The 72089-nt window shown below is 44.5% G+C and overlaps 1 protein-coding gene across 3 annotated transcripts; it reads right to left on the reverse strand.

Moving 5' to 3' along the window:
- Positions 1-13225: 13225 nt before the first annotated feature.
- On the reverse strand, positions 13226-58453 carry LOC147459493 (chitin elicitor receptor kinase 1-like). Of its 3 annotated transcripts, none has more exons than XR_015187883.1 (13): positions 57526-58452; positions 57417-57450; positions 57269-57285; positions 57020-57193; positions 56744-56928; positions 27790-27879; positions 27613-27703; positions 27389-27540; positions 27201-27298; positions 15089-15212; positions 14890-14988; positions 13939-14135; positions 13226-13786 (listed from the first exon to the last, which is right to left on the reverse strand). XR_015187883.1 is itself a non-coding variant. In XM_086510748.1 (13 exons), the coding sequence occupies exons 1-13, from the start codon at positions 58211-58213 to the stop codon at positions 13777-13779; spliced, it is 1896 nt and encodes a 631-aa protein (XP_086366874.1). In that variant the 5' UTR covers positions 58214-58453; the 3' UTR covers positions 13226-13776. The 3 variants fall into 3 exon arrangements, 1 of the variants encoding a protein (XP_086366874.1); XR_015187882.1 differs by having other exon boundaries at positions 13878-14135; XM_086510748.1 differs by having other exon boundaries at positions 14002-14135; positions 57526-58453.
- Positions 58454-72089: the final 13636 nt, after the last annotated feature.

Genomic DNA, 72089 nt, shown 5'->3' on the forward strand with positions numbered 1-72089 from the left:
CATGTAACTTTGGTCCCATATGTCATATTTGACCTCCGAGGACGATAGTAAAATCTCTCTCTCTCTCTCTCTCTCTCTCTCTCTCTCTCTCTCTCTCTCTCTCTCACCACGGTCTTCATCTCGCAAAAACTAAGTTTTCTATAAATACCACTTTGAATCAAGATTGCTCTCACATCTCGAGGAGTTTTCATCATCTACGTCTCTCTCTCTCTCTCTCTCTCTCTCTCTCTCTCTCTCTCTCTCTCTCTCTCTCTCTCTCTCTCTCTCTCTCTCTCTCTCTCTCTCTCTCTCTCTCTCTCTCTCTCTGCACTTGCGCTTGTCCTTTTGGTGCCCCCACTGAGGAGGGCTTCTCAAAAACCTTTAGTTTACAACGCTGAAAACAATGCACGTCGTCGACCATGGACGAGTGGCTGCGGGAATTCTCCAATTGGAGAACGGAGGAGGAAGAAATCGAAGAGGCACTCAAGGCCTTCATCGAAGTGCTACTACCAGGTTGTAGCATCGTCGATATCCAAGAGATAAGCTCTCCATCTTGCATTGCTCGTGCTAATCGCAAATCAAGAGCATCAAGAGGGAGGGCTATGAAATGTCATCAGTGTTGTCAACCAAAGCATTCTATCAATGAGTGCTGACAGAGGAGGTGAAGAAAGAACGGTGAGTTTTTGCTTTTTAGAACCGTGTCAGCACTCTCACATCAGTCAGATTTTGTGTAGCACAAGGTGTTTTCTCTCCAACGGTCAGAGAAGAGTTGTCAACTACATCAACCACTAAGTCCAAGCCACAAAGCCTAAAGCATTTGGTGGAAGCAAGTGGGCCTACCCTCTCTCTAGGCCTAGAGAGTTCAAGTGAAGTACGACCACCCAAGCACCGCCGCCGGATGCAAAATGGAAAGCCGATTGAGGTAGACTCTTCTTGCCCAATCTATTTTGAATCCAATATGGAGGATTATGTGGACTTCAACAAGAGGTAGAGGCATGTAGTGAAGGTGTTACATTGTCAACATTTAAGGTATGCAACTCTAGTGATCAGAGTCTTTCCCTACACCCGACATGGATAATAACAATAAGTCTTTCCTTTCCATTTCTTGCAACATGTGCATGTAAACGTGTACATTGATAGGAAGATATTCTACCAGCAAAAGATTGTTTTCCTATTCGGAGCAGAGATGCTTGATGAAATCCTTAGATCCCCACGTCCCATCATCTTGCCCATTCTTGATTACTACCACTCTTTTAATGTAAACATCTTAATTCTATTCTAGCCTTGCACTCTTCTTAGCTCCTGCTCAAGTTTTCCACCCATGTATAAACCTTTATGAATCACTAAGTCATTCCAAAAAAAAAAAAAACAATTTATAATTGTCTGCTCATTGTGAGTTACTACCATGGCAAGTGTCTCTTTTCCCAGATTCAGTGGCAAGAAGGGGGAAGACATCACCACTAATTTTTTGGATAACTTTGATATCGCTTGTGTGGTTTCGAACAAGGATGATGATGCCTCATGGCTACAAATTTTTCCTCTACTTATGAAAGTAGAGGCTAAGTCTTGGTACAATGCTTTGCCCCAAGCCACCAAGGATGCATGGGACCTACTAAGTGGTGCATTTGTGAAGAGGTTTGTCGGAGGCACAATCTCAATAAAGTTATGGGAGTTGCTGATAGAGATAAATCAAGGAGGTCTGCTAGAGTGCCACTTACGAATCCAAGTTTGTGAATTCGTGGGACCGATGGGTTGCCTCGCTGGAGAAAGGTGAAGAAGCACCTAATTCCTGAAGAAGGATTGTTTCATTGCTGGCATGTGGTCGCCGCTTAAGGGGAAGGTGAAGGAGAGATTCCCTGCAACGTGTGAGTTGGTAGTGAAAGTAGCCCGCCTTAAAGACAAGAAGCTGTGAATGCAATCAAGAGTCAACAAGTCAAAGGAATCAAGCTCAGTCCGACTAACCCCAATGACTACAACAACCACTCAGAGAACACAATCACAAGAGGCATCAGAAGAGCAGCAAGACCTGTTGAGTCACATCACTACTCAGCTTGAGAATCTATCTGTGCATTTGGTGCAACAAGTGCATGCACTTGCCAGAAATCCAGACCAAGGAAGAGGGAAATAAAGACAGAATCAAGACTACCATTGTTACAACTGTGGAGAGGACGGCCATGGCATGTACTACTGTCCTCATCCAAGAAGGCAGAACTTCAATAGGGGAGTGAGGCAGAATCAGATCTCTCCACCAAGGGCGAGACCACCACCGCCCAGGAAACGGAGTAGATTTCACCTATCCAAATCTTACAACGACCTGTTCAACCATTTCCACCACCACAACCGTAGATTTCACCTATCCAAATCTTACAACGACCTGTTCAACCATCGCCACCACCACAACCTCTCATTCTACCCTTTCCCCCGCCACTAGCAAATGATCAGGCAGTGAGTTTCATCGGTCTTGAAGATAAGGGAAAAGGGAAGGTGGAGAAACACATCAAGGGAGTAGAGAGGGTAAGACCAACATTGAAGAGGTAGATACCATGGGATTTAATCACTCTATACATGAGGAAGCTTCATAAAAGGAAGAAAAGATAAAGGCCAAGGGGGTATCAATCAAGAGAAAGTCTAAGCCACAATGAAATACTAGCATTTTAGAATTCACAGTTGGTGAGTCTATAAAATCTTGTGATCTTGTGAGTGATGTTTCTATGCAAGGCATGAGCATCCCTAAAGGGGAGGGCTACCCAATTATGTCAGAGAGACCATGGCTCATGGCCATGAGAGAAAATCAATATTTGGACACAGGAATTCTCAATATGCAAGCTAGAAAGGGCAAGGAGATCTCATACAATACGAAGGCCAGTAAGAAACAAGGGATGTACCTAGAGCCTAGTGCACTCTCTAGTGATTCTTCTACAACATCAGAGGAGGAGGAATCTACAACAACGTATGATAGTGACATCACTCTTGAAATCATGGGTCTCATTCTTACTGATCACAACAAGGTAGATCCACCACATATACAATTGCAAGAAGGAAGACTAAAGTTTTTGGAACTACACCAATCAAAGGAAGCAATCGCAGACACAATTCAAATGGTTATTGTCAAGGAGTGGGACTTTAGAGTCCACCCTAAGGAGATTCTTAAGCAAGTGGATGCAGTGGCAACCTATTGGCCATCTAGGTTTGTCAACCTAGATGTAGAGATTGTGTTTGATCTTACTGTGTTTGATGCATTTAAGAAAAGCTTTAAAGAACCCTTAGCACAAGGGGTGGTCATAAGGATCACAAAAAATGGATCTCAATGTGAGAAAGATGGCAATATGGTCCTGCATTCATTTAGTCGAGATGAAGTGTTTTCAATCAATGGATTGCAACCTATCTTTTGTATATGCTATGCACTTTGGTATAGTGTGTATCAAGCTAATCTTTGAGCTGCAAGTTCAATGGCTTATTACCATGTTAGGAAAGGCAACAGACCTTTTTGACAGCACCTAAGACGATAGTGACTCTTTTGCTAGCTTCACCAATAGTGGTGAGCTAGGTTCTGAAGAAAACTGGGACTTGCCACATGAACAAGGAAGCCATAGATGGAGGACTCTTGGGACAATCTTGGGGATCATGATTCTAAGTATTGTCTTGGAAGGAGCTAAAATGATTATCCTATTCTACACTTGGGATCCTGGAGGATATTGGCACAAAATTTTGGAAGCCATAGGCTTCCCATTTACTCACAGGAAGTTTGAGTTTTTGATCATTTGATGCTCTAGCCAAGGAGCCTTGTCAAGACGTATTTCTTTTCTTGAAAAGAGGTGAATGTCTTAGAGATCTCATTAATGGCCAGAAACAATGGCTTGTCCAAAAGGCAACAAGATACCGCCTTATAAACAACACCTCGTACTGCAAGGGCAAAGACCAGATCCTTAGGCGAGTGCCAATATCCAATGAAATCATGGAGGTGATCTCAAGCTTCCATGATGGTGTTTGCGGTGGCCACTTTGCTCTAAATATTACTAGTAGGAAGATTCTACAGGCAAGATTCTCTTGGCCTAGTTTGAACAGGTATGTGCATCATTGGTGTAAAACATGCAGAGCTTGTCAAGTATTCAGTGATCGAACACTAACCTATGAGCCACATACTCCTATCATCTCATATGGCCCGTTTGAGAAGTGGGGAATAGATGCAATTGGTCCTTTACCAAGGACCCAATCAGGTAAACTATACATTCTAGTTGGTGTAGACTACATGACCCGATGGGCGGAAGCAGCAGCCACCACACGCATTACAGCCGAAGAGGTGGTGAAGTTCATATTTGAGCACATTTGTTGCCATTTTGGCACACCTCTGGAGATAGTATCTGATAGAGGGCCAGATTTCATAGGCGACTTGGTGGAAGAACTAATGAAAAAGCTAGGCATCACTCGTCGACAAGAGATTCGACACTAGGAAAGATAAGAAGTTTCAGCCCAGATGGGAAGGGCCATTCATCATCAAAAAGCGTTATGCCAATGGCAGCTACAAATTGATGGAAGCAGATGGTCAAATTCACAAGACCAGAGTCAATGGATGGAGGCTCAAAAGGTACTTCTTAAGGTTTGATCCGAAGTTCATGGTAGATATTCCAAAGGAGGGAGAGCCCTCCAACTCCGTTGCTAGAGAATCAGAAGCAGAGCTAGAGGCATGAATGCCTCTAGCCAGAAGGGGAGGGCTAATGACGGCCGGCTTTTGGAGCCTAGCCGTGGGAACCAACCTCACTCAAGGGGGAGCATAATACAAAAAATTATAAAAAAATGTTTCTGTGTTTACTGTTGCTGCCGCCACCCCACCTCCCTTCCTTGACCTACCGCATGCAAATTGGGCCACCCCCCTTGGAACCACCCTCTCTCTCCCTCCATTATCTCCCTCTCTCCCTTTCCCAGCCTGCTCGCAAAATCTCTCTCTCTCTCTCTCTCTCTCTCTCTCTCTCTCTCTCTCTCTCTCTCTCTCTCTCTCTCTCTCTCTCTCTCTCTCTCTCTCTCTCTCTCCTCTATTATCAAAACAGCCAACCCCCTCTCTCTCCCTCTCATTCGTCAATTAGAGGGCCGCCATGATCAAGCTCTCTCTCTCTCTCTCTCTCTCTCTCTCTCTCTCTCTCTCTCTCTCTCTCTCTCTCTCTCTCTCCATACAAACACACACATACAAACACACACAAACCTTACTTACACACATACACTCTCTCGACCTCAATAGTCTCTCTCTCACTATCATTTAGTCCTCACTCTCTCTCTCTCTCTCTCTCTCTCTCTCTCTCTCTCTCTCTCTCTCTCTCTCTCTCTCTCTCTCTCTCTCTCTCTCTCTCTCTCTCTCTGTGTGTGTGTGTGTGTGTGTGTGTGTGTGTGTGTGTGTGTGTGTGTGTGTGTAAAATTCAGCTCTCCCTCTCTCTTACCATACACAAACACTTACACACTCACACATACACATACACACACACACTCCCACACAACCCCATCTACCTTTCACTTACTCTCGTCCTATAAAATTCAGCCCATTCTCTCTCTTTTTATAAACACACACACTTACAAACTCATACGTACACTACACGCATGAGCGCACATACACAGTTACATACACACCAACAACGCACACATGGTACGCACAAGAAACAGGAGAAGAAAACAACAAATATGAACGACGAAGCTCCGACAAACAGATCAAAAACACGCGATGGCGATCATCAATCAAGAAATGATGCCGAAGGCATGCCTCGACAGGCAGCCCCGAAAGTGATGAATGCGCTACACCGACACACTAGCAAAGCCCGCCATTCACCAGCATCTTGTCCACGTCTTCATAGTAAACATCCATAGGGTAATCTATTTTTCTGTTTTCAAGCCAAAACCTTGTAAAAAACCATTTGTATATTGCCACCTCTCTCTAGGTGATGGTCACAAAGGCCCACCTAGGAGATATCATATTGAAATTCTCCTAAGATAAAGCAAGGATCAACCATCTGGGACCCAGGTCCTTGCTTTTTCTATCTTGATTAGGGCCCTAACCTAATCATATTATCCTAAACTAATGCAGCCTGCATCTATAAAAGAACACTGAGGGATCACCATCAGGGGCAGCACTTGAGATTCAATACTTGAGAAGGAATCCATGCACACACACTTACTCCAAGTCGCCACACACAAGAGTAGGGTCTCCGTACATATGGAATTCTCCCTAGAGAGCGCACTATAGGCTCTCTCTCTCTCTCTCTCTCTCTCTCTCTCTCTCTCTCTCTCTCTCTCTCTCTCTCTCTCTCTCTCTCTCTCTCTCTCTCTCTCTCTCTCTCTCTCTCTCTCTCTCTCCAGTGTGTTTTATTAGTGTTAGTTTAATCACTACTGCCCGCATCCAGCCGCTCAAAGCTAGGTGGTGCCCCATGTTTATGTCCCGTGAGATGAGTTCGGCGTGCACGGTTCTGGCGTTGAGGCCGTTGGGGTCCGTTTTGCGCTTGCGCTTGTCAACTCCTTGGGGATGCTTTGCTTTTAGAGTCATGCCATTTGGCCTTACAAATGCTTCTACAAATTTTCATGGCATCATGAACATGGTGTTTCAGGCATTCTTTGGAAAGTCAATTAGGATGTTTTTTTATGACTTTTGCATTTATAGCTCAAAATCGTTGCATCTACAGAAGGTAGAAGAAGGTTTGAAGAAACTTTACAACATGGGAGGTCAGCTCAATCTCCACAAATGTCACATAAGTGAGGACGAAGTGATCTTGCTTGGTCACAAGGTTTCCTATAAAGGCATTGAGGTGGATCCTTCAAAGACAAAGGCTCTTATTGAGTTACCATCACCCAAGAGTCTCAAGGAGGTCATCTCATTCATTTAGAAGGTGAAGTACATGTCATGCTTCATACACTAAGACTCAAAATTACTTCACCCTTTGCAAAAATTGGCACAACAAGTAGAATTTGCATGGTTTGATGAGTTTGAGGAGTACTTTCATAACATTAAAGTCGTTTTGTTAGAGCTACCAACACTCATGCCTCCTTGTTGGGAGTACACACTCTTTATTAGCTCCACTGTTGGGAAGGAAACAATTGGTGTTGTTTTGTTACAACAAGATCCCCACAGTACGATGATGCAACCCATCTACTTTGCTAGTAGGGTCATGAATGCTTTGGAGAGGGGCTACACAGAAGTAGAACTCATGATGTTTGATCTCATGTTTGCAGTGAGAAAATTTAGATCTTACTTGTTACCAAAACCCTTTGTAATTCTCACTACACAAAATTTGTTCCCCTAGGTGTCATCTCAAATGAACCTTAGTACTAGAATCTCAAAATGGGTTATGGAATTACAAGAGTTTCAATACTCTTTCAAAGTAGAAGATAATGTGTGTGCACAATTGGCAAGGTTTATCACTTATAGGGTGCATGAGAGGGAAATTAAGGTACTTGAAGTAAAGACCCTACCATTACCACCACCTAAAAGTAATCTTAATGCTTTTACCTTGTTCTTTGATGGAGCTTTTCGATACGCCACATGTAAAGCAAGGGGAGGACTGGTATTGCTCAACCCAAGTAGAGAGGTGGTCATAAAAGAGAAGGTCAATCTACCAGGTTTAGCAAGAAACAATGAAGCAAAGTACGACATTTTACTTCATGGTTTGAAGATGTGTATCTCATGGTAAAGGGGGATGCACTTCTCATTGTGAAGCAAACCTTAGGCATTTGGGCATGCAAGAACAAAAGCCTAAGGACAAAAGTCCATGCCATCCATAGGTTGTTTAATTACTTTGAAGAGGTGCAATTGTATCACATTCTTAGGAAACAAAATGAGGATGTTGATTTACTTGCACAACATGTAGTTGCATGTGTTGAGAAAGAAGTACATGTCATCATGGTGATAGCAGCAGTTAAGCAACTGAGCTGGATTCATTGGCTCCCATTATTTGCTACAATAAGGATGTATAAGTTGCAAAATACACATTGCATATTTTACAATAGATTGAAGCCACTCATGGATTTAAAGTTTACTCCAAATTAATTGTTTACACATTTTGGTGGTATGGGACATTGAACATGTGTAGATTTTTTGGTTGCACATGAAACTTACCTATAATATTATTTCTCCCTAATTCTTTAGTGGAATGGGATGTTAAAATTGTTGTAGACAAGTACATAATTTGTGAAACAATGTGCACTCTTATCTCCTCACCAACCAATTTGTAAGAGTTATTGTTAGAGACAACCTTTCAACATGCTTTAACCCCACCAAACATTAATATGGATTATTATACTTGAATAAATACAAGCATGGACAAGGATCTAAACTAAGAGAGAGGAATCCAATCCTATGCTTGGATTGATAATTACACATTGAAAGTTTAAATTCAGTAAAACTATTCTCTATATAAGAGAAGATGTCTTGATTTCCTTAGTAACTTGAGCTGGATATCAAGCTAAAAAATATGGAGCATAAGCAAGGCTTGGCAATACCCCAATTAGATGAGACAATCAGTAAGCTACTTGGGTAGTGATTCTTTTAAGATATATAGCGATAGATGCTATAATTTTGTATAAGACAAAATCATGCATTAGCTCTTAGAAGATATTTAAGAAACTCTTTGTATGCAAAGAGCCATTAAGCATCTTTGTAAGGCCTATAAAGAGATAAAGAAGGAGAGAGCTTGAACTCTTGCAAACACAAAATGATGATAGTGTCTACAAAACATGTGGGAAATACACATAATAAGAACTATATACAACAGTCGATGTGAAACGATAGTGAGTTAGCTAGCTAGATAAGTGGCCATCACTATCGATAAGTAGACCATGTTGATGAAGTGTAGTTGCAGTAACACTAGCAATGATCCTTGTGTCCGCTTCCTCGTGCCAATGCTAAATGTAGAACGAAATTTATCGAGGTGTACCTTGTGTTGAGCTTGCCCCCCCCCCCCCCCCCCCCCCCCCAAGCTCAATGCCATCTCTCGTACTCCCCAGCATAACTCAAAATCATGCGAGATTTTCTGCTCTGAGGGCCTTCTTGAAGATGTTTGCAACCTATTCATATGTACTCATGTACTTAAGGTTGATGTCACTAGCAAACCCTTGTCTTTGATGCAGTGGTAGTGCACCTCAATGTGCTTCATCCTTCCATGAAATACTGGGTTCGTTCCAATTGCATGCTACTAAGGTTATCATAGTAGGTGAAACTGGTCTCTCAAGCTCTATGCCCAACTCTCCAAGTAGTATCTCCAACGATGCTACCTCACATGATGAAATTGTAGCAGCCTTGTACTCAAGCTCTATACTCGACAAAGCAATCATGGGTCGCATCTTGCTACCCCATGTAATAATAGTACTCCCAAGTCAAAACATGAACCTATTGGTAGATTGATCAGATATATGGCCAACCCGGTCCACATCTGTGTAACCAAAAAGGTGCACCTTTGTGCCAACCTCATAGAAGAGTGTATGATCGCCACTCACATAGCACAATGTATGCCTCACCACATCAAAATGTGGCTTCCTAGGAAGCTACATAAATTGACTCAATCTCATTCTCAAGTACATCAACACAAGAACTCGCACCTTTAAATTTTTAGCCAAAAAGAATGCTTATAATTAGCCATAGTATACTTTGACAACATATCCAATTCATATTGCCTTTGTGACAGCCATTTTCCCTCTTTCAATGCCCAAAAAGTAACACAACTCTCCCAAATCCTTCATGTCAAACTCCTGTTTCAATAGGCTCGTTACATGCTCAAATTTAATCTCATGATTTCCACCAACAATCAAATCCTCCACATAAATGCATATGATCACATTGCCTGCCTCATTCTCTCGGTCATAGAAGGAGTGATCCACATTAGCCATACAAAAACTAGTAGTAATCAAATAGACTACAATCCTCTCATGCCAAGATCTAGGTGCTTACTTTAGCCCATAGAGTGCTTTTCTAGTCTTGCATACATACTCGGGATGTCTCACATCCTAATATCCTTATGGCTGCTCCATATACACCTCCTCTTTCAAGGAACCATGCTAGAATGCATTCTTCACATCTATTTGATGCAAAACCCAACCTTTTACTATAGCCACTTCAATAATGGTACGCACATTATCTCTACAATGTTTTCTATGAATGCACAATGTTGAACCACATAATTGTCATAAGTCAACCTTTGCACAAGTTCCAATCTTTAAAGGCTTTCACCTATTGAGGAGCAAGATTCACCTTGGGGTAACATTGGTGTGCCTTCCACAAGTTTACCTTCAATATACTCCCAATAATGTTTACTCATCAAAAAAAATTCATTCTAAACTCCCAAACATTAAAGTTGTACTTGTCTAACTTGTCATCGGCAATAGCGCTCGGTCCATCATTGTTGAATATGTTTCTAGAAACTCAAAAGTATACACAGAACCTGTAGAATACTAAAATAGATGTATTTGTCACAATCTATGACCATAATATGTGTGTGTATATATACACCCCATACAATGCTACAGAGTAGTTCTCAAAACTGCAGTACCAAGCAAGCTTTGTGCTACACCAAAATGCTAGAGATGCAAAAACCCAAATCTTTGCGTTCTTGCACGCACACACTAACTCCAAAAATGGAGGCCAAAAGTGGCTACATATCAATCTAAAGGACTAAACAGCTGCATAGTATCCCACTAAAGTTGCCAAAATTAGAGATCGTTATCGATGCCTCTTGAGAATTCCAAGAGAGTATGTACAACCAAAAAATGATGGAGGGGAATGGAGAAACCCTTACCCTTAACCACTTCTTCCAATGCTCCTCTTGCTACTTACAGATCTTTAGCCATAACCAAGCCTCATACCATGTAAAGAGATAGAGACGGAGAAAGCTTGAGCTCTTGTAAGCACGCGCGCGCACACACACACAACGAAGGATGTACACAATGGAGATGGAAGTTGAAAACTGCTTCTTCTTCTTCACTACTCAAAATGATGATAAGGTATACAAAACATAAGTGAAAATTACAACATAATAAGAACTATATACAATGACCCAATGTGGAATTTCTAGTGAGTGAGCTGGCTTTGTAGATGACTTCAACTTCCTTTAGTTTGTCAATTTTCTCTTTGATTTTTTTGGCAAACGTTTTGTTGTAAGTGTAAGGGTGTTGTTTGCTTGGCTTAGAATCATGCTTTAGGGGAATTGTATGTTGAAAGATGGTCGGATCAACCCCTTTCAAATTCTTATCAGACCATGCAAACACATCCTTATACTCCTTGAGCGTTTGAATCAGTAACTCTTCCTTATCTGGTGATAGATCCATAGCAATGTAAGCAGGTTTAGGCTCTTCTCCTGGTTAGCATCCTCAAATCCAGGATAAGACTTTCTTGGTTCAGCCTTCTCCCTCGTTGCCTGTTCAACGATGATTTTGTGGTCTTGAATAGTGTACTTCTTCTAATGTGAGGGTACACTTATTCCGTCTTTCCTTGTTTCTTCCCCCTTTTCATTCACTTTCCATTTCTATTTTCCAAACCTCTTTCAATGTTCGTTTCAAATCATTGTTTTTCTTCTTCCGTTCAACCTTTGTCCATTTAGGTTCACAAATAGCATTCCCAATCTACTTTGTTGAGTGAAAATTTACCTCAACATAAAAAACTTCCCTAGAAATGATAGCAACATTTGAAGCAATGCTTGGTGCTTTGATTGTTCTAAAGCACCCATTTGTTCTATACCATAATGTTTTTACCTTTTTGTGTATGAGAACTAAAATGCTCAAAACACATGCACACTCATCTTGCACCAAGCAATTAACTAAGTAGAAACATTAGTATTGACATTAAACTCCTATAGAACAATTATCTCAAAATATTGATATGCTTGAGGCGTCAAATTACTATCTGTTTGCACCCTATTACTTCCATCAACAACTGGTTGAAAGTTGGTATGTATTTATATGGGTATGTATTAATATGTAAACATCAACCAAAGACTCTTTCTTTCTATTGTTTTTGACATGGTGTTCTTTATATCAAGCTCTTCCACATACTTCAAATATCCTTCTCCCACTTTACCTTGAGACATCACCACTTGTTCACACTTAAAAAATACAAACTTGGGTACAATGCATCAAACATTTATGATCTTCATTTTGAACAATCAAAACGATTAAACCAACAACAAACCAAAGCTTCATCTTCGTGATCAATTAATAAGCATAATCATGGAAATGTTTCATATATCGTTTCTTGTTACATTATGTACATGCCTACACCTCTTGGATGAACTGTGCTTTTGTGAAAAGTGATTATGCCTTCAACATAAACGTCTGAAACTGAGTTTATATTTCTTCAATGAAAGTGATTCGTGGCTAAATGCATGATTCATGCAACGTTATGTTCAATGCTGACTCCAAAAACAAAATCCGGGAAAATTACCAAAGTACCCCTCAAATTCCAAAAATTCCCAATATTCTCAAAGTCAAATCTTTATGATATTGGAGATCTACCTTTAAGCATCTTATTAGACAACTAATCACCAATGACCTCACAAATAGAAGCATCTGTGCCTAAAAATGATGCAAGAGCCATCTAAAATCTGAGCTCTATCGTCTTCTACCAAGGGAGAACTGATCTTCCTATGAAGAGTTGCAAAAGAATTGCCTTTGGAGACGTTTGCGAGGTTAATGAGGGGTATTTTTATCTTGTGTTTCTTTTGATTCCTTAACACCTTATTGAATGCATTCACTATCTTTTGCTTTCATGAACTTTGGAGTTATAAGTCCTGATCAATATTTTAACACTTTGTATGTGTGATTAGTGAATTCCAAACAATCAAAAAACTATATTGTCAAAAAACCATTTTAAGAGAAGGCAAAACAAAATTCTCTATTTTTCATTTGCCACTAAGGGGGCCCAACTCTATGGCCTTTGCCCTTTGTGTAGCCCAAAAACTAGACAATCACAAGGAAGAAGAGATAAATGAAGACGCACCTGGGCCCTAATTGCATACATGTAAAATGGATTAGACAGACATCCTTGCTAAATTCCAAACTAAAATAATAACTCCATATATTTTTTCCATAGTATACCGCTATACAGTGTAAACCAAACTCATAAAAGAGTTCCTAGTTGTAGTCATGTTGCTGAAATTCGTCCATCTTTTTACTATTACTTTTGACTTTTCCAAGTCTCGTCCTTAAAATCACGGTACATACACTCACTGCAATAAAACTTGCAGGAATCATCAAAAAGTGACAAAAGAAACAAAACTTGCAGGAATCGTCGAAAAGTGTGAACAAATCTTTATCTAGAACTCAAAATAAGTCAGTGAGCACTAGATGATGAGAATAGGGAGATGTGATTGGTTGCAGACAGAAATGAATACTAGCAATCTCAACCAAATTGGTTTGATGCATTTGCCCTCTACTAAATCAAGGGTCGATTATGTTGCCTTTGCATTTTACTCGATCGAGAGTCCAAGACTTACAGTTCGATTTGGTTGAATATCTCCATACCTTCAGGACTAACTTTAACTTTTAAGAAAAGCATTTCATATGCATGTTTCACACTCCAAATCATTGATGAGATGGCGAGGAATGGTATATCTTGATAGTTCTAACCCGCTTCCAAGTTGACAGCAACAAAAAAAGGTGGCTACATAATGAATTTCGCTACAAAATAATCACACAGAATCACCTCAAAATACAAATTGCCTATCCATTACTTGATCTGCCTGTTCTTGGATATATGACAGGGCCTTCAAACTTTTGATCTCTTTCAGCCATCACAGCTTCCAATATACGCATATTTGACTCATCCCTGACTCGTTTCTTTCAAATCACCCTGCACAATCCAAGGGAAAAAATGGTAAAGATATGCACTGGTTAACAAACAATTTTGAGTGCAATGACAACAGAACCGATTTGAGCCTTACAAACATAGAGGAAAACAGTTGAACAGGATTCAGCTTGATAATCAAGGATTCAGACTCCCACCCTTCCATCATTGAAGATCATCAATTGAAGTCATAAAATGAATACTGTTTTCAGGACACTCACGAGAAGCCCTGGGTCAGCTCCGAAGTTACTCCATCACCAAAATCTGACAGTGTCATGAGCTCCATTACTATGTCCCTCATTGGTGGTCTCAGGTCAGGATCCCTCTGTGTGCATCTGTATGCCAGCTTAACCATCTTTGACAAGAGCCACAAGCAAACAGTTCCATCAAAATCAGGAAAAATAATTACACAAAAGCGTGCACAAGCACACAATCCGAATAAATGAGCCATTGCTACACAACCAGAAAAATCACAATTGCCTACATAAGAGCATGAGAAAGAGTGTGTGTGACCCACTACTCAATATCCCTCTTTACTGAAAGAAGGAAAACAAATGTCAAATATCTCTCACAGTGGCCTATATATACATAAGACGATGCTTTCTTAATGCCCCTTTTTTTAGGGGGGAAAAAGGTTTGCCAAGCTTTATCCAACAGTCCACAATTGCTCCCAAGAGTTCCATGTTTTACTAAGGCCTTACGTACTCAGGCACATGACATGCTACCAGGGTTTTCCACCTCCGACGGACAGACCTCTGCGTCCAACCAATTTAGTCCCGTACGGATGTCCCAACTAGTACGATAGATGTCCAGTCAGTTTAATTGTTGACTAGCCGGCCACTGTTTTGGGCAAGTTTGGGTCCTTTAGATCACTATTGTCACATGGCCCGTGGGCCAAGGCCCAGGGTTCAAGGGCGAGGGGCCAAATTTCTAGACTCTCTCTTTCTGTCATCATACATGTCGTAGTAGCTTCTGCTTAATCCATTCCCTACCATACTAAAACCAAACAATACTAGCACTAGATGCTCGGACATGTCAACCCTGCATGTTACACACACACGGCAAGTCACACATGCAACCAGAAAATGCAAACACTCCAAAAAACTCACCTTCCAAACTGACTCGAAGGAGTATTCAGTACCCAGCGCAGGGTCTACTAGAGAGATGACGGACTCCTGACCATCACTTCTCTTCAAAACTTCTTCGAACTGAGGCAAGTGAAAAAAGATTGTCAAATAAGAAGCATAGCCTTGCTGACAGTGTGAGATTGTCACGCTCAGTACATTTCAGAAGAGTGATTAAGATAACCTGAGGAAGGAGCTGCCCAGACAATTGCCCAGCAAGAGCCTCCCTACCCGAGACAAGCTGATATAAAATGACCCCGAAGGAATAGACATCCAACTTCACAGATATTGTGCCAAACTGTGCATACCTGCATGCAACTACAATTCGTCAAAATGTGAAAAAAATAGTAATAACAGAATCATTTGCCAAGCAACCATTTGCATTTTGGCAGATCCAGATGAACCAATGCATATACCTTCATAATATCACGAACCTACAAACTAAAAGAGGGGAAAACACTTCCAAAACACGCGAAAATCAAGACACACAAACAGCGATAAAAGAGAGGATAATAAAGTAAGAGAATTTAACAAAAGAGCTGTTCCTTAGAAATGACAGCTCCAAAAAATGTTACCCAACCTTAACCAGAAACACAAAAGCTCCTTCAACCTTCACCTACCCTCTTCACCAGCAAAGCTGTAGTATAAGCAATGAAGACGTTTACTAAACTTCAATATCAAAACATCAACCTACATCATCACCTGGATAAGATAAAGAGACTGGAGTGCATCTTTAACATGAGAAATTTGGTTAAGCAAGCTCAGGCAACAGAAGGCAAGCATAATATTAGAGATACTCGGATTTTCCATAAATTTGGAATTCATGGTCAAAACTTTGGGTTCATTGTACCTTGAACTTAATTCCAAATCTTACACTCATTTGTGCATTAGTTCCATTTTCAAAGCACTTTTAAATGATAGGTCATACAATAATACTTTGAGAAGCTTAAAGACATGTTGACAACCTTTTACCTTTTCAGCATTCAAAAATGGGAATTGGGAGTCTCCCTGATTTACTGATAGTAGATACGTCTTCTTGCTGTGGGCATGGCAGCAAAGCTGTTGACCAACGCCCACTGACACACGCTCTTTCGGTAATTTCAGTTGCTAAAAGTTCTTTCTGACATAACTCCATGATCTAGCCGCGAGAAGACCTGTGCGCCAGTGAATGATTCATTGGATTACCAACACGTGCAAACGATGACAAGATCTTCCAAACATACATGCGATCAATCTGTGGTGATGATCTTTCAAACCATAAACAATATCAGAGTGTTTTGTCCACGCCATAAGAGAGGTACTAATGTCCTTCGGGACACTAAAACCCCCTGCTGTGGCGAGGACAATAATGACTTTGGCTGTCAAGCGTCCGCGAGAACATCAGTGCCAACACGGTCAATGTGGCCGGTATAGTAAAGGGGGTCATAGGCTTCATTCGTCCGAACAATCACCACTAGTGAAGTCCAAGAGGCTAAGTCCATGCAAGATCACCTTGAGGGGGTGAAGCCAGGTGTCCACCCATGCACTGTATTTAAAGTGCTAGCATTTTGTCCTTGAACGTTGGCCCTAGCTAGAGGTTGCTACCAGAATTGGAGCTTGGTTTGTCCCCAACACGAAGATCACTTCTTCATCTGCGTTTCATGATATCAGAGCCAGGTTAGTGACGGGGGCATAGACTTGGTAGCTTCCAACCACTCAAGCAGGTCCTCCTCTGATCCATCAGGTGGAGTGGGCTGTTCCATTTCCGGGTTGGACTCAATAGACAAGGAGCTATGCTGCACCACCAGATCCATCCCCCCTTCAAGGCGAATTGGCTTCATTGGGAATCCAGGAGTATGAATCCACATCATGTCAATTCCCTAGTCATGAAGCGCTTTAGAGTGCCGTAGCCATGGTCTACCAATGAGCAAGGGGAAGCCGCCCTTGACCTGGGGAAGACAAACCACAACAAAATCCAAGCTGAAGGTGAAGTCTTGTACTTGCAGAGGCACCTTGTCCACTATGCCCAAGGGTAAACTGTCCTCTAGCCTGCCAAAATAACAATAAATCGGATGGGTCAGGTAGGCTAGAGACCTCAGGTTGATGCCAGATCCAAGATCAACTATCACACCTAAGAATTGCCGCCATAAGATAGACACAATGAGACAAGGACTTTTATAATCAGTTAGGGAAACAGCTGGGTAGGAGATCATATAGGACTCTGCTGGCTGGATTGGGAGGTGTCCGCCACTAGGACATGCTCCAAGGTAAAGCGACTGAATGCAAAGGTGTTACTTCAAAAACCTGTATCTAGCTGAAGCATGTCATTGAGAGACACTTGCTGAAAGGTGTTCTTCAAGATAGTTTCTCTTGTAGGTTTTTCTCTTTGGATCGGTGCCTTCTCTGGTTCCTTGATCTGTTGTAGGTCAACGACTGCTTCTAAAAAAGTCCCATTGATATCGGAGAGCGGACAAGTAGATCTTCCCTTGGCACTAGCGGATGGTTTGTCAACTGTCACAAGACGGGCACCACGTGCCAATAGAAAAGAACAGACTGAACAGACTTTTAGCACTTCGATAACAACTGAAGAAAGAGAGAGAGAGAGAGCACACGCGACATGGAGTGGCGGAATTCCACCCCAAAGAGTATTGGCCCCAAACCTTGGGGCCCATTTCGGTATTTCTTTATATTCCATCAACACATTACAAGCCGGTACTCCACGCTCTGCACCATCTCCCAAAAGAGTGCCACAAAATGAGCCCTAGCCTCATATTTAAGGGCTCTTGGCCATTAAAAGCAGTTTACATGAAAAGCTTTAAACTCCAAAGCAACTGGTCCAAAAAGCTACAAAAATTGCCAACGTGATTTACGGAAATCTGTACAAATCAGCGCAAAACGCAGAAATCCGTACAGTTATGCCACATCAGCAGGCGAGCGTCAAGTACAGAATTCCGTACAAGATGCCTCGTCATCAGTCAATGTAAAATCCGGAATTCCGTACAGCAGGTGCCACATCATCAATTTTTTACTTCTTCTTCTACTGCTTCTACTTCTTAGGGTTTAGGCCCCTCAGTCGTGATCTGAAGGTTGGCTCTGTTCTTCAGTGGCTTGACACGTCAACAGTTTGTAACGCTCCCCCTTCTTGAAAGAAAGTAATGGTTCGCGATTATAGCATATCTGCAAAACAACTCGAGTAAGCTCAAAAATTTCCGAGGGACAAGGTCTTTTTGTTAAGGAGTTTGCTTCTCCTTTCGGCTCTTTTGTTAAGGAGTTTGCTTTTCCTTTCGTCTAGACCGGAACTCTTGCTTTTCCGGCGTAGTAAAATTAGCCATCACACCCAGGCCGCACTAATCTTCCACGGCTGTCTTGATGCACTAAAATTACATACCCAGGCAATCTCATCCAATTAGGAATATTCAATGGTTGGCACATCACAATGCAACACAAATGCTCACATATGCATGTTACAAGACATATAACCATAAAGTCGCCGATGAACACTCCTCCTGCATAATCTAGCAAGGTCTAGGCCGGAAGATATTCAACGACTCCCTCATCACTCCTCCCGCATAACCTAAAAAGGTCCGCGCCGGGAGATATAGAGGCCTTTTACAACCAAACGCCCCCCAGACCGCAACCCGTGTCGTTCGGAGGTGTTGAGAGTAACCACTACTCAGACTTCTTAATACTCCTCCCACATAACCATCCAAGTCCGGGTCGGGAGTAACAACAACAATATTTTTCAAGCATACAACCAAACGCTCCCCAGACATCCTGTCTACATCGTTCGAAGGTTTTCTAGCATACAACAAAACACTCCTCAGACATCCCTTCTACGTCGTTTCGATGTTCAAACAATACCAAAACAACAATTCTCACTACTCCACCTGGGAGTAAAATCACCGATCATTGAAACCAGTATTAAAACCAGAGTCAAACATTTCAAATCAGCTCCAAGACAAGTTCAAAACAGATACCATCTATTTCAAAAAAATTCCAAATAGGATCACCAAACAAGTTCTCAAACAGATTTCAAACTTAAAAAGCAATATCGACATCAGTCGAGCTCGAAAAGTTGCCTGACTTTCCATCTTGAAACTTGCACCAAAAATTAGGGTTAGGTTCCTTCCATAAGGTCGTAGCCGACCGCAGCATGATCCACAAACTCTGGAATAGTCGAAACGAGCCTCAACAAGCAATGTTCCTGTGGTGGTGATGGTAGTACCAAGACCTGGCAATCACACTGGACCTCCAAGGTTTTTAGATCGAAAAGAGACACCTACTGAAAGATGTCGAGAAATTTTGAGTTATCATCTGCTAGGGTTTCCATAACGAGAAATTTCAAGCAATAATCTGCTAGGGTTTCCATGGCAATCATTTCAAGATACCCCGCTCTGCCAGAAGTTGCACTCCGAAGGAAGCTCTGAGAAACCATATAACTTCATGCAACAATTTTCTTGAAAGCTTGCCAAGTCCTTGGAGTGTGCGGCTTGGTAGCTATAGACTTCCACCACTGCATGGCACTGCCTCTGAGAAAAACAGCAGCTCAAAACAAATCTTGGATCCTTCTCTTGCAAGTGATCTTTATGACTTATGCCCTGTAAGACATGAGCAGTGAAAACGGGAGCGCGCCCGATGCGCGATGAAGTAAGAGTGGAAGTGGCTAATAAGTCCGGGGTCGGGACCCGAAGATACTTCAAATGAAATTCCATTAGTCTCTCGTTTGCTCTATCTGCTCTTTTGTAGGACCGGTATGCTTTCAGAAAAGAACACGCCTGATGCTCTGATACCACTGTCACAAGATGGGCACCACGTGCCAATAGAAAAGAACAGACTGAATAGACTTTTAGCACTTTGATAACAACTGAACTGAAAGAGAGAGAGAGCACACGCGACACAAAGTGGCGGAATTCCACCCCAGAGAATATTGGCCCCAAACCTTAGCGCCCCTTTCGGTATTTCTTTATATTGCATCAACACAGTACAAGCCGGTACTCCACGCTCTGCAACATCTCCCAAAAGAGTGCCAGAGAATGAGCCCTAGCCTTATAATTGAAGGCCCTTCGGTATTTCTTTATATTGCATCAACACAGTACAAGCCGGTACTCCACGCTCTGCAACATCTCCCAAAAGAGTGCCAAAGAATGAGCCCTAGCCTCATAATTGAAGGCCCTTGGCCATTAAAAGCAGTTTACATGAAAAGCTTTAAACTCAAAAGCAACTGGTCCAAAAAGCTACAAAAACTAACAGCGTGATTTACGGAAATCCTTACAACTGCCACGTCAACAGTCAGCGCAAAACGTGGAAATCCGTACAGTCCTGCCACGTCAACAGGCCAGTGTAAAATCCAGAAGTCAGCGTAAAATCAGGAATTCCATACAGCAAGTGCCACGTCATCAGTTTTCCACTTCTTCTTCTTCTTCTACTGCTTCTGCTTCTTAGGGTTTAGGCCCCTCGGCCATGATCTGAAGGTTGGCTCTGTTCTTCAGTGGCTTGACATGTCAACAGTTTGACATCAACTGTTGAGAAAGGTGTATTCATTGGGGCGGAAAGAGTTGGACCTACTGGAAGATTGAGGCCAAGGGTTGCCCTCTGTGCCCGAGTGAGACTAGCGGGCTCCCCTACCAACTACAGCTTATCTGGAGGGGCAACCACATGGGCAAAAGGTGACGGCTGAGGAATGGTGCTAACTCGGATCAAATAAATCTTTGAAAATGTGAATTCTTGTTGGTTTTGATTAGGGTATGAAGATGTTGAGGCGCGTTGCTTTGGACGGTCCTTGCTGAAGTGATCCTTGGCATCTGGGCAATGTCATCAAGGAGGAGACCCTACTAGCAGAGCACATTTGCTATGGTAGTGCCCATATTCCCCGCATCTATAGCACAAAATGGGCCGATTGGATGGGTGAGACGGGGGACGAGGTAGTCTCTGCTCCTACTACATGAAAGTGGACGAATGTTGACGTGTAGAAACTCTAAGGGGATAATGAAGTGTCAGAAGGTAAAAACTATGGGACGGAAATAGGAGGGGTAGTCAGTAAAGGGGCATGTATTTGGATGGCCCATAGGCGGAAACCATGTTGAAGGCAGATGCCAACCCTGGTTGAAGGGGTGTCAATCCTTGTTGAAGAGTAGGGCAAGGCTCTGTTGTAATTGCCGCAATCCCTTAGGTAGTAACAATCTTTGTCCTCATGTCCGGACTTCTTACAAAGTTGCAATAAGCCCGAAGCAGGCATTCTTGTGGAGGATGCCCTAGAGAGCCACATGAGCTACACCAAACTACGGGCTTAGACTCCTATTGAGCCTTGAGCTCTTCCAACTCTCTCTTGATTTGGTCTAAAGCTTCTTAATGTGGGGATTTCTCCTATCCAAGAGAGAAGGACCTCTCCTCTTGAAGAGCTCGTTGTAACTTCATTGCTTCCAGTTCGCTGCATAAAGAAAGCAAGGGGTCAAAGGCATTCTCCATGAGAACTAAGGTGGTCTATACCTGGAGGGTGTCTTTGAATAGCCTCCTTGTCCCCTCTATCTTGGTAGCAAGAGCGACAAAACTCTGCCACAGTTGCTACAGGTCGGAGAGTCTCCCGTAGACTTTGTTGAGAAGTCTTGGGGACCCACTTCTTGACCATGAATTCTCCCTGTTGCTGGGGAAGCTTGGCAACCACAAACTTTGTCCTTGTCGTGAGTCGCACATAAGTCTCATCAAAGTGGAGCACTAAGTTTGCCAACTCATCTAAAACCTGGTTTGAAAGGCCACCTGGTTTGAAAGCTTCACAATTGTTGCCCAATTTGTAAAGTGGTTTTCTGCAAACTGACTAGATCAAATTGTCTCCTAAGCTATCCAAGGTTGACAAAAAGAGCACTAGGTATGCATCTTCTCTGATTAGGCCACGACCTCTGCGAAGGGGTCGTCTGCATCCTTTGTGGATAGTTTTTTGAAAGTCGAAAACTTTTCTTTTTCCGAGAAAAAGATCCTTCTATTAGTTAATAAAACTACCCATAGGGCTACAACCACCTCTACTGGAGAGGGCTACAGCAATCATAAGGGGAGACTCTCCCAATGAAATAACAGCATATGTACAATGAGGGCTAATCAGGAGATGGGAGGAGGGAAAAGCCACACAAGTGGAAGGTAGTGCCAACTGAGCTCACCCTGGACCATGGTGAAGAAAGGCCCAAAGTGCCAGAGTCGAAGGAACACCTCTGTGCGCTCCCGCATGGAGTCGGAGCTGCCCTGAAGACTCTCGAACTGTCCCCTAAGAGTATGGATCAACTCCAGCCAAAAATCTCGAACAGTCTCCGCCGGTGGCACAAGGCGAGCCTCGAAGATGCGGAAGCGGTGGGCCTGCCAAATGAACCAGAGTGTCAAGCCACAAACGAGCTCCCAGCACACCTCTCTCTCATTGCACCACTCCTGTGGGGTAAGCTCTCTAGCAGGCTGGAGTGTAGGTCGACCCCCCTGTATCACTATCATCCTGCTGGTGGAGGATATGGGCCCGTGAGAGTGGACCAAGCAGCTGCCTCCCAAGTGTATTGTTGTGTTGTGGCAAGAGCTGGCATCAGCCAAAGGACCCGAAGCCAAATCTGTTGTGCCATAGGGCAGTCCCACAAACAATGACGCTGACTCTCCAAAGGATGGTTACAAGCTGCGCATGCTGCCGAAAGGCCACTATGTACTAGCCAGCTCCCCACTGCTGTAGCTCTATGTGCAACTAGCCACTGGAACAAAGTGACTCGCCGCGGCTATCTGGCGTCCCACAACCTCGCCCAAAAGGCTAACAAGAACTCAGTTGTGAGGCCCTCCTCCTGCCAATGAGGTGTTGCAGCATGACGAGCCTCTCTCCGTGCTGCCAGGATGTGACGTCCCAGTCAAACAGTGTACTGAAAGAAAGGGACCCCTGGATGGTCGGCTGAAGGGAAAGGGTCCCTCCAAAACCACTCTCCAGGATCCCGCTGCACTCGTGCCAGTGGACAGCTCTCCCAAGCCCAAAGCCTCCAATGGCTTGTCTCAAGAGATGTTGGGTCAGGATCAATGACACAAGTCCTCCCGCAGATGCCCACTACTCGGATCCTCTGAAAACAACACTCTGCAACCTGTGGAGCCTCTATTGACACTCTGTAATCGACCCTCGCCCTGTATCCCAAAGAACATGGAGGGTACGGTCTCTGAGCAAGCTCGAACTGCGATGAGGACCTCCAGTCACATGGAGGCCCCCATTCATTAGGGAGCTGCTGTCTCTAGAGGTGTGAGCCACTCAACTGGTACTGCCTCAGTGATGTCCTGACACATGCTCTGTACCCCTCTCATGCCCTGCAGCTGGATGCTTTGTAACTCCTCTGACAAACCTGAGAACTGAAGCGAGTCACCTAGAGTGCTTGCTAGACCCTCTGCCATGGGACCCCAAGAAACATGAGGCCTACTACCAACCAAGTGGACTCTCTGAGTACTGACCATGGGGTTCCAAACAAGGGACTGTCTCAAGCATTCCTCCGTGCAAGTGGGCAGGTGTTGCTCCAAGCCTCTCCGCAACTTCTCCCAAGAGCAAAGTAGACTCACAGCAAAACGATCCTCCGATCTCTTGCTCAGACTAACTCTACGGATCTCTGTAAAGATCCATATGATGGAAGGTCTCCAAGGGCCTCCTACCTAAGGCAGTCGAGCTCTAAGCCGTTGAAGCAAAAACTACGTTGAAGCTCCTGATGCAATCGACCCCGCTGGTGCTAAAGCTGGGGCCCACCTAATTCCTGCACGTTCCATGAGACAATCCTCATGGAGAACGAGAAAGAACTGATGCTGCAGCAGCAGCTAACTGCGCTATCTTCAAGGCCGGCTTGGATGGGGAATAATCCGCATCCGAGCGTCCCCGATATAGACGTGACTGCAAAGAATGTCTTGCCCAAGCCCAAGAAGAGCGTGCCGTGCGCAGGGCAACCTCCTCTGTCCAGGAGTCCTCATGTATGTATACATAGTCTCGTGGGCTCTACGTGTCAGCAAAGAAGTGTACCACAATGTGTCTACATCCTGCCGAGTCTGGAGGTGTCACTGAGATTTGGCCAACGGCCACAAAGTCTGTACTAGGTCTGTACAGTGTAACCCCCAAGTCTCCCATGTGGTGAAAGAACTCGAGGGCCTGTGTCTGTAGCCACTCCATCACTGAGTCGAGAGTCCACTCAGACTGGTCCCTATCACATAAGAGAAAAGAGAAGCCAACCTCTGTGCCCAAGGCCTCTATCCCTCTAGTTGCAAGGAACAATACATGAACTCTAAACCAAGTTTCCTCAAAGGCTAGTGAAGGGTCGCCGAGAAACCGTGTGAAGTCGTAGGCGAAGAAGTCCCACCTATAATGAATATTGAAGCTCGAAGCTCGTCAGTCCACGAGGAACTACTGCAAAGGGAGACGTCTACACCAAAAGGGGGGTCTGCAAGAAAGGTTGTCCCTCTCTCGCTAGTGGGGGATGGAGGAGTGGGGGGTGCGAAGAACTCTGGGGTAGGAGGGGCGGGGAGGAGGAAGCAAGCGGGGGGGAGGAACGGGGGAGAAGAACTCGGGGGGAGGAGGGGTAGTGAAGGTGAGGCTGAGGTGGAGGGAGGAGCTGGGACCTCAACCTGCTAAAGAGGGTCGAAACGGTTCCCTGTGGGAACCCACTGCTGCTAGCCTGGAGCCTGGCGACCACTCGGAGGGCCAGGCTGACGTGGTGGCCCCTGTCGACGCCAACCACGAACTTGCTGCCATCCCTCCTCTGCCTGAGCCCGAGGCTCAAAGGGTGAGTGTGCCTGAGTACCTTGTGGCTCCGTCTGCTACTACTGGCCAGCCCTAGAAGGTTGGGGCTGAGCCTGAGATGAAGGTCGGGGCGTCGTGCCCACTCACCCAAGGTAGTAGAATGACCTTCAGGAGGGTGTGGGTGTCCCAAACCAAAACACGTACCGTGGGAATGCCAGCTTCCTTGGCAACTACAGAGGCTGCCGTGCGAGGAGTCTCAAGGACGGTCCCAATCTCCGAGCCAATCCTGGAAAGGAGCGGAAGGTACCCTCTCCTCAGGCCGGAGAAGCAGACCGAGATGGGAAGGTTTGCCTCCTCGACAAGAACATCGGTGGTTGGGTCGAAACCGTAGCTCAAACTGCTCGGATGGCCAGGGGGCTCATCGCAATGACCTTGGATGCCATCTCGGGAGTCTCAAACTCTATCTGGTAGTAGACACGTTTGAGAAGCTGAACATCGAGGATCTTGCCCACCTCTGCAAGAAGGCGGGCCTGGAGGAGATCACGCACCTCCCCTCTGCTGAGTCTAGTGCCGAGAATCTTGCAGATAACAGAGGTGGCATGAAGGCGCGTCACCTCTGCCTCTAAGCTCGCTTGCTCTGTCAGTGAAAGAGCAAGTCAGATGATGGGTTCTACGGAGTTGGGCGAGGGGGCTTCAGTGGAGTACCTATGTGACGGAGCACAATTCTCCATCTATGTTTGCTGCTGCGAACGTGAGCGAAGGGGAATCGAGGGCGTCGAGAAGAGCGAGGTGAAGCGACAAGGCGAGTCGATGCCGCTGGGAAACAACACCGAATGATAGCACGAGGAGGGAGTGGGGTAATGGTGGCAGGCTGCCGGCAGCGCGAGAAGGAAGTGTGGGGCGGGAGGGCAGCTCAGGGCAACGCGAAGGGGGAGAGAGATGGGGCCGGGCGGGCAGGTTCAGGGCAGCGCGAGGAGAAGGGAGCAGGAAGAAGTGCAGCGATGGCGAGCGCGTGAGAGCAGCAGCAACGAGAGATCAGTTCCGTGATTGCTTTGAAAGTCGGAAACTTTACGTTTACCTTGGCCAAAATGCTTGTCAGCTCCTCCATTGCAACCTGCTCAGGAGCCTGTTGTAGCACAGTTGGTGGAAAGTGTAGTGGGGGAGTGATACGGGGGGTGAGGAGCTGGTTGAGGTGGCAAGGGTGGACTAGACCAGTTTGACGAATGCAAACTGTACTCGACCAGGCTAGACCAAACCAGTTAGACCAGCAGACTAGACCAGGGCAAGAGACGAGACCAGACCAGTTAGACCAGCAGACTAGACCAAGGCGAGAGACTAGGCCAAACTAGTTAGACCAGCAGACTAGACCAAGGCGAGAGACTAGACCAACTGGACCAGTTGGACGTAGGCAAAGACCAGCTAGAGCAAGCAGGATGAAGACGAAGGTGTACTAGACCATGAGAGAGACTAACCAGTTAGCTCCTCGACCATGTACGCCCAGCGGAGTGAGACTTCAGTTGAGGTCCCCCGGGTATGCCAAAAATGAGAGCAACTGTAGCAAGAAAAGTGTGTCGTGCTCTCTACTGGGGTGATCCTTAGTGAAATGTGCAAGAAACCTCATTCCAACAGAATGTAAACACTATAGAGCAATGGAACAGAGCAAACTCAAATAAAGCAACAGTAGACTCCAAACTCAATGAAACTCGACCAACTCATGGAGCCAGTACAGACTTTGGCTGGCAGCACACTCAGCTCCAAGCCCGGGACTTACAGGTAAAATGGGGGTGTCCAGGTTCAACTATGCAAGGAGAGTGCAGATATGAGGTGCTAGACTGAACACAAGACTCAAGACTCTAGACTCAGAACGTCTAGGAAGCATACCACGACTGAAACAGACTGAGCATATGCACAACCATAAAAGGCAGACAATGGCTGTTTAAATATCTCTGATAGTCCAGCTGCGCCCATCTCCAAACTGTGGTGGGGATGAACTGGCCACAGCGTCCTCCAAACCACAAATCCCTGTATCTGCCACGTCACTGCCGAGGCGAGAGTCCATCCAATGTGAACCCAAGACCAACTGTAACTGCCTGTCCCTTACAAGTGACATTGTAGCAAGCTACACACACACACCAAAAAATAAGTGGCAGCACTCCCCACATGTTCTTTTGGCAACATATTTGAAACGAGGTCCAGAGTAGACCGTAGTGCACGACCTTTACCTATTTTTCCATAGTAAAAGTAGGTTACACCCACACACGCTATACCGAATAGTCAACCAAGCCAGCCATAAGAACGATGACCACAAGACAAAGGGCAGTACCAAGTGTAATGAGTAGGCTGGAAAAGAAAGGCTTACAGGGAATGGCAGCCCATGGAGGCCACACCAAAAAACAAAGGGAGCAGTAAGTTGAAGGATCCCAAGGGGAGGAGGGGGGAGGGGGGGGGGGGGGGGGGGGGGGGGTAAATGGATGGTAGAGCCTACACTCTTTCCTCATAAATATATGGATTCAAGGCCAAATGTTGAGTGGATATAACAACTATAACATTGTGGACGCACTCATATGCAACTCATACTTGCATAGAAAGGGGTCATGCTTACTCAGGTGCCATATAACCCAGAGTGCCACATGCTTGAATAGTCCTTGTCCAACCCTCTCCGTCCGGATCTACAAGTCTTGTTAAGCCAAAGTCCCCAACCTGCAATTATTTGCAAGATTATCATACAATAGCAGACATTCAATAATAACCAATGAATAGACACAAAAACATGTAACATAATGAAGGTGCCTTGGCATGAAAATTTGAATCCAAAAGAATGTTGCTTGGCTTCAAGTCACGATGTATGTAGGTTGGTCTAGTATGATCGTGCATATATTCCACACCCCTTGCAGCATCAAGTGCTATTTGAACTCTGGTTATCCATTGCAGTGGGTTTTTGCCTGAAGCATTGACACCATAACGTTTTTAAGAGCACACAAAAGACTGATGGAACTATGGTCAATACTGCATACCAGATCGTAGGTGATGAGCTAATGTTCCATTGTCTACATACTCGTACACAAGCACCAAGTATTTTTCAGTACAGTACCCAATAAGATCCACCTGCAGCAAGAGTACAAAATGATAGAGCAAAGAATGAGATCAAACCCTGAGTCAAAAAAAGAGCATTGTTGAGAGTTTTAACTTGCCAAATTAGCATGATGTACACTTGAAAGTATTCTTATCTCGTTCAAAAACTCTTGTGTTGCCTTCATATCCATCTGTTTCACTGCTAACTTCTGCAAAAATGTATGTTTCAAGTCATACGCTGATGGAAAAACTCACTCTTTTACATCCCATCATTGTGGCTGATGAGGCAAGTTGCAACACATTCAGCTAGTCAGCCCTTTCAAAGTTCAAACCCTCCTTTCAAAATGGACTCTCAACTCTCACCATACCAAGCCCGAAAAGATATCATGATTGTCAACTAAATGTCACAAAAAGGATAGCATATCTCCATAAATACCATCAAAAAAAGCAGAAAATATTTAATACTCAGAAGCTAGACACGAGAGAGAGAGAGAGAGAGAGAGAGAGAGAGAGAGAGAGAGAGAGAGAAGAAGAAAAGAGTTTTAACGTTGTAGGAAACTATCCCAAGAGACCTTAAAGATCTAGCTGACGAGGAGTTGAACTCAAGACTTGTTGAGATGAAATGAAATGAAATGTTATATTAGCGTCTTCAAGAGGCCAAAGTGACCTATAGACCAAAAGTTAAAATTGGTGAATCTGATACAGTGTCTTGAGTACAAAAAAGTACAAAGGAACTCAAAGACTGAAAAACTGAACCTGGAATGAAATAGATGGGGAGGGGTGATGGGGTGAGGGCTGATATAATGGGTTAGCTGAGACAAAGATGGAGCAAATGAGATACAAATCATCCGATGAGATCCCTCATTGGTCGCTGCCGAATTTCATCAATACCCTCCATGGTCAATACTCTGACTACTCGTCTCGCATATCGAGCTAGGATGGTCTGGATCCTTTGCTGCCACCTTTGTCGATGATGTGAGGCCCCCCGTGGTCGTGGGCGCCTAGATCTACCTAGCTCAATGGCTCGATCGATCCGCGTACCTTTGTTCTGGTTGGGATCTGAGATCTGCTGTGAAGACTGCTCTTATGACTGTTCCCTGGCTGGTGTAAAGAAATCTGTGATCTGTCTCTGAGACTTGCTCTCCCGTGAAGTCCTCAACAAGCTCTCTCTATGTCTATGCAGCTCTAGTAGAAACAATCCAAGACATCGCTGAGAGAGAGAGAGAGAGAGAGAGAGAGAGAGAGAGAGAGAGAGAGAGAGAGAGAGAAATGAAATGAAATGAAATGTTATATCTTCAAAAGGCCAGAATGACCTATGAGACCAAACTGATACAAAAGTGGTGAATCTGTTACAATGTCTGGGTACCTTAGTACTAAAGTACTAAGTGTGAAAAGTGTGAAAGTAAATGTGAAAACTAAATACAAAGTATTAAATAAAGAGAGAGAGAGAGAGAGAGAGAGAGAGAGAGAGAGAGAGAGAGAGAGAGAGATGAAATGAAATGAAAAGATATATTAACGTCTTCAAAAGGCCAAAATGACCTATGAGACCAATCCGTTACAAACTGGTGGGGAGAGAGAGAGAGAGAGAGAGAGGGAATTCTATTAATGTCCTCTAAAGGCCAAAGTTGACCTATAGCACCAATCAGATACATGCATAGTTACAATCCACTTTTCGAGTATCATTTGAAAAATAGAAGTAAATAAACCTAACACTCAAACAAAAACTCAAGAGGCTCTTATGAATCATAAAAGCTCAGTTTCCACCAAAGAATGATGATCTACTATCTTAGGTGCTGTGAGAAGAATTAGTTGTCAGTTCTCCACATTGTGTATGGAGTTCTTGAACTCACGGATGATTGTTTTTCCTTCTCTATAGTCTGAACTAACAAATTATAAGAGGGGATAAAACACTCACAAAAATACAAAGCAAGGGACACAAGAAAATAGAAAAAGGAACACCTAAATCACTTTGTTTGTTAATAAACAAAACTAGATGAACAAACCACTACCCTTAAAAATGATTTTAGAAAAGGCATAAGCAAAATAAGCTAAAGACGTTTACTTGATTAAAACTTGCAACACATACTGAACCTTAAACTAACAACGATAAGGCATCTCAAAGACTTAATCCTAAAATTAGACTCCACACAACTTCTAAAGGAGCAAATTCTTAAATCCTAATTAAGCTAAATTCTAGAAATGAATACTACTATAAACATACCTAGAAGAGACAAAAGTTCAAAACTTGACAATATGCGACCTCAACTTCGCTACTTGTCCAAACCGATTATCACCTTTATCATGCATAGCCTAGACAACAACTATGACATCCCTACTTACGTCATCAGTGCCCAAGAGAGGTGCAGGTTTGTATACAACTCATTCATGCTTTGAACGTACTCTATAAATCCAACGAACTGAGTTCCTATCATCCTCAAGAGGTGATGGGCATACTCCTCCATGACAAAGGCTAGCATTGTAAGGTGCAGCGGAAGTGAATGTTGAACTTTGCTCAAGATGAGTGCTCCGAACTGTGCTCAAGGGTTCCTTTTACGGACGGAAGGGAGAGCCTTCCGTTCCTTTAGTGAGAAAGTGCAAATGATCACAATAAAAATGGTAACACTGTGAATGAAGGTACTGAGACTGAGAGAAAGAGAGAGAAGAATACGACACCAGAATGCTGTCAAACCGTCCTCCAAGGGCCCCTCTCTCGATGGCGAGGAAGTCTTTGCTATTGATTGCACAAATCTCTACAATGGTCTTGCCAACGATGTCGACGACGATGAGGACGACGGCTGAAAACAAAAACCGCTAGGGCCTGAAATCTGCATATCTTGTATCTGCTGAATTCTGACTCTATGTCGGTGACGACGACGCGACGACGACGCAGATGCTGGAATCTGCAAATAGCGGGCTGAATCTGTAAATGCTGGCTGATCTGACCGTGCGGCGAGGATCTGCTATGGGAAGGTGAGATCTGCGAGGTTTGGGGGCTGCGGTACGAAATCTAACTGCTGAAAATGCAAAATGCTGATGCAAGTGAAGGTTCTGTCGCCGCCGGGAATCTGCAAAACGCAGGGCTGATCTGCTGTCTGCTAGGGAATCTGCTGTGAATCTGCTAACGCAAGGCTGATCTGCAAGTTGCAAAATGTTGGGGCTGATCTGCAAATGCTGAAAACGCTAGGCTATCTTGATGGCTGAAAAATGCTAGGAGTTTCTGCCGGGGGTCTTGCTGAGAAGGTGCACTACCAGACACTGGGTCCTTGCTACCTCTTCTGCCAGAAAGTGCTAGCGCTAGCTTTTCTTATGTACTGACTTGCCAAACTGCCCTACCCAGTTTTCCAACAAAGTCACTTAATAATAATAAGTGAAAAATGACTAAAATAGAAAAAATGGGTTCTATGCACTGTAAAATGCTCATGATGGATTCTGATGGTAATGCTGATGATCATGTTGTGTGCAACCAGAGGAAATGCAACTACTCTAAGTGTCTGGACATGCACGACCTGTGAACAGACTCACGAAGGTGCCAGAACACTTCCTAAGCTCAACTGAACTGAATTGAATTGAACCCTTGTCATGAAGTAGCTTGTCCACACGCACATGGGGTTAGATGTGCACGTGACATCCCCTCCTTATTAAAGGGAGGTACTGATACCGAACTGTATGGCGTCGAGGGAGATCGCCAACAGTGTCTGGAATCCTGTGCAGGACTCTTTGCCGGCCCACTCTGATACGTGGGTCGTGCGATACTTGTTGAACTTCATAAAGGTCTGCAACGCTTGCTTCTTAGGGCCGCGCTGAAAGCAACAAAGTCATCTGAGGCTGCGTCAAAGCTCCAACTTTGGCTATAGTCGTGGATCTACCGTCTTCAAGAATCTCCCAGGAGGAAAATTCCTGAAACCACTTCCAACACAAAAACATAAACATACCCATTCCATGTAGAGTGACTGGAAAAAGACTATTCTTTCGAAAAAACTGTGCATGCAATGCAGATGAACAAAGTGAAGGAGTGCCAAACCTTACATCAAACACACGCAAACCGTGACATCGAATCTTGAATTTCTGATCTAAATCTATCAATTGTGGCAAATCATAATGGAAATGCCGATGCTTGATGCTCAAACCTTCTTGTGCTCTTTCGGATACTATGTCATGCCAAGGAAAAGACATGGAATGTGAATTCCTTGAATGCAACATTTCATCTTTTCATGAATAATCTGCATATATCCGTGCTCATTCATGAGTAAATCGTGTTCATCGTACAATATGACATGCTTATGAGAAGGGATCACATAAAAACGGTGACTAAAATACAGGAAACCATTACGAATGAAGCACTCATGCAACAATGCGTGCTGACTAATCATACTTCCTGTGGGGGTTCTTGGGACCTCGACTCGAGAGCCAAGATCGGGTCTTGGTGATTGATCGAATCTGCAATGAGGTTAGCTTCACTAGAAAAAGCATCAACTAAACGATCATCCTTGTGAACAATCACATCTTTATCCTGCAAATCATATGTGTCGTGCTTTGGAGAAGACAAGACTGAGAGAGTCTCCTTCTCATGGTGATTCTTTTCAATCTTCGCCTACACATTAGAAATGAGAGATGAAGAATGAACAACTTCCTCCCCATGAATGACAATGCGAGTCACTTTTGGCATTGAAAGTGAAAGTATTGACTGCCTAATCAATGAGACGGTTATGCTCACGAAACCATCGAATGCCTAAAAGCATATCACATCCTGATACTACAAATTTTCTTCGGAAGGACACTTGTTGAACCGTGAATAACACATCAAGGCACTCCCGTGTAATGAGAGAGTCCATACCGGGAGCGAAGCCCGACACCTCGAAAGGAGATGTCTTGCTAACCTCAAAGCGGGCTCTTTCGACAAGAGAGTCACTAATCACATCATGCATACTGCTCGGATCAAACAATATGACAAAACGCTGACCCTTCACATGACCATAACACTTAATGAGAGACTCATCAATGGGAGGATCATGAGGAACTTGGGTCACACTCGTGTTCTCATTTATTACATTAACAGAGGATGTGGGTTCTGTGGGTTCTTTAGATTCGCTAGATTCAATCTTAGGACATGTTCTTTTTATGTGACCCTTGATGTGACCAATGATAACATCGACCTTCCTTAGAATAAATGCTTTGTTCTTCTGACGTGATGTATCCTCCTAAAATTCCTTGTGCTGCTTTTTCATCTGGGGTGAGCTTAGGTTTAGCAATTGTGTTAGCTTTACCCTTAGATTCATTTTGTGAGTTCTTTTCTGAGAGACTAGAGGAAGATTGATTAGAAGAGTTACCATTCTTACCGTTCTTACTGTTCTGAGGATGGGTTCTGCGAAGTCTGAGAGGTACTTTGCGAAGTCTTGTTCTCCTTAGGCTTTCCCTTATTGTGCTTCATCTCCTCTGCAAGAGCAATCGCTACCGCCTTGTGGAGATCTACGAGGTCGAGGACTTCGACATCAAACCTGATATAGTCATTCAACCGAAAATGAAAGCCTCCTTGCGCTCATCATGCGATTTGCGTAATTGGGTGCCAAGCTGCAAAACACGATTAGAGAAAAACATAACAGGTAAACCATTTTGCTTGAGACTGCGCCAATCATCTTTCAATCGTGCTAGGTACTGAGGTGGCATAAACTGCGCCTTGAGCTTGTCTTGGAAGTCGGCCCAACTGAAGGAAAGGGACGTGTCTCCGTCGACTTCCTCTAGGTGCGCGGTCAATTGTGCCTCTTGCCATGCGTGATACCAATTAATGGCATCGACGGCAAGATACATGGCTGCCGTTAAAACCTTGCTATTCCCTGTCTTCTTAGTTGTCGCAAAATAAGCATTAAATTGATGCAACCAAGAATGAACAACGCTAGCATCCATCTTACCGTCATACTTACTGAATGTCAACTTCTCGGTGACGGGGTTGTTGGAGTCCGAATCTTGGCTTGCGCCACTTGATGAACCACCAACATCTTTGGCCGGCTCGGGTTTCGGCATGAGTACCTGTAGAACTAACTCTTGCATGCGTTGGTCTCTCTGCGCCTCACGCTCTAACTCCAAGGCCGCTCGTCTGCCTTCGGCCGCTACTCGTTGGGCTTCGCGTGTTTGCTCACACTCAAGCTCAATAGCTGCCTTTCTTTCTTCGGCCGCCAAGCACGTTTGCTCACGCTCACGTCCAAGGCTACCCTGTTCGCTTCAACCGCCAAGCGCGCTTGCTTGCGCTCACGCTCCAAGTCGGCCTTTCTTTCTTTGCACTCGCGATCCAATTCTTCTTTTCTTTCTTCGCCTTCGGGATCCAAGATTGCCTTTATTTCTTCGCGCTCGCAATCTAATTCTGCCTTTCTTTCTGCGGCCGCCAAGCGCGCTTGCTCACGCTCACGCTCTAAGGCTACCGTTCTTTCTTCGCGCTCATGCTCCAAGGCAGCGTGTTGCGCTTCTTGCCGTATCATCATGTCCATCATTGTCTTGACCAAAGCATCCATAGGATTTGGTGCAAACCTTGGCGTGGATGGGGAAGGAGGAGGGTCGGAAAAACCTCCTGGTGGGGAAAATTCTTCTTTGCCACCTCCATGTGAAGTATACATTCCGCTTCGGGTGATGACCATACACTGAAGTCTTGAGGTCTTAAGTTCACGAGGAACTTGGATTCTTGTGGTTCTTGGGTTCTTGGGTTCTTGAGGGTCTTGAGGGTCTTGGGTTCTTGAGGGTCTTCTTTAGCTTGCAATCTGTGTTAGATAAGGATCTTCTCTTACCTGAGCTCCTCTCTTTCCGCACCCCTTTGCGGCCTTGCGCTCACACCAAGGTTGCTTTTTCCCACCTCACGTCGATTGGCCGGCCGCTAAGTGCACAGTCCGCTCTCAATGAGTGAAAAGAGAAACAAGGGGAGGTTGGACAAGCCCTTATTTCTTGGGTTTCCTGTCACTCTTCAAAAACACGAATAGGAATCGGCACCCCCAAGTGGACTTGGGCTACGTGCGACCGCAACAAGCAAAAAAAAAAATGTTGTGGTTCTTTCCTTGAGTGATACAGAACACTGCCAAAGCTCTGATACCAATGTAAGGTGCAGCGGAAGTGAATGTTGAACTTTGCTCAAGATGAGTGCTCCGAACTGTGCTCAAGGGTTCCTTTTACTTACGGAAGGGAGAGCCTTCCGTTCCTTTAATGAGAAAGTGCAAATGATCACAAACAAAGTGGTAACACTGTGAATGAAGGTACTAAGACTGAGAGAAAGAGAGAGAAGAATACGACACCAAAATGCTGTCAAACCGTCCTCCAAGGGCCCCTCTCTCGATGGCGAGGAAGTCTTTGCTATTGATTGCACAAATCTCTACAATGGTCTAAATGCAATGGTCTTGCCAACGATGTCGACAAAGATGACGACGACGACGAGACAGGCTGAAAACTGAAAAAACTAGGGGCTGAAATCTGCATATCTTGTATCTGCTGAATTTTGACTCTATGTCGGTGACGACGACACGACGATGACGCAGATGCTGAAATATGCGAATAGCGGGCTGAATCTGTAAACTCTATGTCGGTGACGACGACACGACGATGACGCAGATGCTGAAATATGCGAATAGCGGGCTGAATCTGTAAACGCTGGCTGATCTGACCGTGCGGCGAGGATCTGCTATAGGAAGGTGAGATCTGCGAGGTTTGGGGCTGCGGTACGGAATCTAACTGCTGAAAATGCAAAACGCTGATGCAAGTGAAGGTTCTGTCGCCGCCGGGAATTTGCAAAACACTGATGGTAGTCTGCAATTGCAAAAACGCTGGGCTGATCTGCTGTCTATTGCAAAAACGCTAGGGAATCTGCTGTGAATCTCCTAACGCCAGGCTGATCTGCAAGTTGCAAAACGTTGGGGCTGATCTGCAAATGCTGAAAACGCTAGGCTGTCTTGATAGCTGAAAAATGCTAGGAGTTCCTGCCGGGGGCATAGTTACCCGGAACAGGAATGGGGAACAGGAACGGGAGGGTCCGGAACGGGACGGGAACGGGGAGGAGGAGGGGGGGCCGAAACGGAACGGAGTTGGAACGGTCCACCTAAAGTAAGGATTGAATTACCTCCATTCAGCTTAGTCTCAAATAAACTCCTAAACAACCCCAAAACTGCCACCAAATCTGCCCCCTAACCTGCCCTCAAATTGCACCAAATATGTTCCCCGAACAGCCCTAAATCTGCCCCCAAAAGCCCACTTTTATTCCCCCAACTTCCTACTTTTGCCCGTTCCGCCCCGCGTTTCGCCAATCCACCTCATGTTCCGCCCATTCCGGAACACCGTTCCGGTTACACCCCGTTCCGGAACGGTGTTCCGTTCCCATCTCCGTTTCAGGAACAGGACTCGTCCGGAACGCCGTTTCGGAACGTTTGGGCTGTGTTCCCCCCGTTCCCTGTTACAATGGCCGGGGGTCTTGCTAAGAAAGTCACTTAATAATAATAAGTGAAAAATGGATAAAATAGGAAAAATGGATTCTATGCACTGTAAAATGCTCATGATGGGGGAGCTCATCAATGGCTTGACACTCTGGTTCATCTGGCGGGCCCGTTGCTTCCACATCTTTGAGGCTCGTCATGTGCCACCATCAAAGACTGTTCGCGATTTTTGGCTAGAGCTGATCCACACTCTCAGAGGACAGCTCGAGAGACTACAGGCCAGCTCCGACCGCATGCAAGAGCGCAGAGAGGCTTTCCTTCGACTCTCGCGTCCTGGGCCTTTCTACACCATGGTCCAAGGTGTACTCCGATGGCACTACCGACCACCTGTGTGGCTTTTCCCTCCCCCCATTTCTTGATTTAGCCCCATTGTACATATGCTAGTTTTTTCATTGGGAGAGTCTCCCCACCATGGTTGTTGTAGCCCTCTCTTGAAGAGGTGGTTGTAGCCCTATTGGCAGTTTCAGTAACTAATAGAAGGATCTTTTTCTCAGGAAAAAAAATGCTCATGATGGATTCTGATGGTAATGTTGATACTCTAAGTGCCTAGACATGCACGGCCTGCGACCAGACTCACAAAGGTGCCAGAACACTTCCCAAGCTGAACTGAACTGAACCCAACCCTTGTGATGAAGTAGCTTGTCCACATGCACATAGGGTTAGATGTGCACGTGACAAGCATCTATCGAGTAAGAGCAAAAATACTAAAGCACTAAAGATCTAGACAACTGTCACAAACTGCTGACCTGTCAAAGACCTGAAGAATGGAGCCAACTTGCAGATCCTGGCCGAGGGCCTAAACCCTAAGAAGAACAAGAAACATAAGAAGAAGTCCTACCAACTTATGGGGACCCCGTCCAAAAGGGCCCCAAGTGACATAAAGGATTAAAATAAAGCAGTACCCGCACATATACGTGGCTGCTACTAACGTGGCAGATTTTCGGATTTTCTGCTTACAATGCTGACGTGGCAGATTTCCGCAAAACGCGTCGACAGTGTTGATGTGGTAGTTGTACAGAATTCCGTGATTTACGTTGGCAGCTTTTTGGCATTGCTTTTGGACCAGAAGCTTTTGAGTTTGAAGGATTTTCATGTAAACTGCTTATCATAGCCCAAGGGCCTTTAAATATGTGTTAAGTGTTCATTCTCTGGCATGCTTCCTGGAGAAGGTGCAGAGTCTGGAGTACCCGCTTGTACTGAGTTGATGCAATATAAAGAAATACCGAAAGGGGCGCCAAGGTTTGGGGCCAGTACTCTCTGGGGTGGAATTCCGCCACTCCGTGTCGCTTGTCGTCTCTCTCTCTCTCTCTCAGTTCAATTGTTATTGAAGTGCTAAAAGTCTGTTCAGTCTGTTCTTTTCTATTGGCACGTGGTGCCTGTCTTGTGACAACAAGAGATTAGCGTGTTATTAAGTCAAACAATATGAGGGCTTTTAAGCTCCCCACTATTCTTAAATTTACTATCACTTGTTTCGAACATTCCAAAAGAAGAAACGTTAAAAATATACTTACTACGACTCAAAAATGAATGAATGCTTTTCACAACTCTTTTGAATGAGAATCCTTTCTCAACGAGTAAAGAAAGAGATGAGACGACTGAACAACAAAAGCAGATTTACTAGAACAAAGACGAGAAAATCAGAAAATTTGAAAACAAATGACACCATATTTAGTGGATGATATTTAAATTGACATATTCCAGTTCAAGGCGTTTATCATAGATATCTACTTCCAAACCCAATGAGGTTTAAACTATCGTAAGGTCTAAAAAGGCACAACAACCACTATTTGTGGTACAATTAAGTTCACAAATCTTCTTAGGATAAATTGCTCCACCTGCAGAACTTGAATCCAAGTACATAAAATCTTGAAAAGAAGGAACACAAAAACAAAAAGATCCTGTATATCCACAAGCAAATTTTGTTTGAGTGTCATGATGCACCAAGTGCAAGACACCCTGGCATACACCATACTTAAGCCTTGGTCGGCCGGTATTTCTATTGGCCGCACACGAAAGATTTTGTTGAAAAGTATGTACGAGAAAGCACACAATGTCAGCTCAACAAAGCTGAACGTCAAAAGCATGTTGGGCTCTTAAATCCTCTGCAAATGCCCGATAGTAAATGGTCAAGTATTTCTATGGATTTTGTAGTTGGATTGCCTCGGACCAACCATAGTCACGATGCCATTTGGGTCGTTGTCGATCGACTCACAAAGGTGGCACGGTTTATTCCTACACGCTCCATCGTAAAAAGTCACGAGTTAGCTCAACTCTTTGTGAAACATCTATACAAATTGTATGGTTTGCTTGAGGAAATTGAGGGTGATCGCAATTTGAAATTCACTAGCAATTTCTGCCAAACGGTCTTTTAAAAATTGAAAACCCGTTTATGCATGTCGTCGTCAAATCATCCTCAAATTGATGGACAAACCGAACGCACAAATCAAACCATGGAGGATATGCTAGGAACCCATGTTTCCCAACGTCAATCTGATTGGGAACGATCTCTCCCCCAGATTGAATTTGCTTATATCTGTATTAAGCACTCAGCTACTCGTTATAGCCCGTTTATTCTTATGTATGGTTATGAGCTGAAACCACCGATTGCCTCCACACTCAAGGGAGTGAAGATGCGATCAGTAGTCAATTTCTTGCGCAATATGCAAAAAATGCTCAAGATCGCAAAAGAGAGCATCAAGAAGGCACAAGATCGTGCCACTTTTTATGCTAATCAAATCGACAACCCCTCAAACTCCAAGAAGGCATGTGGGTATATCTTAGGGTACCGAAGAATTTTGGACCGGTCCATGCTCGAAACTATAATTGGGGTTTCTTACAAGTTGGACCTACCTCCAAGCATTGTTGTTCATTATGTGTTCCACGTGAGCCGTCTAAAAGAACGGTTGGGACAAGATGACTTAGTGATTCCTTCCGAGGAAGGCTCGAACTTGGAAGACACCACCCGCTACATTCCACTTGAACCCGAATCAGTTCTAAATCAAAGAGTCCGCAAGTCTCACAAGACTTCATACCCCAAATATTTGATCAAGTGGAAGCATCGTCTTGAGTCTCAAGCTACTAGGAAAGTCGCTTAGATTGTTGAAAATACGTTTTCCCGGTCTTATAATCGAGTATATTGCTACGAACAGCAATTCAAAATAAGGGGGAAATTGTTACGTCCCCGCACATCAGGATGGGCGTCTACAGTATGTCCAGGCAGTGTGAACCTTGCCCTTTGGTTATGAAGTCCTATAAATAGGACTTGGGTCTCATTTGTGAGACATCTGGTGTGACACCACAATTGGACTCTAGGCCCTTGGCAACTCTATCCACACACCCGTATTGGTGTGGGCGTGGTGGTATGGGACACCAGCCCTTGTGGTAGAGGCTAGCCCGTTTGGTTGTAGGCTCCCAAGCTCGGGGGCTCTAAGGCTCGGAGGTGACTTTGATGTCACTCACTATGTGTGTCTAGGTGTGAGTTTGGTTTGCGTCATGTCATATGTGCAGGCTGGTCACACTGGCCAAACATACTGCAGGCGCCCGTCCTGATGTCTAGAGACGTAGCACATGCACACATAATTCCCACTAAAGCATTCTCAAACTGCAAGGAAATCCATATGGTTCTGCCCAAAACCAAAGTGTCGTAGTCATGCAAACAATGACGCTATCACGATCCCACAAATATACATACGCGCCCATTGGATTCATGACCCCTCTCTCTCTCTCTCTCTCTCTCTCTCTCTCTCTCTCTCTCTCTCTCTCTCTCTCTCTCTCTCTCTCTCTCTCTCTCTCTCTCTCTCTAAAAGAGCACTAGCAGAGTGGACTTCACACAACATTGTTTCTATCCACAAGTCCGAAGTCACTCTTGACCAGGCAGCCATTGGACCATCATGATCGGCCATTGTCACGTGCACATCTAACCCTATGTGCATGTGGACAAGTTGTAACTCCTACTCCTACGATTTAGGACAGCCTAGGAAGTGTTTTAGCACCTTCGTGAGCTTGTACGCGAGACGTGCATGTCCAAGCACTTTAGTTAGTTGAATACCCTCTGATTGCATAGGGTCACCTCCGGTGTCTACTAGGTGTAGGCACTGAGGAGTGGTCGCATTTAGTACTTTAGAATTGGCCTAGGCAGTTTATAAGCATGTGAAGCAACTCTTGTTAATAATATTGATATATTAATAAGTGCCCAGCTAGTTAGAAGTGTTTGATACCCAATGCGTGGGCAACAGTACCTTCAGCACCTCAGTAGCGCTGGTGTTTTTGCACCCTCTAGCGTTTTCTACATCAAATCAACCAGCATTTTCAGCCTGCAATCCCCAGATCACTCAGCATCCCAGCAGATACACCAACATTAGTAATTTTCAGCCATTAAGTATCCAGCCCATCAGTATTTTGCATCAGCAATCAAGAGTTTGCAGATCTCATCCTCATAGCATCAGCGATTCCTGATTTCAGCTATAGTCTCACAGTACCCTCGTAGATCCAAGTCTGCCTCTCTAGCGTTTTCAGATTTCAGCCTCAGCCTCTCACATCCAAGCATCTACCGCAAGATCCCATCAGCACCTCTACATATACATCCATTGTATTAGCAACTGTGCAATCTAAAGCAAATACCACTCTAGCAATAAGTGGGGCCCCATCTAGTGTTAGTCTTCTTTCTCTCTCTATCACTCACAGAACCTTCAGTCATAGTATCATTCTCTCTTCTCTCTCTTTTTCTATTGCACATCTCTCTCATTTAAGTAAAAGGAACCTCGTGTACGTACTCAGCCCTCATCCTAAGATATCACCTTCAATCACTTCCGCTGCACCTAATAGTCACATGTTGGCCAAACTCTATGAAGCAATGCTCGAGGCAAAGTTGAGCTCATATGCACAACAAGGGCCTACAAGCCACAGGACATGCCCTTTTCACACGAGCCTTCTATACCATCGACCACATTTTACTCTACATTGACCGATTGATCAAGCAAAGATGAAGAGGAGGCGACTATACTACTGCTTTGTGGCTTTCCACAAAGCCTTCGACATAGTCCCACACGACTAACTCTTCGGATGCATGCAGACAATTGGTGCACCATCAAAGATGGCTTGAGGAATCTACTCTCTCTAGGAGAACGAAAACGTGTACTTAATTACTTTTGAGATTATTCAATTAAAAGAGCGTAGGAATCTTCACAGACAATTCTTAGAAAATAAAGCAGAGAGAGAACTCGGCACTAGGCACCAGAAGATGGGCTAGTCCCTCCCCTCGAGGAGATTTTCTACTAATTCCAAACTTTTACAAACACATGAACTGGAACAGTTTGCACCATTCTCTGTCCAAGAGTCTATTCTAATGCATAAAAAGGCATGTAATCATGAGCCTATTGGCTGAAATTTGTCATACCTATAGCCGAGAACGGCTATATCTGGAGACTTCTTGGAGGAAGTGATCCCTACTATTAACAGCTCGCTTGTGAATTGTCTAAGCGAGTACGCGTTGGTTGAAAACGACTTCTGGAGTTCGTTAAGGTGCTGAAATTTGCGTTGACGGCCAGTATAGAGCAAGCGTGTAAAATACTTTTGAGATTATTCAATTGAAATAGCTTAAGGATTTTCACAACACAACGCTTGGAAAATAAAGTAGAGACAGAGAACACAGCACTAGGGACCAGAAGATGGGTTGGTCCTCCCCCCCTTGAGGAGATTTTCTATTAATTCTGAACTTTTACAAACACGTGAACCGGAACAATTTGTATTGTTCTCTGTCACAGAGTCTGTTCTGATGAATAAAAATGCATGTACTCATGAGCCTGTTGGCCGAACTTTGTCATGCCTGTAGCCGAGAACGGCTCTATCTGCTTCGTTTTGCAATCTCCTACACGAGAGCGGTTGCTTCTGTTGCTTACTCGCTTATCGAGTGCCCAAGCGGGAACGCCTTGGCTGAAAATTGTGTTTCGAACTTGACAGAGTGCTGAAAATCTGAACGGACAGCCAATACCAGCTTGTCTGAGTGCGGCTATTCCCCACAGGAACGCACACAAGCTTCTATGGCTGAAATTCACTTTCTTTGTCAGCTTCGTAACCTTTGCATGGTCCTCACAAGAGCACTGAGCAAGAATTTGTTGATGGCGCACACACACACACACACACACACACACACACACACACACAGAGCCTGCAAATAGTAGCACTACCTCTATGTAGCCATGCATTGGGTTTTCTCCTACCAAATGGCGTACAACTGGGAGGAAAGAAAGCTCGCAAGATTCATACATTGGCCTCTTTCTAAAAATTCACGCCACTTCCTGATTTTTTTGCCTTATTTTAATGTTATAAGATTTGACACTTGTTCATACTGACCTGGCGACTCATTAACAAGGTTTTTAAGACTTAAACTTAAAAACGAGCATTAAAACGCAGGTTTTCAACAGATCTAGAGCATCATTAACAAGGTTTTTAAGACTTAAACTTAAAAACAAGCATTAAAACAGGGGTTTTCGACCAATCTAGAGCATTATTATGTCTGTTGTTTCCATGCCTCTACCAACTCAATCTCTTTGCTCCCGCCGCGATGTATTTACACTGTTAGAGTTCAAGCATCTCTCTGGATTTGTCTAGTTGGTCCAAGTTTCTCCCACGGATAGGTTGTCACAAACTGCTGACGTGTCAAAGCCTAAAGAATAAAGCCAACTTGCAGATGTGGGCCGAGGGGCCTAAACCCTAAGAAGAACAAGTAGCAGAAGAAGAAGTCCTACCAACTTATGGGGACCCCGTCCGATGGGGCCCCAACTGACATAAAGGAAATAAAGCAGGACTCACACACACACACAAGAACTTGCGAAGCAGGCTGATGATGCTTTTCACGCTGGCGGTGCTGACGTGGCAGGACTGTACGGATTTTCGTAAATTGCGCTGGCAGCTTTTTGGCTTTGCTTTTGGACCATATGTTTTTGAGTTTGAAAGATTTTCACTATAATTGCTTTTTAAGCCAAGGGCCTTTAAATATGAGGTTAGGGCTCATTCTCTGGCATGCTTCCTGGAGAAGGTGCAGAGTCTGGAGTGTCGGCTTGTACCGTGTTGATGCAATATAAAGAAATACCGAAAGGGGCGCCAAGGTTTGGGGCCAATACTCTCTGGGGTGGAATTCCGCCACTCCGTGTCGCATGTCGTCTCTCTCTTTCAGTTCGGTTGTTATTGAAGTGCTAAAAGTTTGTTCAGTCTGTTCTTTTTTATTAGCACGTGGTGCCCGCCTTGTGACATAGGTGTTAGGGAGTGAGGGTTGTTTTGTGGTTGGGTCCGGCGAGTGTGAGGTTGTTTTCTCATGTCAAGTTGTGTTTAGCCATGTTTAGCCTTGGGTTTTGGCTTGGTTCCATGCAAAGCTACCCGAAACAGAAACGGGGAATGGGAGGGTCTAGAATGGGACGGGAACAGGGAGGAGGAGGGGGGGCCAGAACGGGAACGGGAACGGGGCCAGAACGGTCAGCTAAAGTAAGGCTTGAATTACCTCCATTCAGCTCGGTCCCGAATCTTCCCTCAAACTGCCCCTAATATGTCCCCCAAACAACCCTAAATTTGCCCCCCAAATGCCTACTTTTGCCCATTCAATCCGTCGTTCCGCCCCGTTACACCCTGTTTCGGAACAGCGTTCCATTCCTAACTCCGTTTTGGGAACGGATTCGTTCGGAATGCCGTTTCGAAGCGTTTGGGCTACGCTCCGCTCGTTCCTTGTTACACTAGTTCCATGGCCATCTCTGCTCATGCACGCTAGGAGTAATTTTTCCCCAGCCTTGGCACATTTTTCCCTTAATCCTGATGGGCCTCCGGTGCTCTTTCCCATAGTCCTATTTATTCCCTTTTCTCCAGGGTCGTATGGCTAGAGGAGTCAGTCGGGCAGCCAGCCTTCGTGTCTATATAGGGAGGACGGGGAGTCACCTCATTAGCATATTAGTAAAGCCTAGAGGGGGGCGCCCTCCCTCCCTTGGGTGACCCAAGGGGGCTTGTAGCAAATGCAAGGCAGCTAGAGTTTTGTTGCAGATCAACCAACGTTTTGGCTTGAGATCAGCCCAGCGTTTTTGCTCAACAGATCAGCCCCAGCGTTTTGTTAGACTTACACCACTCTACTGCTTCACACAGGTCTACGGCATACTTGTACAGCTAGTATGTCTCCGGGCTGGGCCACCCATAGTCTAGGTTGTGCCTGGTCCGACCACCCTACTAGTTTGGGGCCGGCCGCCCACCTTTGTCCGGTCGCCCACACATATATTTCCATATATCATTTTCTTATTGGGTTGTGGGGGATTTTTCCGGGCTTTGCCCTCACTATAACAGGGAACGGGCAGAACACGGCCTAAACATTCCGAAATGGCGTTCCGGACGAGTCCCATTCCCAAAAGGGAGTCACGAACGGAACACCATTCCGGAACGAAGTGTAACCGGAGCGGTGTTCCGGAACGAGGAGGAATGGGGCAGAACGTGAGGCGGAACGGGCAAAAGTAGGCATTATTTGGAGCAATTTCGGAGTTGTTTAGGAGTTGATTTGGGACTAAGTTGAATGGAGGTAATTCAAGCCACTTAAGTCGACCGTTCCAGCCCCGTTCCCATTCCAGCCCCCCCTCCTCCTCCCTGTTCCCGTCCCTTTCCAAACCCTCCCGTTCCCATTCCGGGTAATTATGTTTGCCCTACCTCCCCTTGGCACCTATTTATGGGGGCAGGGGGGTACCCACTTCCACACTACCTGGTCATTGTGTATTGGGTCTTCTGCTCATGGTAGTCATGGGGCTGATCGGCCCCTCTTCACCATATCTTGCGTTTTGTGCTCTCTCTCTCTCTCTCTCTCTCTCTCTCTCTCTCTCTCTCTCTCTCTCTCTCTCTCTCTCTCTCTCTCTCTCTCTTTTTTTAAGAGTTACAGAGGAACGCCCCCTAGCCCCCGTTCCGGCGTTCCGGGGGCAGTTCCCTTCCCGAACGTTCCGAAACGTCCCGGAACGTCTGACGTTCTAGGTGGCCAGTGCAAGTCGGAATGGCCGTTCCGAAACGTTCCGGAACGCCCCCGGAATGTTCCGGAATGCCCTTGGAACGGCCAACGGCTACAAACAAATTTGGCAAAAATTGGAAAAATTGAAGTAAATGTTTGGGCTTCTTTTTGAAGTGTGCAAGGCCTCAAGGACTCATAAAATGCACCCCCCTCCCCCTTTCTCTCCACAAGCTAATCCTCAAGGGTCAAGCTCTCTCCCTCTCACACTCTCAAGATCTCTCCCTCTCAAGACTCACTCTCTCAAGGCTCAAGGCTTCAAGCTTTCAAGCTCTCTTCCTCTCCCTCCCACTCTCTCAAATCTCTCCCTCTCCCTCTCACTCTCTCGAGTCTCTTCCCTCTCACTCTCTCAAGCTCTCTCTCTCTCATCTTCATCTAGTCATAGCAAGGTTGAATGGTCTTCAAAACGAGTTTTTTGTGAGTATTAGAGTCAAAGCACTCTAATACTCCTTGTATTTAAACACAAGGAGCTAAAAAATGCACTATTTGGGTGTTTTTTAACCTCCCGTTCCGTGCTGTTCCCGTTCCGGACCCCTAGCCGTTCCCCCGTTTTTCGGGGATCCCGTCGCCGTTCCCGTTCCGCGTTCCGGGTAACTATGCTTTTTTTTCCGCACACGCACACTCACAAGGTATCAGAGCTTCAGGCTCTCCATGGTCAAGGCGCATCTCCACATCACATTTCTCTCCCACGTTCAATCTGCAAGCATTTTTTGCTTCAGCCAGGCAAGCGACAAGATGCCGAGTTTACTGTTGCGGAGGACCCCTCTCCACCTACGTTTTTGCAGATCTACATGGCGATCACCTTCTGGCTACAAGCGCTAGCCTTCTCAAGTTGTTTCCTCACCGGAACACCCCTCCCTCTACCTGCGTTTTCAGACAGCAGATCTGCGTTTTTTTGGACAGCAGCACCAACGTTTTTGGGGCTGAATTGCCAGCATTTTCTGCACAGCAGGTCAGCGTTTTTGCAAGAGGGGGAAGCCATGGGCCTTGCCATTGGATCTTGCTATTCATACACGGCTCGGCATCTGGTGCCTTGCCGTTGAAAATCCTCTTCATCTGCTACAGATTTCAGCCATTCTGCACTGCTATTTCCTCTGTTTTTCAGCCCACTTGGGGTTCACTTTTATTTCCCACCCTCCCCAAACCCTCTGCACCGCTTTAGACCCTGCCGGGGGCGTACGAGCATGCTGAAAATCGCAGGACAGCAGCGTTTTCATCACCTCGCAGTTGCGTTTTTGGGTGGACAGCAGCCACATGGTTTGTGTTTTTCACAGAGGATGAAGTTATCTCCTGCCAGGACGCATCCAGTGGTGGTCCATGCGGTCTCTCAGTGACTGCTGCAGTACACGGTATCTTCAACATCGGCTTGATCATCTACGGGTGTACGATCCTTGGGAGATCCATTCATACCAGCCATCATTCAGCGGTTGCACACTCCAGAGGGGGCGGTGACTTGTGGTTTGCTATGGACACACCAATGCACTCATCAGAGTAGTTCACACGAGATATGGCCATGCTCATGGCATATGGGATTCCGACATTCCCAGAGAAGATGCCACCATCTTGGGCGGATAGACACTTACCACTTGACCTCGACACGTCACATCACTTGCTTACACAGAAGCATCTACATGGACTTCGAGAGAGGATCTTGGATCTCTTCTTGGACAGGTTCATTGCTTGGATCTACAGATTGGAGTGGGACTTCAGTGCTTTAGACTCTCTTGGAGAGTTTACCCGCAAGATGCGGGAGATCAGCATCCCGCGACTACATCCGGAGTCACCCGGAGCTTGGCTTGGATGGTAGTGCAGTTGCTCTTCTACACTCTTGATCATTTGGATTGCTACCTTCAAGTTGCTTACACTCACCCTCGGTACCCTTACAACAGACTCATCCACCGACCTAAGCAATAGGCCACTCCTAGCTCATTCACATTGAGAGCCACAACGAGATGCGGTTTGGTGGCGTTTGTTGGCACGGATTCAGTTTTGGTTGACACCAAAGGATTGGAGGCAGGAGATACAGGCAAGACGGCACAAACAAATTGGTCTAGCCTTTCCTCTTCTCTGAGGTTCTTCACAGCGCAGACTGCTCAATCCTGGCTTCCCTTTTTCATACAGGATGATTACGGTGCACACAGTTTGGTCTGACCATACCTCTTCTCAGAGCCTGCATAGTTATCCGAAACGGGAATAGGGAACGGGAACGGGAACGGGAACGGGAGGGTGCAGAACGGGACGCGAACAGGAGGGATGAGGGGGGCCGGAATGGGAACAGGAATGCCGGAACGATAGACCAAAGAAACTAAATATATTATATGTATTACAGGCTCATATGTTAGTGAAAAACTATAAGCTAAGCTTTTGAATTCGACCACCCTAATTAGAGCCATATTTAGACATGTTTTACGATGACAGAGCTTGAGACAAGGATGGAGTTTGACTATTGTGAGAGAGAGAGAGAGAGAGAGAGAGGGGGGGGGGGGGGGGGGGGGGGGGGGGGGGGGGGGGATGGAGCTTGAGACACGAGAGCGAGGGATGGAGCTTGAGAAAGAGAGGTAGAAGCCACATTTCTTCTTTGAGGGTGTTGTGCTTTCCACCAAAAAAGAACAGGTAGAAGCTAGAGCTCCATGTCCAAGCTTAAAGCTTTAGCAAGGAGAGTAGCTCAGTAAAGATGTTGAGAGCTTGAGGAGGAGGTGAGACGAGCCTCCAAACAGACCCAAACAGCCCCAAATCAGCCCTCCAAATAGCCCTAAACCTATCCCCAAATAGCCCCAAATCTGCCCCCAAATGGCTAGTTAAAAGAAGCTGACTTTTTTGGTTGACCGTTCCGGATTCCCATTCCGCCGTTCCAGATACCGTTCCGCCCCGTTCACTCCCTTCTAGGTCACCATTCCGATTACAACCCGTTCCAGAACGGCTTTCTGTTCCCAACTCTGTTTTCGGACCTGGACCCGTCCGGAACGCTGTTTCGGAACATTTAGGGACTATTGAGTCTGGCTTTCCCCTCATCTTGGATTACCCTACCTACAGATAGGACACCATCCAATGGTGGTCTGTACGGTCTATTGGTGACGGGTGCAATTTACGATAGCTTCTACATTGCAGACTGTTTAGTATGGCTTTCCTTGATTCGGAGGACGTTTTATGGGGCAGATTGCTACATCCGGCCATCCTGAAGTTTTACACAGCTTAGCCACCTAGCCACATTGAGTTACAGGTTCATGCATTCACACGCTTTCGGCCATTCTCATGACGGTTCTTGGGCTTCCCCATTTTCTCTAGACAGTTTGACTACAGACACCACGGATCCTATTGGGCAGGACACTTGCAGGTCTATTGGCACTGCTTTCACGACAAGGAGTTGTTTTCACACTCAGTTCGGGACATTCACGCAGTATCTTCACCCTGTATAGGCGGAGTATAGCAATTTGCTACACTGCTCATGACGGCACTTTACCATGGAGATCTCTGGGAGGCTACTACACTCGCGGAGTACACGGGAGTATTGTCCTTCAATGGACATCGCAGCGGACATCTTCATCCTTTGCCTCACATCTTTGTCTTCACGCGGTTTGTTCAGCATCAGGTGCTGAGAGGGGATGTTAGACTTACACCACTTTGCTGCTTCACACAGGGCTACAACATACTGTCACCAGGAGGTGTATTTTTCCTGTTGCCTTCCGTAAACAAGTAACTATATATTTTTATTTATTTTTATTTTTACTTGTTTTCCCGAAAACACGCAAGTGGACATTGCATGGCCAGTGTGAAACGGCTGTAGCCGACAGGTTTCTCGCATCGGGAGTCTAGGTCGGTCGGTCTGGGACTGGTTGGGCCAATTAGCACTGATTTCTCACGAGTATGTGTTATGTCCCGCTCACAGGAGAGGGGATCTAGCCCAAATGCCGTCGGGATGGGCGTCCAGTGTCCGGGCGGACGTAGTGTGAACCCGGCCAGTGTGGCCGGCCATTATTATAAAAGAGAGACCAAGGCCTCATTTACAGTTATCGACCCCACTGGCAGAGTGTCAGTGGTTAGCCCGCGAGGCTAGGAGTGCGCGAGGTCACCTCGAGGAGGTGAGGTCGGGTGGTATGGGGCGCTCGGTCTTACAGGTGCACGCCTACGTCCTCGGACGTTGGCCCCAGTATGGCCGGATGGTGGTTATGGTCAGGTGGTTCGTCCGACGCGTATCTATAGGCGGTCTGTGTAGCAGAGAGATCCTATCTCCTCGTTCGTTTCATGGTATCAGAGCTAGCTCGGCTGCACGAGAGACTGTGTGCACACCTACGGATAGGTTCGAGTCGGATAGTCTTTGTTTCATGCAGTTTTCGACGAAATGGTTATTTAACTAATCATTTTTCTTCTCTTGAGCATGTTTGCAGGTGAATTTAACAGACTACTCGCTGATTTTTGATAAAATTCAGCGATTTAAAAGGGGAAAGTGCAAAAAATCAAAGGATTTTTTATTGAATTTACTGGTTTTCGATGAAAATCAGTGTATTTACCCTTAATTTGTTGGTTTTGTATTAAAATTCAGCAAATTGTAACTCTTTCAATCTCTCTGTTCTCTGTGCGAAGCAGAGAGAGAGAGAGAGAGAGAGAGAGAGAGAGAGAGAGAGAGAGATGCAAATACCTCTCTCTGTAGCGTGGCTTTCTCTGCAGGTACCCTTTTCTCTATAGCGCGGGTTTTTCTGCAAGGAAGGAAGTAGTGACTGCCAAGACTACTGGCGTGGAATTCATTTGCAACACTAGCTCCTATCTGGCACCCCTTGTGCGTACTGGCCGCGGGCAACCACACGCCCCCTCTTTCCTTCGCAACTTCCACTCGGCAGCCTCAGCGCTGGTTTTTTTTTTCTTACGCTACCCTCTCTCCTCGTTACAATTTATTAAGTGACCTTTATTTTAAGTGGGCCTTTTAATTTAAAAAAGGGCCAGGCCACTTTAGTTTCAAAAAACACAAGTCTGAAACCTAAGTTATTAAAAAAACTCACTTACAGAGACTTGTAAGTTACAGAGCATTTCATTTTTTCCTCTTCTGCTCCTCTCTCGAGTCTACTCTCTCCTATCTGCTAGCGCTCTCCCGCTCCTGCCATCACCTGCTCGCCTTCAGACGCTCACGCCGACACGTGGAGCTCTTCGCAACTTCAACTTTTCGCAACCGAAAAGTGCAGAAAAGGCTCGGTTTCGCGTGAATTTTCTAGTTTTTCACGCACTTCGCCATGGATTCCTCCAGCTCCGATGTGCAACGTGACGATGCGCCAAGTAACATCCAAATTCCATTCACGCATGCTCTCTACACATGGATTACAAGCACTTTCCAGAGTTTCGACCAGCGTGTTACCACTCTGGAAAACGCGAATGTTCAGACGAACCTTCGCTTGGCCTCTCTCGAAGGGGTCGTACAGGGGCTCAGTTCCCGACTTTCTACTGTCAAAAATATGGCTCAGTCGACGACTGTGCGTATTTCCGAGGGGGAAACCCATCTCCAACATTTGCGGACGCAGATTGCTGCTTTTGGGCGTTCGCAGGGTGGTCCGACTGCTACAATTCCGTACAAAACTACAAATTTCTCAGGTGAAGAGAAGGAGTGTACAGAATTGGCCGTAAATAACTGGCTGCACCAGTGGACCACATACTTTGATCTCCATGGGGAGCATGATGAATGGAGGATTCAAACAATTCCTCTCTATCTGCGCAGCAAGGCGCTTACCTGGTGGCGTGACATGACAGAAAAGCCTACGACGTGGGCTGATTTTTGCGTGAAATTCAAGAGGGATTTCACCAAAATGGACCCTTTGAAAGCTTACGCCAAACTGCAGAGTCTTTCGACGAAAACTCTGTCTTTTGATAAGTATACGACAGCTTTCAAAGAGGCGCTCACCTTCTGCAAGGTGAATTCCACACACGCCGTGCACATGTACTTGCTGGGGTTACATGAAGATTACCATTGGGCCTTAATCAAGGACAAAGCCCCGACTCATGTCCAGGATGCAGTGGCAAAGGCCAGGACGTTCCATTTAATAAATGGAGCGAATTATGAGAAGAAACGAATTGCAGACCATCAATCCGGTGAGGGTGCTTCGCGGAAGCGACCGCGATTCCAGCATGAGTCCAAATCACTGCTGAGATCTTCTCAGGAGAAGAAGAAAGCCAGAAATGCTTCAGTTGCTGATACAGTGAAGAAGGGGGCTTGCTTCGGATGCGGCCAGACGGGTCACCAAATCAAGGATTGCCCTAAGAAGAAAAAGACGCAAAAACCGCAAGGCCGTCCTTCGGTTCAAATTTACGAGATCTCAGGTAACTCTGATGTTGTTCAAGTTGAAATCCATCATTTAGCGCACAGTTCATGCAACTATTGTACTTTTAGCACCAAAGTGTTTGGTAAGCACGATCTTCTCCGTTTCCTCGGGAAGATCAATGGTCACGACGTGACCGTACTCCTTGATAATGGAAGCTCACACCATTTTGTGGATGCAAAATTGGTGCAGAAACTGAACCTGCGGACGCAGGACAGTGACCATGAGTATCGCGTGAAGATGGCTCGTGGCGTGGATACGGATGTATGGAATCCGATGGTTCCAGACTTGTCGCTCGAGCTCGTTGTGTTGTGACAGAGTTTGTGGTAGTTGTGGGTGCCTTTGGTTCTTTAGGTGGGACTGTCTTAGGACAAGCCTTCTTAATGTGCCCCTTAACGTGACATTGAAAACATCTACCTTCTTTAGCATAAATCACTTGTTCTTCAGCCGTGATGTATCCTCCTATAATTCCTTGTGAAGCTTTTTCATCAGGGGTTAGCTTAGGTTTTGCAGGTGCTTTAGCTTTACCCTTAAGAGTCATTATTAGTGTTCTTTTCCGAGGAATTAGAGGAAGAAGGGCTAGAAGAATTACCATTCTGTGTGTTCTGAGAATTCTGCGGGGTTCCTTGAGAAGTCTTGTTTTCCTTAGGCTTTCCTTTGTTGTGCTTCATCTCGTGGGCGAGAGCAATTGCTACCGCTTTGTTGAGATCGGGTGGATTGAGTACCTCGACATCATACTTGATATACTCGTCCAATCCGTAAAGAAATGCCTCCTTGTGCTTCTTATCCAATTTGCGTAATTGAGTGTCGAGCTGCAAAACCCGATTAGAGAAAGACATAACCGGCATACCGTTTTGCTTGAGAGCTCGCCAATCGTCCTTCAGTCGTGCAAGGTACTGAGGTGGCATAAACCGCGCCTTGAGCTTGTCTTGGAAATCAGTCCAACTAAAAGAGAGGGGCGTGAAATCGTCGGCTGCCTCTAGGTGCGCGGCTAGCTGTGCCTCTTGCCATGCCTGGTACCAATTTATGGCATCACCGGCAAGGTACATAGCTGCCGTCAAAACTTTGCTATTGCCTGTTTTCTTAGTTGTCGTAAAATAAGCATTAAATTGATGCAACCAAGAATGAATAACAGTAGCATCCATCTTACCGTCATACTTACTGAAAGTCAACTTCTCTGTGACTTGATTGTGTGAATCCGCATCGTGGCTTGCGCCACTTGACGAACTCCCACGATCTTTGGGTGGTTCGGTCTTCGAGGCTAGGATTTGGGCAATAAATTCTTGATTGCAAAGCTCCCTTTGAGCTTCACGCTCGGCCTCCTTTTCTGCTTTTCGTTCATTTCGTTCAGCGCGCTCGCGTTCGAGAGCAAGTCGATTTTCTTCTTGTTGGGCGGCAAATCTTGTGTTTCTTTCGTCGCGCTCGCGGTCCTTGGCTGCTTGATCTGCGGCCATTTTTGCAATTCTGTCATCGCGCTCGCGGTCCTGAGCAAGGCGATTTTCTTCTTGTTTTGCGGCAAGAGCAATGCGCTCGCGTTCTAAAGCAAGGCGCTTGTCTTCCTGTCTATCCATCATGGCTATCATCTGCTTCATCATTGCCTCCATAGGGTCTGGCGTAGATGGCGAAGGGGGAGGGTTGGAAAAATCTCCTGGTGGAGAGAATCCTTCGTCGCCTCTCTCATGCTCATCACCTGAATGCGAAGTATCTATGCCGCTTCGGGTGACGACCATGCACTATGATCTTGGGCTCTTAAGCTCGCGAGGAACTTGGTTCTTGAGGGTCTTGAGGTTCTTGAGGTCCTTGATTCGTGAGAATCTTTGGTTCTTGCGGTTCTTGAGTCTTGAGGGTCTTGGGTTCTTGGGGTTCTTGAGATTTTCTTTCGCTTGCAAACCGCGTTGGAGAAGGATCTTCTCTTCACCCGAGTTCTACCCTTTTCTACGGGCGCACCCCTTGGTGGCCTTGCACTCACACCAAGGTTGCTTTTTCCCACCTCACGTCAATTGGCCGGCCGTTAAGTGCACGGTCCGCTCTCAATGAGTGAAAAGAGACACAAGGGGAGGCTGGACAAGCCCTTCTTTCTTGGGATTCCTATCACTCTTCAACAAAACACGATTAGGAATCGCAACGCCCAAGTAAACTTGAGTTCGTGCCATCGCAACAAGCAAAAAAAATTATTGTGGTTCTTGTGGTCCTTTCCTTGAGTAATGCAAAACACTTCCAACGCTCTAATACCAATGTAAGGTGTAGCGGAATGAATGTTGTATTTTCTCAAGATTAGTGATCTTTATTGCTCAAGGTTCCTTTTAGTTCTTAGGGATGGAGAGAGCCTTCCGTCTTGTAGAGTGTTGTGATCATGAACAAAGTGAGTGGATATTGTGCGTGCAAGTGAATGAGACTGAGAGAAGGAGAGAGAAGAGATACGACACCGAGAGGTTGTAAAACCCTCCTCCGAAGGCCCCACTCTCGTCGGCGAGAGTGGTCTACTTTGATTGCACAAGGTGTACAATGCGTATGCAATGGGACTGTGCCGATGGCGACGACGATGATGACGACGACGATGGCTAAATCTGTGATCTTCTTCGACGGGAATCGGGGACTGTTTTTGGGGCTGAAAATGGACTGTTTCGGGCTGACTTGTGGCTGAATTTTACTGGCCTTGTTGGGGGTGACTTGGTGATGAAAAACGCTGATCTAGCTGTGCATATGGCTGCGTTTTTCCTTGCTTTAATACCTGCTGTAAAACGCTGATGGCTGGCTGTAAAAACGCTGAACAGTGGAGGTCAAAACACTGCAGATCTGCTGCGTTTTTAATGGCTGAATGCTGAAGATAAAACGCTGGTCTCCCTGCAGGTTGAAGGCTGAATGCTGACTGCGTTTTATTGCTTGGGATCGCTTCTGATGCAAGGCTCATGTTAGCGTTAGTGGGATCAGGGGGCTGCTGCTAGTGGAGGGAGGAAACGCCATGCTTCAGAGGTCTAAGGGATGGCAATGGCTGTCCTGGAAAACGCCAAGGGAAGGGATCACGGTGGCGATGAGGAAAACGCTTAAGGAAGGGGGTGGCCTCGCCAAGGACTTGGAGAGGGTCTTGCTGAGAGAGGGTGGGACACCTGTTACTTGGGGAAGCCTGCTGTGTCTTTGCTCATCTGCCAATTTGTGCTAACTTGGGTTTGCTTATATATTAACTTACCCAATTTGCCCTACAAAAGTCACTTAATAAATAAGTGAAAAATGTTAAAAATAGGGAAAAATGGGATAAAGTCATTTGAAAAATCCCCAAACTAACTCTGATGGAATCTGATGGAAACGCTTATGCTTATGCGGTGTGCAACCAGAGGATATGCATCTACACTGAGTGACTGGGCATGCACGGTCTAAGAATAGACTCACAAAAGTGCCAAATCACTTCTAATCTAACTTGATTGGACTTGACGGAAACCCTACTATGGTGTAGCTTGTACACGGACACATAGGGTTGGGATGTGTCACGTGACAGCACGGTCAGTTTCCGCAAGGTTTACAGTTTCAGTCCGGAAAACGTATATTTCAGCATCTGCGTTTTCAACGCGTCGTCGTCGCATCGTCGTCATCGACATAGAGTCAAAATTCAGCAAATAGAAGATTAGCAGATTTTAGCCCATAGCGTTTTTGGACAGCAGATAAAAGATTGCAGATTTCAGCCCTTAGGTCGGTTTTGCCATCACCGTCGTCATCACCAACATAGCCTAGACTTGCATCAGTCATATGCATTCAGTTTGTACCAGTTTGTGCAATCATAAGTAGACCACTCTCGCCGACGAAAGTGGGGCCTTCGGAGGAGGGTTTTACAACGTCTCTGGTGTCGTATCTCTCTTCTCTCTCTATCTCTCAGTCTCATACACTTGCACGCACAGTGTCCACTCACTTTATTTGTGATCATAGCACTCTCTCATAAAGAACAGAAGGCTCTCCCTTCCATAAGAATAAAAGGAACCTTGAGCACAGTTCGGAGCACTCGTCTTGAGCAAAGCGCAAACATTCATTCCGTTGCACCTAACAGTGATTCAGCCCATGGTCTGGATATAGAGTGGCTCCCACCATTTCCGTACAACCCAAACTCACCATTCATACACCCTCGGGCAAGATCTCTTGCATTTATACATCTGAGAGACATGGATTACACCAAACAACTTCTTCCATCGAGAATGCGGTATTATGGAGAGCACTTTATGACTATTCTAAAGGCTTGCTTCATCGAGCGGGGAGGATATATGTCATATATGCTGCATAGTGCTAAAGTCGCGATTAGACCGCTCAGAGTCTCATCTCATTGACTAGCTTTTGAGTTGGGTGGGCAAAACAAATCAACAAAGATCTTAAGAATTGCAGGGTATGTGGAGGTGGGGAGGAGGACCATGAGCACTATGTATCCAAATGGCCAACATACCCTTTTCACTAGACAGCCCTATTGAAGTAGATAGACCAGAGACAGTTGGGTCGCTTCCTACCATAGAGAGACTCTCCTTCAACCACCCACACCCACCAATGGAGGGGGAGAATCAAATCTTTCAGAGAACTACCCCAATTCCACCCACTGACATTCAGAGGGATCACTCTCCAGTAGGCAAAAATTGTTCGAGCTCACAGACAACCCAAGGTTCCGAGTTACCAGCCCACAGAGTACGTCAACGCACCATCAGAGAGATTCAACTACAACATAAGGTGATAGGACAGAGGGAGATAGAGTGGGCCTTCTCATATCTTGCAGCTATACAGCGAGGACTCTTCACCCCCTACCGACCTATGCATGCCATACTACACCCCCAGTTTGGTACTAGAGTCTAGATGGAGCTAGCTATACTTCTGCATATCATGATTGTACTCCCCTGCGCATGTAGTTTCACATCCATAAGATGTAGAGCTCCATCCCCCTCATCCCTCATACACATGTATACACACCCCACATCATTCTATTTTATTCTGTAACATGTTGAATCTCAGCACTTTTGTCCCTTTTTTGGATACCCAACGGACACACATGTACATCGTTCTCTCTCAATAGGCCGACTTCAGCATCTATAAGATGTTGATAAAGATTTCTTTCTTTCTTTTTGCATTGTGTATTGGTATTGAACGTGCACGAGCAATCCCTAAACATCCTCACAGCCCATGAACTCTCACCACCTCCTTGGGCCTATTACAGGCTACTTAAATGTGTCAACACTCTAAAGATAAAAGTTACCATAATGACATGTGCCCACAATGTACGTGAGGCTATGCTTGCAAAAGAAGTATGAGAGAGAGAGAGAGAGAGAGGCACCTGTCCTTGCCATTCACCATAAAAAACAGTGGCAAACCCACCCTTTCCAATCTGCCTTGAAAGACTAAAATTTTCTGTGGCCACGACAAGTTCCTCATATGAAAAATGTACACAATGAACACCTGGAAGTGCCCCATGTATGGTTTTGTTGCTAATATCTGTCATTGCTGGAGGCACTGTGGGAACTGCTCAAAATGGAATGCCAACACATGCATATCAGCAACCTCATTTAGCGAGAATGAGTAGATAACAATTACCATAGATGAAGAAGATTACTTGGAACAACGGCCACCTTAGGTTGATGGCTAATTTTATCTTTGATAGGTAACCTTTGAGATTTTCTTTTATACTTGACCCACAAAAGCCAGAATCCAAGCCCCAACATCATAAGAAAGACCCCACTCCCCACCATAGCACTTATTAAAATCCATTTGCTGGGTCCACCACCTCCTGTTGAAAGATTGTCTGCATGAGGCTATAATGTGTGATTGCTGACATTTTACAAGATCTGATTAAAAATCTCACCAACTGAAGAAGCCGGACTGGAAAAAAACACAAACTACATTATCAGCTGCAATCCTAATTATGCCACCAAAGAGAATAACCATAGTTATGCTAGCGACGAGAAAGTTGTTAGAAGCGGTAAAAAGCCCGATGAGTCCATCAAAACTACCTTGTGACAAGTGATGGGTACTGGCCACTACTGTCTGCACAAATAGAAGCAAAATAAGATAAAAAAGAGAGATCGCGCCAAAACCTGTATGCCCGGAAGCAGGACTTACTTTTCATAGGGATGAAGAGGATGGAAATGAAGGGTTGCAGTGGATCAAAAGACACAGCAGGGTTGTATTTACGCAGAAGCTCCTCAGAAATATTAAATTGACGACTCAGAGAGGAAAGGCTGTCATTGGGCTGAGCAGAATAGGTTCCAAACATCCCATAGTCCTCTGAGACGGTAGGATCTCCGCATGAGCAGTTGATAGGGACCTGCAAGACCATACCAGGCAGTATACTCTCGGCACCCCCATTGGTGCTGTCAATGGCACCCGCTGTGGTGAGATTGCTGAACTTCATCATGGCAACAGTGTCGTCTTGGTCTCCAGAAACCACAGAGTAGGAAAAAGCGTGGAATAGAGTTGTACCACTGCCGACGCAATTGCAGGAGAAAGGGATGCGCAGTAGTTGGCCAGGCAAGATGTTATCAGGGTCACTGATGTCATTAAGGTTCTGAAGAACTGTAAAATTGTCCAAGGAAAAGCGATTTGCGATTAGGTAGAGGGTGTCATTGGGGGGAACCACGAACAGAGCCCAAGCCTGACATCTATCCACACCGCATACAGGTTGCCCGTACACCATGTTTGGCACCTCTGCAACAAGCAGTACTGCCATGGCCACCGCCACTGCCGTCATCATCTTCATCCCCAAGCCTGTCATACTGCAGCTGCTCTGCCGCTGCTTCTTTGTGTTCATTCCATTTCCATTTCCCCATTTTGTCTCGCACACTGGCGGCTTTCAAGAAGTGGGTCTTGACTCTTTGCATCACTTTACCAAACCAAAAGACTACACGGAACCGATCTTGACCCGCGAGTCACCTGTGCGTACCTACCAACAACACTCTCACAAATAGTGATTGTCGACGACGACACTGCCGAGGCCCGACAGTGATGTAGGCGGCGGTACACTTTCTCTCGACCAGCGTTCCTTAAGAGCTGAGTCGCCAATCTTTTTCCTCTCTTTTGCAGCTCAATGGGTGTGCGCCACGACTTTGTCGCCGGCCCGTCTGAACCGGGCCTTAGAGAATCTGCATTCTGCTCCTAAAATGTAGAAACTCTACGCAAGTTCCACTAGCATGCCGAAAAAGCTAGAAATTACACTGTTGTTTCGTAGAAGAAATCATTTCCTTGTTTCTCATCGGTGGTTGTTGGCATGTCACAGTGCGAGCGGCGGCCCTGGCCCTACCCTTATGCAATCAATGGGCTTGATCGAGCACCCTGACAACCGGAAGGAGGAGAGATCGCATCCGAGATTGAGTGGTTGATATTAACAAGCTAAAAATGGAAAAAGAACCTAGGCACTGTTTTTTAGTGGACAAGCCACGCAGAAGGGTGGAGGTGTTTTTGTTGAAGATTTTTGTGTGGTAGGGGAAGAGAGGAAGAAGAAGAAGTGGCTTTTCTCACCAGATCTCTCTCTAAAAGGAGGAGGAGAAATTTGGGGTGCTCTCTTGCTTTCCAAAGGGAATGAAAGAGGGATTGGTGTGCTTGTATGCTCTCAAAGAGGCAAATTGGGGCTTTCTCTTGGAGAAATGAAGGAGTTTTTGGGTGTGGTCAAGAAAATCTAAAGTTCTCGAAGATGGGTATGTTTTTGAGAAAGAGAACGTGAGCTCTAGTATGCAAGAGGATGGATGTGAATGCTTGAAGACAGAGCCAATTTATGATCATTAAAAGGCTTGAGTGTATGCCGCTATGAAGGCTTGAGCATACAACTAAAAGGGGCCGAATTTATGATCAATTGGACAAAGTATTCATCTCTTCTACATATTTCCAATCGATTCGTTAGATTTACCATTAATTTTGGTGCCAATTGTTGTTTCCTTCTCTAGATATGCTCCTCTCTCCCATCTCTCAATCAATAGTTGAAAAACCATTGACTCAATTATTTTATGAAGAGGGTTTGAAAGCCCAAAGTTGGTGTGTGTGTGTGTGTGTGTGTGTTGGGGGTTGGGTGGGCGGGAGGGGGGGGGGCACACTGAAGTTACCTTGAGGTACGGATAATGAGCCCGCATGCGGCTTTTTGGCTTTTAAGCATGGGTGATGGCATATATACAAAACTTTCATGCTCTTATTAGGCATATCACATAGTGAGGCTTGGTGGAGCTCTTTGACAAGTCAGTCATGGCATATTTCATTACCAGCTTGTGTGTATGTCCTACGATTAGTGTGTCATACACAATGGGTTTGTTGGTCACCAAAGACGACAACGTCGGTTGCTATATCTTTGTCATCGGTGGTCATTGATGTTTCACAATGCAGGCAAGCCTTTGGCCCTACCCTCATGCAAGAGGGAAGTCACACCAAGAAAAGGATGTCAATGGGGTTGTCATGATGTCGTGACAAACCCTAGGAGGAGAGATTGCATGTGTGATTGAGTGATTGATATCAACAAGCTAAATGGAAAAAGAACCTACCTTTTTGGGCACTATTTTTGGGTGGATGAGCTAGGTAGAAGGGGGGAGGTGTGTTTTTTGGAGAGTTTTGTGTGAAAGGGAAGCGAGGAAGAAGAAGAAGAGGCTTTTTGCATGGGCTCTCTCTCTCTCTCTCTCTCTCTCTCTCTCTCTCTCTCTCTAAGGGAAGAGGGGAAGAAGAAGAGAGGCTTTTCTCACGTGCTCTCTCTCGGAAAGAGGAAGAGAAAATTGGGGTGTTCTCTTGATTTTCAAGGGAACAAAAGAAGATTGGTGTGCTTGTATGCTCTCAAAGAAGCATAGTCGGGCTTTCTCTTGGAAAATCGAGGAGTTTTTGGGTGTGCTCTCACGAGTGTCTCGCTCACGGAGAGGAATTATTTGGGGTGTGCTTTTGGGAAACAAAGTGTGAGCTCTAGTGCAAGCAGATGGATGACAATGCTTGAAGATAGAGCCAATATGTGATCATAAAAAGGCTCGAGTGTATGCCACTATTAGGTCTTCTGCATACATCAAGAAGGGACTAGATCATGATCAATTGGAAACCAAGTAGTAGCATGTTTTTCTTTTATTGAAGCTAGAACTCATGTTCATATATTTACCAATGGTTTTATTTATGTATCGTGATTATTAGGGATCACATTATCCATCTCTTGTACATATTGTTGAGATGTCGAGCTCTACACCTTGAGCTGGCATCCACTACAGGTCTTGGCCGCTTACGGCATTTACTCACTGGCGCGTTAGGTGACCGACACAGAGGATCTCTGCCAGTGATTCTACAGGTGGACTACACTTATAGTGCCAGCCTAGTACGCTTCTAGCGAGTTCACACTTAGTGACCGCATGTACATATGTGCTACTTTTCAGCTTTAGCACTTAGTCATTTTGTACTCTCTTTTCTGTGAAGAAGAAGAAGAAGCTTTCCATCTCTGTGTGCTTTGTGCTTGTCTTGTGTAGCTCTCTTGCATCCTCATTCTTTACACATATTTCCATCAATTTGTTAGATTTACCATTAGATTTGGTGTCGATTGTTGTTTCCTTCTCAATTTTCACTCCTCTCTTACATCTCTCACTGCTAGAGGCCCCATGCCTTCCTAGTCTCCCATGGGGAACAATGCACTCTGACATTTTTTGGTGAACCCGACGCGAATCTCACAATGGTAAGAGATGAAGATGGAGATGTAGATAGGGATGAAGCAAGTCCTACAAAAAAATTACAAAAATTATCATGACCTACTTCTTTAAGATGGTAATGGAGATATTAATGCTTTATCATTTAGTGAAGAGATGCATAAATCAAAGTAAAAAGAACTGGATGATGCTAGGGAAGTAGCATTGGATGTTGTGCATGCCAAGTGCAACCTCTTTGAATGTTACGATCCAAAAGGATATCGTTCATGCTACGAGATAGAGTGCGGTCACAAGGGGTATGAGAAGAGCTTATGAACAAATCATTTGGGTGGTTGGTATTTATAGACTTATGTGAGCACCTACAAGGTATTGCCAAAGAATATGGAGATTGCTTGGAGTATTTTAATGAAGTTCTTTTGCATGCAAGTGGCGAGTATATGGCTAAGGAGCTGAGCTACAAAGATGAGGAGGTTGTAGGTTTTGAGAACCTACTGAAAGCATACCATGTTTAAATGCTGGGATCAAGCTTTAGAAAAGTTCAAAGTAGTGATAGACACATGTCTGCACTATATGTTGAAAGAGCATCTAAAACCGATATTTTTCTTTTCATAGATGGCTTATGCTACAGATGTCACAACGATTTCAATGATGATGTTATCAAAGATACGAATATTGGTTTAGAGGTTTCTTGTGAGCCAATGCATGAACCTTTGACAAATGCAAAGGGGACGGATGCTTTAGTGAGTGCCTATTAAGAGGGGGTGCATGAAGATGTGTAGCCTCTTATTGTTGAAGCTATATGGACATATTATGATGATGCTATGGAAAGAGAAGTCAATTCCATCTTTGTAATGCATACTGAGTTTTGTGCTAGTGAAATTTTAATGGAAGGTGAGAAGGTTGAGGATTTGTTTACAAGACAAACGGCACCTATCCCATTATACTTGATGTGACTTATGTTATCAAATCTATAGATAAAAGTAAAGCCAGAGGCCAACTAATTACCAAAGGAACATGTGCTCCATATAGAAAAGTAGCAGAGCAGGAAGACTTATAGTAGATTTAAAAGCATACATGGTAGGAAGCCATAGCTATAGCAGAAAAAAGATATGAGGATCAGTTGAGCAAAAAAAATCAAAATAGAGGAAGAAAAATTGCATGAGTTGAATTTAGGTTCATCAATAGTGCCAAGGATGGTGATAGTTGGTAAATTTTTTGGATGAAGTATTGAAGTAGCAACTGTTATTACTGTCGGATGGACTATAAAGATGTCTTTGCATGGGCATTGACCTAGAGTGCTACTAACACAAGATTCATCTCAAAAAGACAATGTGCTAGTGGCTCAGCAGAGGTACAAAATGAATCCCTATTATGCCAAGCATTCAAAGGAAGATCGATTAGAAAAATTGTTAAAAGTTGGGCTCATGAAACCACTTAATAAAGTAATTTGGTTATACCCATTATCGTTTTCCCTAAGAAGAATGGGAAGCTAAGGCTATGTGTTCATTACATAATATGCAAGGTTCATCTAGACTCGAAGATAGGCAAGGAACTTCTGGCTCTTGTGGATGATGCCTTAGTGGGATTTGAAGATCCATACGATGGGAAAAACCAATAGCATGATATGAGATGTGATTTGAAGCAATGAAGAGATGAGGAAGATGTAAATAGTATGCAAATGATGGATGAAGCCTTAGAAGATTTTGGGCCTATCTTTCCTAGAGAGGATGTGCATGTAGGTTTCTAGGTACCAGATGAAGTGGTAGATGACATGGAATTTTTTGCGCCATTGATACTAGCAAGGATGATGTCAACTCCCCATTTCATTTTAGCTATGATGGGGTACTCGTTGTTGCTACCTATGATCCATGAGGAGCTACACTACCTTAACATGCTTTTAGAGGGTTCTAGATTAAGTTCACCATTTGATCCTAGCGTTTCTATAGGTTTCTTGGACTAGGGAGGAACACGTGCTGAAAGTGTGCTATGTAGATTTTCTCTTATGCCATATGATCCAAGGGGATCTTATGATGCTTTTGATCTATGGAAGCTAGAATCAATGTCATTTGACCCAAGTGGATCCATGATGCTTACAAGTTATGGCAATTTATCAATATGCTTTATGAAGTGAGAGATTTATTGATTATGGATGCTTTGTTGAGGACACGTTCTTGAGCTATTCGTATGAGCCTGGAGGAGTTTTGGTTTACATGAAGCCAAAGATTGGGCATTTACTAATACCATGTATACCATATGGTTGTGATTGGATGTTTATAGATTTCAATGAAGTTGGCACACGTCGGAGGATGCGTAGGTTTAGAGGGGTGAATGTCATGTGTTTTGGGGTCACGATAAGAATAACAAAAATCAAATGTCATTTATGCAATTTTGTATAGTTTGATTCTTAGTGTGATTGCCAAATGCACCTACAAATGGTGGTTTGGAAGTGTTTTTTACTAAAAAAAATATGGAAATGCTGGGATTCAATTGGAGAATCGCCAAATTGTAAATGGGTCCCTTCATTAAAGAGCCTCATGACTTATTTTTCAACTTTTTGGTTTTATTATTTTATTTATAAATGGTCCCTTTGTTTAGGGTCCAAGTGACTCTGGCACTTCTTTTTCAACTTTTTTTAAACCATAAAAGCTTTTGGAATTATACTGAACAAAGCAAAAAGATACAGAGTCATTTCTGAAGAAGGAGGGAGGTATGCGGGGAGGATGTACAACCCAAGAAATCTCTTAGAGTCACAAAATGATTTAGCACCAAATAACTATGATTCTCTTTACCAAAAAGCATGAGCACATGCTTAACAATTAGGGTGGATAATGAGCAAGGCATGTAGCGAGTCCATAAACACCTTTGCCTCTATCATCTCTTGAGCCAGACTTTGAGTTTCTTTGGCCATTTCCTCAATCCAATCAAACAACACTTTTTAGGAGCCATTTAGAGTGACCTTGCTCATATTAGCTTGCTGAGATTAGATTCTAGTGTCTCTTTGTCATTGGTGGTTGTTGGCATTTCACATTGTGGGCCGTAAGCCTTGGCCCTACCCTTATGCAAGAGGGAATGCAATTTAGGCAAAAGGATGTCAATGAGGTTGTCATAGCACCCTAACAACCGAATGGAGGAAGTTGCATGCGGGATTGAGTGGGTGATATCAACAAGGTAAAAATGGAAAAAGAACCTACCTTTTTGGGCTCCCTGTAGGCATACCACATAGTCAGACTTGGTGGAGCTCTTTGATGAGTCAGTTATGGTAGATTTCATTGCTAACTTTGTGTCTGTGTTTGAGATCAATGTGAGTGTTGTACACAACGGGTCTGCTGGCCACCAAAGATGGTAGTGTTAGTTGTTGCATCTTTGTCATCAACGGTCATTGGTGATTGCATATGCGATTGAGTGGTTGATATCAAAAAGCAAAAAATGGAAAAAGAACCTACCTTTTTGGGCACTATTTTGGGTGGATGAACTAGGTAAACGGGGGAGGTGAGTCTTGTGTGGAAGGGGAAGAGGGGAAGAAGAGGCTTTTATCCCTCCCTCCCTCTCTCTCTCTCTCTCTCTCTCTCTCTCTCTCTCTCTCTCTCTCTCTCTCTCTCTCTCTCTCTCTCTCTCTCTCTCTCTCTCTCTCTCTCTCTCTCTACGAAGGGGAAGAGAGGAAGAAGAACAAGGGGCATTTCTCACGAAGTCTCTCTCGAAAAGGAGGAGGAGAAAATTAGGGTGTTCTCTTGCTTTCCAAGGGAACAAAAGAGGGACTAGTGTGCTTGTATGCACTTAAAGAGGCAAAGTGGGGCTTTCTCTTGGAGAATTGAAGGAGTTTTTGGGTGTGGTCACAACAATGTCTCGCTCTTGGAGAGGAATTATTTGGGGTGCGTTTTTGGGAAAGAAAGCATGAGCTCTAATGCAAGTGGATGGATGCCGATGCTTGAAGATAGAGCCAATTTGTGATCATAAAAAGTCTTGAGTGTTGTTGGAATTAGGGTTGCAAGAAAACACACACAGCTTGGAGAAGACGAAGGAATCTCAAGGCACACAATAGAGAGTATATTACTTAGTGTGCAATCGAAAAAAATTGATAGCCCTAGAATGATGGGTGTATATACAATGCTTGGCGGAAAAAAACTCCTAGTAAGGGAAAAAATGCCCCGGAGATCCTAAGTGTTCATACCCATCACTACCACATGTATATGGTAACAAATCCCCCCTAGAGTGATGCGGTGAACGAGAGCTGGCACTTAGAGTAAAGGGAAGTGTCATGCCCTAAGGACATGATTAGTCCACAAAGGGGAGTAAGCCCAAAGTTTTTCGGAAAGCTTCAAACTTTCACGAGACAATGCCTTTGTGAAAAGATCTGTAAGGTTGTCATGTGTTGGCACATAAGCCAAGTTGATCTCTCCTACTGAGAGCCTCTCCTTGACATATAGTGGTAATGGACCTCAATGTTCTTTGTGTGAGCATGAAAAAATGGGTTTCTCGCAATTGCCAATGCGCTCTAACTGTCAGTCTAGATAGTGTTGGCAATGTCCTGTCCAACGCCCAAATCAGCCATAAGGCATCTGAGCCATACACACTCAACCGTAGTTGTGAAGACTTCCTTGTACTCAGCCAGCCTCACAACTAGAAGTGTCCACAGCAGGTTGCTTCTTGCTCAACCATGATATACAAGAACTGCCAAGCATGAAGGAAAAACCACTTGTGGACACTCGCATGTCAAAACAACCAGCCCAATCCGAGTCTGAAAAAGCATGTAGGTATGGTGGCAATGATCCCCCCTTGGGATAAAACAAGCCAAGATGTAAAGCGCCACTCAAGTTGCAGAAAATCCTCTGGACAGCCTGCCACCAATGCTTAGACCCTGGGCTATGCATAAATCTACTGACTTGTGAGACTGCAAACTGAATATTCGGCTTTGTTTTGCATACATAAATGAGGCAACCAATAGTTTGATAAAGAGTGACATCAACAGGATCACCAGAATCATGAAGACTCAGTTTCAAACCTGTTTCCATCGGAGTGGCAATAGGTTTGCAATCCTCAAGTCCAAACTTACATAGCAATGTCTCTATGTATGTAACTTTTCTAACACAAGGCAATACCACCATCACACTGCTTAAACTGTATACCCAAGTAATGATGCAACATTCCCAAATATTCCATCTTGAAAGTAGCATTCAAATCAGCCTTAAATTCAGCAATATGTCTCTCATTTGGTCTTGTGATCAACAAATTATCCACCTAAAGAACCACAATAAGAAGTACATAAACCTCGCGCTTTACATACAATGTGCTTTCTGTTGGACTGTTACAAAATCCTCGTTTAACCAAATTAGTGTCAGCCTTCTCATACCAAGCACGAGGAGATTGCTTCAACCCATACAAAGCTTTCTTACACCTGCACACTTATATCTTCTTGTCCTTTCTTGACAAAATCGGGAGGCTACATTACATAAACTTCCTCAAATATGTCACCATTCAAGAAAGTAGTAACAATGTCGGATTGATGTACATCCCAACCAAATTGAGCTGCCAATGCACATAGAAAATGAACAATAGTCATACGATAAGTGGGAGCAAAATTCTCTTCATTGTTATGGAATGGATTTTGAGAAGTTGGACACTAACACTTATGGTCATGTGTGCGTGATGTAGCAGGTCAAGGTAGCTGAGTCGTGGGCAGGTGGTTGACAATAGATAGCAAGACATAGAATAATCTAATAAGAATTAGGGTTTTTAGTTAGTTCAATAAAATCCTTTATCCCCAAGGGAAATGTAAATAGCCTCAATTATGAGCTATCCCTTTTTGGAATTAATATAAATACATGCCTAGAGGAATCCAGCTCACTCTAGGCATGGGGGGATGATTGTACCCGATACTCTCTCTCTCTCTCTCTCTCTATCTATCTATCTATCTATCTATCTATCTATCTATATATATATATATATATATGCATGGCACCCTCGGTCTAGAGGGGCGTGTGTGCAAATATGAAGTGTGTTCTCTCCATCACGACTACCCTATTTGCAAAATTCATAATCTACGTCTTTTTGTTGTGCATAACCTTTTGCAACAAGTCAAGCCTTATGGTGATCAATCTCACAATCCAGCTTGCATTTCAATTTGTAAACCCACTTTGTACCAATGGCATTTTTGCCATGAGGCAAATCAGATAAAGTCCATGTGTGATTTTTTATAAGTACATCATATTCAGATTGCATGGTAGCCATCCAATCTTTTGAATTTTGTGCTTCATCAAAAGATAGAGGTTCCTCAACATCATGTAAGTTAGACACAGCCAAAGCATAACAATCTGATGCATAAGATGCATGGCAAGAACCTGAACGAGTACGACTAGACAAAGGTGCATCCAATTTACTGTCACGCAAAGTATGCACCAGCCATTTAGGCATACCTCTAGCCTGCTCATTCTCATCCCTTTCCTTTGTAACTTTTTCACAAGACCCCATAGACTATATATTTGCCTCATTGGAATTTACATTTGAACTTCCACCATTGAAAAAAGGCAACTAAGTGTCATAAATGTCCTGTGAGGGGCCTGCGAGTTGACATTGTTGTCTCTGGTACATGACAGCAAGGGTTGAATAGAATCTTCCACAAACACAACATCCCGTGAGACCAAGATACGCTTTGTTTGCGGATGATACAACCTGTAACCTTTGTTTTCAGCACTACAACCAACAAAAATACATTTGACAGCCTTATCGTCCAATTTTTTGTGTTGTGTTTGTGGCACCAAAGTATATGCCAAACAACCAAAAACACGCATGTGCTCAATAGAAGGCTTTCTATCATGCCATGCTTCATATGGAGTAATACACTACAAAGCTTTTGTAGGACACCTGTTAAGTACATAAGTGGCAGACATGATGGCCTCAAGCCAAAACAAATGTGGCAAAGCTTGACTTTTGACCATACATGGTGCCATTTCCGAAAGTGACCTGTTTTTCCTCTCAGCAACACCATTTTGCTGAGGCATATAAGGCACTATACATTGGTGTTTTATCCCATAACTAGACATAAATGCATTAGATTCATGAAACATATACTCCCCCCCTTGAACGGAACGGAGGGTGCCCATAATACATTTTGAGACATTTTTAGCCACAGCCAGAAATTGTTTGAAGCACATAAATACTTCGGGCTCTGCTTTAAGCTAAAATACCCATGCATGAATGGAGTAATCATCAATGACAGTCACAAAGTAAAGGTAATTGGCCAAGGACGGAGTTTGCATGGGCCCACAAACAATCACTATGCACAAGCTGCAACCTGCATGTGGCCCTAATTGAACCATCCATTGAAAACTTCAAACGCTGCATCCTACCCAAAATGCAGCCTTCACAAACATGTTTGACAGGTGCTTCAAGAGGCGGCAAAGAAGAAACCATATCAGATTTTTGCAAACACAGCAAATTGGCAAAATTCAGTGTCCTAGTCTTATTTTTTTTGGAAAGCGACTTTTGCAACAGCAATGTGCATAATGCATCAAACTTGAAAACTTCAGGATTTCCTTGGGTCATAAGTCTCTAAGTAATAGCAAAAGTCTGGTAAGAATCTAGCAAGGCATCAAGAACAGTTTGCACAACGGAACTATCTGAAATGACTTCTCCTACAAAAATAAGTTGCTCATTAATATCCTTGACACCAGCAAGGAAAGTGTACATGTCATCTTCCTCATGTATAATCTTTGACTCCAGCTCTTTACGCAGCAATGGAATTTTTGCGTCTTTGCGACTTGCATAAAGACCAACCAGAATATCCCAAGCCTGTTTTGTAGATTCCGTTGAACAAATGTGAGAAGTAATAGTGCGCTTCACAGACAATGCAATCAATGCATGATCATTGGCATCTTTTACATCCCAACGAGCTTGTTTTGTCATAGGCAAAACAACTCTAACAATAGCAATCCTTGCAGCAAGACCTGCAACATCCTCAACATCACCTGTATCCTCAGAACCAGGACGTACATCAATGCCATGCACAATGATCCAAATGCCCTTCGACACAAGAACATGTTGCATCATATAAGCCCAAATAGGGTAATTGTCCCCATCCAATCTGTCCTCATCAGTAAACATCTTGAACACATTTGTGTTGTTGTTAGCCATGGTAAGTGATGCACTTGATGTGAAAACTGCTCGAAAAGAGGAGAAGGAAAGTGGGAACAACACTTGCTATATAGCACAAACCGTAGAAGACTATAAGGGACCTGTTATGCAAAAAACGGCACTGATAGAATTTCTACACAAAATGACGAAATAGCCTACGCAGTACTGCCTATAGTGGAAATGGAGGTCGAAATGAATCAAAATATTTGTTGACATACGAACGCTCACCAAAGCTCATTGAAATTGGAGAAAACGAGCAGGCGTGTGCTAGAGCTGCTGGCGACTAAGCCTGGGAGGATGCAACCTACTCAGGTACCAATTGTTAGAATTACGGTTGCAAGAAAACACACTACTTAGAGAAGACGAAGTAAGCTCAAGGCACACAACAAAGAGTATATTACTTAGTGTGCAATGGAAAAAATTGATAGCCCTAGAATGATGGGCGTATTTACAATGCACAGGGGAAAAGACCTCCTAGTGAGGGAAAAAATGACATGGCGGTCCTAAGTGTGTTCACACACATCACTACCACATGTGTATGGTAACAAGTGTATGTTGCTATGAGGGCTTGAGCAGACATCGAGGAGGGATAGGATTCATGATTGATTGGAAACCAAGTAGTAGCCTTCCCATCTTTTATTGGAGCCTCAACTCATGTTCATATATTTGCCCATGGTTTTACTTATGTATTGTCATTAGGGATTAGATTATCCATCTCTTGTACATGTTTCCATCAGTTTGTTAGATTTACCAATCACTTTGGTGTTGATTTTTGTTTCCTTCTAAGTTTTCACTCCTCACTCACATCCCTCACTGCTAGAGACAACGTGGCTTCCTAGTCTTTCATGGGGAACAATGTAGTCCGACATTTTTTGGTGAACCTGATGTGAATCTCAACATGGTAAGAGATGAACATGGAGAGGTAGATAGGGATGAAGCAGATTCTACAAAAAATCACAAAAATTATCACGAACTACTTGTCTAAAGAGATTAAAAAAATTTCCATATTTTGTGATATTAATGCAAAGACTGATGCTTTATCAATTAGTGAAGAGAGTCATGAATCAATTAGTGAAGAGAGTCATGAATCAAAGCAAAAAGAACTTGATAATACTAGGGAATTAGCATTGGATGTTGTGCATGCCAAGTGCAACCTCTTCAAATATTACCATCCAAAGGATACCTTTCATGCTACTAGACATCCTACGTCATCCTAGTCTTGCATGGGGAACAATGCTCTCCGACATTTTTTGGTGAACCTGACATGAATCTCACCATGATAAGAGATGAACACAAAGACATAGATAGGGATGAGACAAATTCTACAAAAATTATCACGACCTACTTGTCTAAAGAGGTACAAAAAACACCATATTTTGTTATGTTAATGCAAAGATTGATGCTTTACCAATTAATGAAGGGATACATGAATCAAAGCAAAAAGAACTGGATAATGCTAGGGAATTAGCATTAGATGTTGTGCATGTCAAGTGCAACCTCTTTTAATATTACCATCCAAAGGATACCTTCCATGCTTCTCTCTCTCTCTCTCTCTCTCTCTCTCTCTCTCTCTCTCTCTCTCTCTCTCTCTCTCTCTCTCTCTCTCTCTCTCTTCATATCCTTCATAATCTTTTCGGATGTGGCTATATGGAGCGATGGCGTACTTTTGTTTTTCTTTAAGACTTCCCCGTGCACCATTCGGACAATTGGCAAAGATGCAACTATTTCTCTCTCTCTCTCTCTCTCTCTCTCTCTCTCTCTCTCTCTCTCTCTCTCTCTCTCTCTCTCTCTCTCTCTCTCTCTCTCTCTCTCTCTCTCTGTGGCAACCGTTTTTTGACCTAGTAGACAACAATTCACTCTTTTGATCATAACCTCTTCATTCGAACTCCGATTTGGGTGATCTATAGAATCAATTAAAGACCACAATGCCCTCTACGCATTGATGTAAAGATACAAATTTTCAAAGTTATGAAAGGCATTTCTGTAGCAGCATTTCTGAAAGTGAACAGGTTCAAAAAAGTTGACTCTCATCTCTTATTTTACATACAATGTCTTCCGGCACTCGCAAGGGTTCTTCTTCTTCAACAAGGTCCACAACCATTGTAGAAAATGATCCAAAATCTCCTAAGTGTGGAGATAGCAACACAACCACTCAACCAATGACATCGGAAACCATGATCATGGCAAGAGACCGTAAACAATCAAGGTGAAAACTTACGTGCACTTGCAATGGAGAATGGCACGCTAAGGGTTCTTGTGGTTGAGAATGAGAATCTCAAGAGGACAAATTGAAGAGGAAGTCAAGGAATGTAAATGCTCTCTTGTGGAATTGAATGCTTTGAAGGAGCGCATGAGCAAAGTAGAGCATGACCATATATTGAAAGAGGAGAAATTTGACACCATGAGCCAGGATGTATGCGACATGAAAAATGTATGCACAAACAAGTCTTGGGCTGATGTATGTGGTAGAGATGTGGTTCCTAATTTCTCCCCCATGCAATCTATGGCTCAAATAAAGAATGTTGAGAATGTGGATGTGGAGGAGTTGCAAGAACGGAAGCGACGTTCCAAGAACATTGTTATTCGTGGAATTCTTGAAGAGAAGTTAGACATGCCTCCTTCTCTTGCCATTGTTATCTGAAGATTTCTTCAAAACCCACTTTGGCATGTCTGGAGTTATGGTCTATGGAGCACATAGAGTGGGTAAGCAAGGAGCTCCTTTCTCGGGAGAATAGTCAATTGTATGCACCATGTTGGATGAGACCAAACAAAAGAGTATCCTTGATAATAGCTAGATCTATTTGAGGGATACAAAATGTTTTGTATGTGAAGATCGCACTATTAAGCAACAAAATATGCATCGCAAGGCATATGAGGAAAATAATAAGAAAATCAAGGAGATCTCTCACA

The sequence above is a fragment of the Adiantum capillus-veneris genome, chromosome 4 (assembly GCF_014529385.1).
Source record: "Adiantum capillus-veneris isolate H3 chromosome 4, ASM1452938v2, whole genome shotgun sequence".
NCBI classification, from domain to species: domain Eukaryota; kingdom Viridiplantae; phylum Streptophyta; class Polypodiopsida; order Polypodiales; family Pteridaceae; genus Adiantum; species Adiantum capillus-veneris.

Bases quoted from the DNA above. Each gene is read 5' to 3' on its own strand.
- LOC147459493 (XM_086510748.1), bottom strand. From the start codon at position 58,213: ATGAACACAAAGAAGCAGCGGCAGAGCAGCTGCAGTATGACAGGCTTG. The intron at 27,541-27,612 runs GTATGCAGTATT...TCAATGCTTCAG, and splicing joins AGCTCATCACCTACGATCTG to GCAAAAACCCACTGCAATGG. The intron at 15,213-27,200 runs GTAAGCATGACC...AGTTGCATGCAG, and splicing joins CTGGGTTATATGGCACCTGA to GTATGCACAGTTTGGCACAA.